This window comes from Canis aureus, chromosome 3 (assembly GCF_053574225.1).
Source record: "Canis aureus isolate CA01 chromosome 3, VMU_Caureus_v.1.0, whole genome shotgun sequence".
Taxonomy (NCBI): Eukaryota; Metazoa; Chordata; class Mammalia; order Carnivora; family Canidae; genus Canis; species Canis aureus.
The window spans coordinates 50,547,901-50,608,421 of record NC_135613.1 but is presented as its reverse complement, the minus strand read 5'-3'; the positions used below and the strand labels follow the sequence as shown (position 1 = coordinate 50,608,421).

Here is a 60,521-nt window from a genome sequence, read left to right as displayed (position 1 = left end):
GTATAATTCATGACTATAATATTAATATTGTTATTTGGAGGCTGTTGTCTTTGTAAAGTGTAATCAGATAAATGAGTCGAGTCATTTAGGAATATTCCAAGTCCACCATTCCCTGTGTCCTTAAGAATGATGATTCTCAGTGTTGAAGAAAGACGGTGACTGTAGAATACACAACAGTTTTTTTTTTAAAGACACAACAACCCTGTAGTCTCAAATTTGAATTGTAAATTTTAGTATGAATCCATGAGGTCTTCTATTTTATATACGGCATGTATGTTTCTCCTGGTTCTGTCTACTGAAGAGATGTTCAACGACCAATCTGGTAACAGAGAGCATCTCTAGTGCCTGGATATTTTCTTAAAATATCATCTCCTACTAAAATAAATGTGGGGGGATGCCTGGGTGGCTCAGTGTTGAGTGTCTGCCTTTGGCTCAGGTCGTGATTCTGGGGTCCTGGGATCAAGTCTGGCATCAGACTCCCTGCAGGGAGCCTGCTTCTCCCTCTGCCTATGTCTCTGCCTCTCTCGCTGCATAGCTCATGAATAAATAAATAAAATCTTTAAAAAATAATATAAAAAAATAAAACAGACATGTTTTTTTTTTTTCAATTTAAAAAAAAATTGCTAATTCTACTTTTGTGGCCAGAAATGTACAAAATGATCTTGGAGTACCTCCCATACCAAATTGTGTGGACACTATCCCAAACTACTAGGTCCGTGTTAAAGAACTCAAAGGCCTATCTGAAGATACTCCTGCTGACCAAAAATAGAACAACTTGAGTTTTGATAAGATAATAATTATATAATAATTGCAGTAAAATGAGACCCATCAAAAAAGTTTAAATCCTTGAACTCATAATAACATATATATAATATATAATATATAATATATAATAAAAATACATAATTTAAATATATATGTATATTTAAAGCTTTTATTTATTTATTTGACACAGAGAAGGAGAAAGCTCAAACAAGAAGAGCATGGGAGGGAAAACCAGACTTCTTCCCTTAAGGGGGAGACTGGGATCACAGCCCAAGCGGAAGGCACACACATAAATGAATAAGCCACTCAGGTGCCCCCAACAACATATATTATTTTTAAAACCTAATTAATCACCTGTCCAAGTTAGTGGGGAATTATGTAATTATTTGAAGACTCGTAAATTAAAAAAAATATGACATTTATTCGTCCCTCCTGTCTGAATTGTCAAGTAGCTGTTCAAGTAGTGGATGAAAGGTACTGCCTATTTATAAAAGTTGAAATTGATGTAAAATAAATGCTAAAATTAAAATATCACCATATTGTACCCCCTTTTAAATTAATGAATTGAAATATTAAGCACCAACAGTTGCCAACATCATTACAAAAAGACACAGATAGTCTGTCCCTCCTGGTGAAAGAAACTGATACCACTAACATTCTTGCCACAGGAACCAGTCACGAGGCTGATCTAATGTCTGAGTCCATCTGCGGATGTGCAGGAGCTGCAGGGGTTGGCGGGGGGTATATGCTGAACCACACCATGGGAATGCAGTCAGAGAAATCTCGACTGTGGGAGACTACACAGGTCCCATGGCCTGGGCACTTCAACAGAAAAAAATTGCAAGGCAAAGATGGGAATGAAGGGGGAGCTTGTAAAAGACATGTCTTTTATTGGATGCTACTATGTCCAGGGATGAGACAACTATGAAATAACTGATATAAAAACAAGAATAGGAATTATTTTGTGGGGAAGAAGGAGAAGCTCGTGATTAGGATGAGGCTCATGGAAAGACGTGGGGACTGGGGGTCAAAGTTCTATTTCTACACCTGGATGATGGTTATAAGGGTGTTCACTTTACAGGAATTCATTAGGCCATAATGTGTGTGGTTTGGGGTATTCATGTTTTTATTTTTTTATAATAAAGGAGGAAAATACCTCTTTTTCTGTTTCCTTTTGTGGATTCTGTTAGTTATGGCTCACTTTGAATGATATTTCCGAGTATAAGATTTTATAAATATTTACCCATGTACTTTTCTGCACGCTTTCTATGATTAGCTTTATATTTCAATTATTCATCTGTCTAGAATCGCTGTTTAGTGTGCAGTGTGATGTAGAGATTTCATTCCCCACAGTGTTTCATACTGGTTTGCACATGGGGAAGAGCCACAAGTGGGAAACAAAAGAAAAGTAACTCTTCCTTCCATCCACAATTCTGATCCCCATCAAATGCAGCCACTATTAATGGCTTTTAGTTATTGTTGGTGCTGTTCTGCTCTGTACCTGCAGTAGACAACTACATTTGCCAGGCAGCACCTATAAAAATTTGGCTTTGTAGAAACCGCCATGATACTAGCTTTACAAAGTCCCTACGATTTGTATATATTTTACCTCGACCTTGAGTTGAAATAGTTCCCTAGTCACATAAATTGAAACAGAGATGGAAAAAGGATACAAGTCAAGCCAACAAGAGCCATCAAAACCCAACTTCAGGGGTTTTTATTTCAGCTACTAAGCTATGAAACATCTTTACATTTGGGAAAATGTTGTCCAACATGGAGAGTCCAAGAATAAAGCCAGCAAAGAGAATGAAGAGCCATGATATGGAGAAAATCAATCTGATAATGTTGTTTTAGGCCCTTGTACTAGGCCCTTGTACAGTTATATCTGAAGTCAAATCCTTACTCTGCTCAGTTTGTATCAGATCATGAATCCTCTAGTTGTAAACTTAGATTGAGCTTTCTGTCACTTGCAACCAGACGAAACCTAGTTGATACTATACCCTTCTAAAAACTTTTTATAGCTACACACATACACACACACACACACACACACACTATCACATGTACACCTCATTGTTAAAACTCAGGATCCATGTAGATTCAATCAAATTGCCTGTTATAAATGCTCTTTGACTCACTTCTCACTCCCTAAACCTCAGGAATAAAGTGATTAGCATCACATTGAACTTATTCTCCATACCCTTGCTATTTGAACTAATGTATTTAGGTGTGTGTGTGTGTGTGTGTGTGTGTGTATGTGTATGTGTGAGAGAGAGAGAGAGAGAGAGAGCAAAAGAAACATTTTACATACATACTGTCTTGGAGATCTTTCATATCACCTCATAAAGATTATTTTTAATGGCTATAAATTTTTTCCCAGATAGAATGTGCTTAAAAAGTATATACACCATTAGAAGACAAAGTTTGTGCATAATAACTTGCTATTCCCAATATCTTGTTTCATCATAGATATATGATGATGTAGTTCTGAGGATAAATTCTTAAGAGTGTAAATGCTGAATCAAAAGATATATAGGCAGCTTAAATTTTAATAATACAAAATTTTAGGTAAGACTTCTATTTGGATTTGGGACACCTGGGTGGCTCAGTGGTTGAGCATCTTCCTTTGGCTCAGGTCATGATCCCAGGGTCCTGGGATCATTTCACATCAAGCTCCTCACAGAGAACCTACTTCTCCCTCTGCCTATGTCTCTGCCTCTCTCTCTGTCTCTCATGAATAAATAAATAAAATCTTAAGAAAAAATTTTGTTTGGGCTTGTTAAGGGCACTGGAAGAGGAGCAAGATTTGGAGAAGATACCTTTATAATATTATTTACTAATGATATACTTTACCAAATGCTTTTACAATTTTTGTGAAATTACTTTCGTTGTCTTCTTATCTATTGATGTGATGGATTATATCAATATTTTTTCAGATATTGAAACATCTTCACAATACTAGAAAAAGCCCGTCTTTGACGATATGTTACCTTGAAATACTGTAAGGTGACAGTATTTTTACCTTTTTAGTATTTTTACAATTTTATAAAATGCATGTACTTTTCTTTTTGGTTGCATCTTTCTCAAGTTTCTGGGACCATCCAAAGCCAAATAAGAAGCTTTTTATGTCAAGCAAAACAATTTAAATAGCACAAGACTTACTTATGATGTAAGGGTTAATCCCTAAATTATTGTTTGGAGCCAGAAATTTCACTTAGAAATAATTCTTTGGCAGAAATTGAATAAATTGTCATAGCCATTAATGTAGAATGTTTTTTCTCTTTTTGAGTCAAGTCTGGTCATTTATTTACAAAACATCTATTTCAAATAGAATTTTTTATTTTATGAGTATATGTATGTCCCTTCAGATTTCTAAAAGTTTTGACACTAGATATCTCTTTCCGTGTGTATATGATCTGATAGGACAAAATTCAATCTGACAAAAGTTTGATTCAATATGACCAAAGTTTGTCTCTTTATCAAGATTTTTCAAAGTATCTGTTCTTGAATTTATCAATTCTGTCATTCTCTTCTAATTCACTACTTTCTTTTTTTCTTTTTCTTCTTTACTTAGTTGATTTATTTCTAATGATATGTATATTTACTTTTGTTCTATTTGAATAAAATTGCAAGGCAATGGATTTTCTCCTAATCTTTGGTTGTATTACTATGTATTTGGAAAAATAATATTTGTTGTTACTATTTTCTGGCCAGCTCATCATTTTAAATTTGATTTACTTTTACCCAGGATTAATTTAAGAGATACTTGTGGGTTTTCTTTTTTCCAAGTGGTTTGGAATTTAAAAACAAATTCATAAATATTTTTAAATGAAACAAATGTTACTTTTGAATTATGTTAGACTACGTTAGAAAATATGGCCCAGATAAATTTTTTTTTTTTTTACAAAAGAAGGATTAATAGATACTCAAAGTGTGTAAGTGTTTCATTAAAAACTGAAAAAGAATTAAGAATATGGTGGCAAGTTCCCTCCAAAAAGATGCTTGGATACAAGATTTCTTTTTCTTTCTTGAATGGCATCCATTTGGGGAAATATTCTGTCCACAAGATTCAAGTGAGTCACACCTCAAAATATAGTCCCCTCCACTGTCCTTTGTCCCCACACCCCCCAGAGGAGTGATCATAGGACTTTTGTTGGAAGTACAGGGAAAGTGCATTTTCTTTCCACAAGGATTTGCCAAACTGGCAACACATAAGCTGCTTGTGGCCATCTTTGTGACCACACTGTGAAAGCTAGTCTGACAACGAAGCCAACACAGAGCAGGGTGGAGAGATGGTGTTCTTTCTAAAATGAAGTGGGAGCCTGGTTTCAGCCTAGATACACCTCTACGTGTCTATTTTACCGACTATATAAATTCCCATATTACTTAAACAAGCTTGATCTGGATTTTCTCCCTAGCCCACAAACTCCTGGTTAATATAGAAACTAACTAAAAATGAGCACTGATCAAATATACTCTCATCTCAGAAGCTTAGCTCTCGGATTTGTATGCTAAAGAGACATGTGGCATGCACAGAAGAATTCAGCTCACCACTGGAGCATTTTCTTTCTTAGCTTGTTGAGGTTTTGTTGCCTAAAGGGAGAAGAATCTTACTGTTTTTTTCTAAAATAGTACAAGGTATTGTTTGAGTTTACATTTTGACATGGCACATATTGTACCATTAACCCAATTCACAGCAAAATCAATGATGCCAAGGTTATCATTGTCCCAGGATCATCGGACCTCAGAAATTTCACAGAGGCCCCAGTGCTTTCAGAGTAAAAACATCAATCATCCAAGCAGTAATACAGGATTAATTCATGTGTTCAAAAGCATCTGGTCATGACAAAGTGTGTGCCTTCCAAGGATGACTTCCTGTTTGAAGCTCATCCTCCAGCAAGGCTTATTGAGATCAATAAATGTCCCAAAGCACTGAGGGCACACTTGTCTCTTTTATGTTTTCCTTTGCATAATGACAAAAACAAATCTAGGGGCATTTGGAGCACTTGTCTCTACATAGAAATAGTCTTTTGGGGGGGTCCTGTCGGTAAATGCCTTAATAGGTAAGCTTCAAATGTCCAGAAGAGGGAATAATTTTCATTTTAAAGATCAGATACTAAAAGTGGGGACCAGAGAAAGAAAAAACCCATTGACTTTGAAATCCTTAAAAGAAAACTTTGGAAGAAGGAAAAAAAATTCAGACTTCCAGCAATGTGATGTGTACATGTCTAATTTTTCTTCAAAGGATACATTTAAGGATTATCATTAGTCAATCAAAATACAGAATCAGTCAAGTTTTATTGTCCGAAATTACTTGTTCTTTAACTAAATTGACCATTTAATTCAACTAGTTATGTACTTTGTTTCTATCTCTGTGTATGTGTGAATGTGTGTATGTGTGTGTACACGTTTGCACACTCACATGTGTACTTGTGTGTATATGTGTGTGTGCTTGTGTGTAAGTACTCCTGTGTGTGTGTATTTATAGAGCAATATTCTGCAGGTTGTTTGCAAGGTTCAAAATCCCCTTGAAACATCAAAGAAATCTGCATTTCATTTGGGAGTGGTTTAGGGATGTATTTTACTGTTTCCACAGCAGGAGTTTTGCTTTAGCAGGTATAGATGGAGAATTTCTCTACCCAAAGAAAGAAAATAGAGGGTTTCTGTTTTGTTTTGTTTTGTTTTGTTTTGGAAAATGTGTTCTTTGGTTATGATAGTTCACAAGAACCAGGAATTGGAATATGTGCTCCTGGAACTAAAGTCTTGTATGAGGAATTAGAGAATCATTTCCTCTTAAACTTCAGCCCTGTGCTGTAAAGCTAAGTCTTTGTAATAGGGTTTAATGGTGTGAAATAATTTCTAGCGTAATATTGTGAAAATTTAATAGAAGTCCACAAAAATAACCTATAGTTACAAGAAAGACTGGGTATTTGCATGAGTTAAACTGATCACAGCTTGGAATAGATGTGAGGGGACACACATCCCTGCACCTACAGTTCAGTCCTGCTAGAACTCCCCGGTCCCTCTATCATGGTGTGCAGTAAAAGTCTTTCGACAGCCTACGTATTAAACCACATGGTGAGGAAGGGGAGAAAAGTAGTTGATTCAAACATTACGTGTTGGCAATGTACTAGGACTTGTGCTTAATCATTTGAGGATTTCATTTTTTCAAGCCACTTAGACTTTGAGTCCAGTCCTTAAATTTTCCAAGGGTTGTCTTTTTTATTCAAACTCTGCTATCACATACGTTCCATTATATGGAAGGAAGTATGTGGACTCTAATGCAAGATAATGTTCCATAGGAGAAGGAGTAGTGAATTATTGCAACTTTCCCTAAATTCAGACTGAATTGGGAGTAAGAGGGAGAGTATTTTTTTTTGTAAGGTATTGTGTGGTTGGTTAGGTGTCTGCGTTTCCAGGAATTCCAACCCTCCGCCTGACCCATGACTGGCAGTGTGCCTTAGAGATTTGCTCATTACCCACCGTGAATAGCAACGTCCCCTGGTTATTGCAATCAGTGTCCATCAGTTGAAGAACCAAGCAGATGTAATGGCTGATGAATTACATTTTATGATGCAAATGGCCCTGGGAGGAATTGTGTTTCGTGTATCCCAGATCCTTTCTCCTTTTAAAAATCTCATTTTCAATGTCTTGCATGTAACATTTTAAAAGTTATTTTTATTGTTTTTGTTTCTTTAAAGAAAAGCCTTATTGTAAGGGGAGAGAAGCTTGCATGACCAAATCACAAAAGAAATTTAGTTCTAAAAAGTAACAAAAGAAAATGAGGGAATCTTTTTTCCCCCCTTTGGCTAACTTTACCATTGGTTTGGAGGAGAAAAAAGGCACAAAAGATTTCATTGGACTACATGATCCAAAAGGTCTTCAAAGAGGAAAAAAAAATTCTTTGAATTTAGCTCTACTAAATAAATATTTTAAAAGCTTATAATGTGCATAACCTCCAGCTATTATGAGAAATGACTTACTGTGAACCTGTCAGATAGGAAGGAAAATTGATGACCTGACAATATAGGGGAGAATGATAGAGTAGACTGACTTTTCTTTCACCTAAAATAACACAAAGAAGGAAAAAAAAACCCTGTTTCTTTTCTAGTTTGTCCAATTATCTTGATGCTAGTGATTCTTTGATAAGAAATCTTCTCATGAGAAAAGTTCACAGCCCAAGATGCATAAGTGGCTGTGTTGTCTTGCACAGGATCACCTCTATACATTCCCCCAGAATCTGTATATCTCCATGCACAATGAGTGTGAGCATCCCCAGGCACCAAACATTCTGCATTGTCCCCAAATACTCAAGTACTCAATAGGCTTCCAGAGAAGTCTCTCTCTTCCTCTTTCTCTGCCTCTTTTAATCTAATCCTTCCTCCATCTCATTCCCTCTCCACTGGAAACAGCTTCTAGAAGGTTTTTTTCTCTCCCCCTTATACTTCTGTTTTTGTCATCTTACAGAACATATTGTGAACAGCTCACAGTTACTAAAGTTCTCCCTTCCTAGCCTCCTTTCCTCTTTTGATGACCCATTCTTCTTCCAGTGTTAAGTACCTTCTTTGTCATAAAATAGGCTACTCTGAAGATGAAAACCTTGCTCATTTTTGTTCTGATTGTAGAGCAGCACCTCTAGATTCACCATCTGCTCTCTCCACTTCCCTAGAAAGTTATGCTACAGATGTTTGTACCATGCTCTCTTATTTTTCTGTAAGTCAGCAAATTGGTGGCATCTGAGATGTTCTGTAGAAGTTACGTATGTGCTCTATGCCCCCCGCCCCCCCACACACACACAGACTCTCCTGCCTCTTTTTTGCCTGGTGTATGACTTCAATGTCCAGCACCTCCCACGATGAGTTGCATATTTTCATACCCTCTAATGCCAGAGTTAATAGAAAACGGAGATTTGAGAAAGCCAACCACTCATAAAACTAAACACTTCTTTTTCTGGTTTCACTGTCAATGCTATGAGCTCATCCAATCCTGGACTCTCTGTAATTTGGACTCTGTAGTCTGGCCAGGAATGAATCTCACCACACCCACCCAATTCATTAGAAATTAGAGGAGCAAATGTATGATACCTAAGAGTTGTAAAGCCATCTGATGCCAGACTTTCTTTGGTGTTAGCAGGTCAAGTCTTCACATGTGTGTTTGACCTAGCCTACCTGTGTTGACTCCAGCTGCCTCTACTCACTGCATCCCAGAGCAGGAGGATTGCCTTTCTTTCTCATTGGCTTTCAGTGTACATCACTTATCTTTTTTTTTCTTTTAAAAGCCTTAACTATCTACATGTTCCTTGAGCTGCTTCCATTATTTCAGAAAGCAGACTTCACATTTTTAGTTCCTACCAATTCCAAATACTAGATAATCATAATCATGGGATTGAATATCTAAAGTGTTTTCTTCCATAAATATCTCTTCAATAGAATAAAACATCTCCTAAAGGGAGATAGTAGGTCTCTTAACAGCATTTTCTATGCCTTCTGTCTCCAGTACAGTGCTTTGTACATAGCACACAGTGATATGTTTGACTAATTTTCAACTAGGGGCACTGTCTCTCTTTGTTATTGGTTTATTCTAGCTGCAGTCCAAAGATCAACGGCCTTTTTTGTCTGAGCAAAAATAGCCACTCTCATTTCCTGAATATTGAGTTAAGACTGACCAGTACACAAGAGACAAAGAAAGCTGCTTACAGAATAAAATGGGAAGGGTCTTGGAAGCATATTTCCTTCACTCTACTTTTGTTCCATCATCATCAGTGTTTTGGTTTCTTACAACACCTACTTCTGTGGAGTCCCTCCTAAACTGGAAAGGGAAGGAAAATTGAGTTACCAGCCTTCTGCCATTTGCATATCCACCATCACCAAGATCTGTGTAGTCTGGGTATTATTGTGGGTAACAAAAGAAAGTTGCATTGTTTTGAATATAAATTTATTTCGAACAGACATTACTCCAAAGAAGCAATTTGACATTTAGATGACTGGGGCATCTGAGTGGCAAAGTTAGGCATCTGACTCTTGGATTCAGCTCAGGTCGTGATCTCAGAGTTGTGAAGTCAAGCCCCACATTGGGCTCCACACTCAGTGTGGAGTCTGCTTGGGTTTCTCTCTCCTTCTGCCTGTACCTCCCTCTCAAATAAATTAATTAATTTTAAAAAATGACATCCAGATGGGCAACAGATACATGAAAAGATGCTCATCATCACTAACCATCAGGGAAATGCAAATCAAAACTACAATAAGCTATCACCTCACAGCTGTCAGAATGACTAAAACCAACAAGACAACAAAACAACAAGTATTGGCAAGGGTGTGGAGTTAAAGGAATCCTCGTGTGTTGTTGGTGAGAATTCAAACTGGTGCAGCCACTGTGTAAAATAGTATCACTATATTTACACTTGAAACTAATATAGCACTATATGTTAACTACACTAGAATTGAGAGATAGATGGATAGATAGATGATAGATGATAGATAGATAGATAGATAGATAGATAGATAGATAGATAAAATTTATACTTGGTCATCTTGCAAATGGCTAAGGAAGATTCCAAATAACAATGGACACTCTGTATTAGATCCAGGGTATAGAGGATATAAGGCTATTGGAGGAAAAGGGATAAGTAAGAGCAAACCATGGTAGGAAGAAGAGGACTGAATGAAGGGGAGAGGTTTGAAAATGTGAGCCTGGGGGGAAAGGGACAGAAAGAGAAAAACTTTAGGACAAGTACTGAACTTGTCTGTGTGGTAAGCTCAGTGGGGCCAAGGACCCCACAAAGAGTTAAGAGATCCAAGGTGAGAAAACCTAGAAGGGTGAGACAGACAATATAGAGTCCCAGATGGCTTCAGAGAACCATTTGAAAATTAAATCCCAGTCTAAGTCCAGTCATAGTTTTTCATTTTCCCTGCAAAGGCCCAGGAACTGACAGAAAAAGAACAATTTGAGGATGGTGGTATGAAGAAAACTCTGATCAAGAAACAATCTTAGGGATTAAGTTGAGCCAAGAAAGGCTGTCAGTAGGCATGGTATCTACACTCTTTCCATGGATGTCAGTTACAACTTGAGTTACAACCTATTATACGGTAGGTACAATAAAAGAGTCTGCACTCTAAATTGCAAGTACAGTGTGAAATGGATAAACAAACAGGCTTTCAAGAGTGTGAAAATCCAGGCCATGATTTTGCAGACTTCAAAATGCTTCTTTTGATGACTTGGGTTGGCAACAGAGGCTGTGGAGATATGCTGTCTAACAAGGATTAGTTGATTGGGTTAGCAATATTTTACTTGAGAGCTAGTAACAAGGCACAGGTGTATCTTGATGGACAGTGAGGATAGGGATGAAAAAGTTAGACACGTAAATGAGGTGAGGAAAACAGGCCCGTTGGGTGGTGGGTCCCCATTGGGCAGCAGGCCAAGGATGTGGGGGGAAGAGAAGGACACAGAGTTCAGGGGAGGATGACCCCATGAGAAAGCCCCCTGAAGTCATTGCCACAAGGACTATGTTAAATGTATTATTACAAATGCATGAGCTTTCATGCCTGACTTTATTTTGTAAGGACAAATGTTTTTCATCTGTGGCACATTTTTGAGAAGACCAACTCTGCTGCCAAACACAGAGCCAAAGGGAAGTAGAAGGAGATTCTCCGAAGGCATTTCCTTAGTAAACAGCATGTCTATTGTATGTGGGTCCTCTAACTGGCTGTGAACTGAATTTCACCTTTGGCATTAAATACAAGTGTTTATTTTCACTGTCCCCATTGCTGTAATGTTTACACGAGATATAAATGCTGACCTCTATTATGTAAGCACTAAAACAGCAGCATGGATTGATCCAGAGAGAAGCCAACCCCAGCATGGTGGGGGCTACATGATTCAGAAAGCTCATCAGAGTTATCTGAATCTATGGATCTGAAGATGGATGGATGAGAACATGTGAGCAGAGGTTTCTTGGGGAGGCTGTTATAATTCTGTTGCCCTCATATTTTCAATGTTGCCCTTCTAAGTTTGGGATTGCTGCTGTAGGTTGCTTCAGCTTCTGTTACTTAATAATGTGAAAGGACTACATGGATGGTTGTATTTATGTACATCCTGTCCAGACAGAATTTCCCATGATGGAGAAACTTTAGGGCTGTGAGGATTAATTGCTGAAAGCAAGAGTTTGGTGCTCCTCAGGAGAACAGAACTGTCACATATGATATAAACCATCCTCTTGGAAATTTGTAATCTATCAAATTTTATAGTTAAAACACATGGGAAGTTTGCTGTGAATCAATGAGTGATGGCACAGATTTCTGGAAAAGGGTGTGCTTGACCACACATTTCATTCCTCCCCATCCACGAATCTTGTTGAAATGATGAAAAGGAGTAATATGTTGCCATGAAAAGAATGGTGAAAGGTCTATATGTAAAGACATGAAAAGATATCTAAGATCTATTAAATGGATAAAGTAAGCTATAGATTAATATCTCTTTTTTGTAAATAAATAAAAAGATGTAAGTAAAATATGTAAGATAATAAACATGGAAATACATAGATGAATTAATAAGTCAGTTAATAAATATATAAGTACACGAATAGAAGATATTTCCCCACTCCCTAAAAGCTACTGGATCTCTGAGCCAGTTGAAGAACACTATAGTAAGCCTATCTGCTGCACTTTTCCCCTCATCCACACCTTAAAAATTCAAAAGAGGCCCACATGATCCATGACGGAATGCATCTTAACTTCCAATATTGGACAAGCATGGATTTCCCACTCCAAATCTGAGCAGAGAGAGAGAGAAATGTCATGAAATGTAAGAAGCAATAGAAATGGGGGTGACTTTGAGATAGTATGCAATTCCTCATGAGAGAACCTCTAATTTTTCAAAGAGATGTTACATCTCTGAAACTATAACTAGTCATCCTGGTGAGGTCAGAATGACCTCACACGGAGTTCATCAACTATTCCATGTGCTTCTCATGTCAAGGTGAATGATGAGTCCTGCCAGTGGACAAAAGTGACATGTTCAAGTCATGAAGAGCCAGGGAAACTTTTCTGAATCCTCACTTTGCCCTCTATAGCCACTCTGGTAGCTACACGTCAAAATGGCAGAATCACAAAATGGAAATGATCGGGGATATCTTGAATCTTTGCTGTGAAGAGAACGACCCTGGAGAATCTCCTGCACATGCAAAACTTTGCTTAAGAGATAAATAAAACGTAAGCCATTGAAATTGTGAAATTTGTAGAGCTGCAGCATAGCTTAGCAATAATGATAGGACAGATCCTAGATATTACTTCTATATTTTATAATATACACAATCACCAAAATATAAAATGTAACAGAAATCATCAAAGAACAAATTAAAGAACTTTGATTTGAGGTCAGAGAGTTCATCAGTTCTCAGGTTGAAGTAACAGACAAATACAGTCATATCTCCATTCAATTTTCCCCTAATTTTGAAAATAAGAAGAGGAAAAAAAAAACCCCAGCAATGATAAAAACTGAACTAAAACAAATTTCTTAGAGAAAAAACAAGTTTGGCATAAAAGCCCTTCTCTACCATACTAAATGGAATAACGTCCAAAGTTTTGAGAAGAAGAAAGCATGGCTGAGAACTTTACAAACAAGCTATAATTTTTATGAGTCAGAAACATAGTCTCAGACATATAACACAGAACATGCAACACATAGCTCTTATCTTTCCTAAGAATTTTATTTGACACATAAGAATGCTAAGGTTCAACATGTATATCACCAATACATCTATGGCAATAATTACCATGGGTGTGGAAATGAATTTTCTCCAACACTATATTGCCAGAGTTTATCCCAATATGTAATTCATATTAAATGCACAATAAATATTTACTGATTTAAATACTCAAAGTGCTCTGGGGCACCTCGGTGACTTAGATAAGTGTCTGGCTCTTAGTTTCAGCTCAGGTCATGATCTTAGGGTAGTGATTTTGAGCCCTGCATTAGGTCCATGTTCAGTGGAGAGTCTGCTTGAGATTCACTCCTTTTTCCTCTGACCCTCCCCCTGCTCACTCTCTCTAAGATAAATAAATCTTAAAAAACAATACTCAAAGTGCTCAAAATGACTGAGAAATATGTTGGAACTAAGAAATCAACAATAAAACATGGCACATATGAAATGATGGTGAGCAAAAATATCAGTGAAATAATTAAATCTTTAAAAGGGGACTTAATAGGGTTATAAAATTGCAAACATCTTGGAGTTATGTGATATTGCTTTTATTATTTGAAACATATTCTTAATCTGAAATCTCAGAATTATTCATTGAAATTAGGAAGTGGTAGGAATAATAAGTGAGGGCTGTTGAGCGAAATAGTTTATGTTTCATCTCTTACAAAGGTAAGTAAGTAGTTGCTGTTACTGTCCTTATATTGTGACATGGAGGAAGATAGATGTCGTTGCTAACACCAATAGAATAAAATCATTATGAGAAATTTTAAGATCACTAAAGAAGAAAGACCAAGAAAACTTCATCCATATAGCAAAGACAGGGAAAGCTTTTTCTGAGATAAACAGGGAAACAAACAAATCCAAATCCAAATGAAAAACAAGATGGAAGGAGAGCTTAAAATTCTGTTATAACGAAGTAGAATGAGTTCAGCTCTTCTAAACAAAATCATCTTATTGAAGTACAATTTGCATACTATTAAACATACAAGTCAAAGATTTTTAGAAAATTGACACAGTTGTGCAATTTTGGAACATTTCCATCACTTCCATTTACATTTACTCATTTCCATCCTAGCCCCAGGCAACCATGAAACAATTTTATGTCTCTGTATGGATATTTCAGCTAAACTCTTTAGTGAAAGAATTTCATATATATATATATATATATTTTTTTTTTTTAAAGCATGCTATGTTTAATTGAGCTAAAACAAAATTACTTTTGTTGAAAATAAAGGTACCATGATGCCAGGAAAATGTAAATTAAAAAGAAATCTGATGAGGCATGGAAGAACCTTAAATATTGATTACTAAGTGAAAGGACCCGTCTGTAAAGGATATATAGTGTATGATTCCAATGATATGACTTTTTGGGAAAGAAAAAACTGTTGAGATAGTAGAAAGATAAGTGGTTGTTAGGGGTTCGGGGAAGGGAGGGATGAGTAAGTGGAGCACAGAGGATTATTGAAGCAATGAAAATATTCTATATGATACATAATGGTAGATACACTTCATTATATGTTTGTCCAAACCGGTAGAATGTACACGAAGAATGAACCCTAATGTAAACTACTGACTTTGGGAGATAATGATGTGTCCATTTGGCTTCATCAGTTTTAACAGAGGTACCACTCTAGTGTGGGATATTAACAATGGGACAGGCTATGCATGTGGGGAAATTTCTATACACTCTGCTCACTTTTGCTGTGAATCTAAAACTGCTGTGAAAAAAAAAGTTTTAAAAAATGAGATATAGAAATATTAGCATTGCACAAAATAAAATTCAAGGCCATTGTATAGTTTTGAGGTGAAATGTGATCCAGTTATCACTTGAACCAAACACTTCTGGATAAAATTTCCTGCTGATAAAAGGACACAGGGAGGATGTGGACTTGACATCTCCCTTCTTTCTCTGACATATTGTGTCCAAATGTGACCCTTGAAACTGTGGACACCCATATTGAGAGCATGAGAGAAACCAACATGGTGCAGGAGGTATAATAGAAAAACGTAAAGAACTCGAATCTATGATTAATTGTTTAATCATCAAATTAGACAACCCTGGAATCAAGGTGCCTATTTAAAAGTAAATATTCCATGTTGCTTCATCTATTTGAGTCAAGATTTTTCATTACCTGCAAACAAAAGCATCCTAATGGAAGTATGAATTTAAGCAAAGTACTCTTTTCCTTTATTATGCTTGGATTCTGTATATTTCTTTTTTATGTGTGTTTCTATGGCTGACCAACTTCCCTTCTTATGGACATGTTCAGTCTATAAACATATTATGCAAATTTTCTCAACTGAAGTACTGTAGAATACATGTGTGCCAGAAGTGGGTTACAGCTATATTATGAGATGAATACATTCAGTTCTCAAAATGCCCAGGGAGGGCTGGGACAGCCAGAGTCCCTCTCTGTCACTCTGATTCTCAGAAATCTTGATCAAGCCTAGTGTGGCTTATCACAGTGTGGCTTATCACACAGCCTAGTGTGGAGACTCAGAGAGCGTCGACACATGTCTATGATTGGGACTTTACCAGCATTACAGAAACTGCCATCTTTTACTCACTGATCCTTACAAGTCACTACATTATAATCTTCAAAATGTGTAGTTTTCAACAACAACAAAAAATTACAAGGAACATAAAGAAGAAGGAAAATACAGCCTGATCACGAGAACCTAATATAGTGACAGAAACTGTTCCTGAGGAAGCTCAGACATTGGACAAGATAAATCAACTATGTTAAATATGCTCCCATAGCTAAAGGAAATCAGAAATAAAGATCTGGAGAAAACCAGAAGAATATATGAAAAAAAAATAGCATCAGTTAAGAGATAAAGCTAAAAGCAATAAAGAAATAAAGATAATAAAGAGACACAATTTACAGAAAACTTCCTACATTTGATAAAATACATGAAAAACAGCATATCCAAGACACAGACTCCATGAAGGATAAATTCAGGGAGATCTATACCAAGGCACATTATAATTAAACTGTCAGAAACCAAAGGCAAAGAACCTTCAAATCAGCAGGAGAGAAATGATTTGTCATGTATAAAAGATCCTAAATAAGATCAATAGCTAATTTTACATCAGAAATCACTACCAGGAGGCAGTGGAACAACATATTGAAAGTGCTGAAAGGAATTGCCAACCAAGAGTTCTATATCCAGGAAAAGTACCCTCTAAAAATAAAGGAAAAATTAAAATGCATTCAGAAAAACAAAATCAGAGGAATTTTCTCACTAGCAAACTTGTCTTACAAGAAAGGCTAAAGCCCAAAATATAAAGGACAGTAAGTTCAAGTCATATGATCACATGAAGAACTTCAGTAAAAGTAACAATATAGGTAATATAAAAATCAGCATTATCAAATTTTTAGTTTGTTACTAAAAGTCCCTAAACTAAATGTACCAAGACCAGGGGAATTTACAGCAGGAATACAAAGGTGGTTCAACAAAAGAAATCAATCAACAGAATACACCACATTAATAAAACAAAAGGAAAAATGATTGTTTTAATTGACATTGCAAAAGCATGTAACAAAATCCAAGGTCTTTCATGATAAAAAAAAAAAATCAGAAACTAGGAATAAAAGGTAACTTCTTCAACATGATTAAAAGTATTTAATTAAATAACAACCCCCCCCCAAAAAAAAAAAAAAACACCTTATAGCTAACATACTCAATAATAAAGCCTGAAAGCTTTGCCCTAAGATCAGGAACAAGACATAAAGTGGGAAAGTTCTCACTTTTTCCCACTTTTACCAGTGCTATTCAACAATGTACTAGAAATTCTAGCCAATTAGGCAACAAAACAAAATAACAGTCATCCAAATTAGAAAATAAGAAATAGGGATCCCTGGGTGGCGCAGCGGTTTGGCGCCTGCCTTTGGCCCAGGGCGCGATCCTGGAGACCCGGGATCGAATCCCACGTCAGGCTCCCGGTGCATGGAGCCTGCTTCTCCCTCTGCTTATGTCTCTGCCTCTCTCTCTCTCTCTCTCTCTCTGTGTGACTATCATAAATAAATAAAAAAAAAAAAGAAAGAAAATAAGAAATAAAACTATCTCTATTCTCAGATGTCATGATTGTATATACAGAAAACCCAAAAAGAATGCACACATGTTTGAGTGCACACATACACACACACACACACAACACAAAACAACATACAACACAAAACTACAGGAGCTAATGAATTCAGCAATTTCAGGATACAAGATCAACACATAAAAGTGAATTTTTTTTCAGTATATCAGAATGAACAACATGAAAAAGAAATATTGTTCAACAAAGAGAAATCAATTGTATTTACAACAGCATGCAAAAGAATAAAAGTTCTATGAATAAATTCAACTGAAGATTTATACACTGAAAACTACAAATGTTGCCGAAAGAAATTTAAGAAGACCTAAATAAATGGCAAGACATTGTGTTTACAAATTGGAAGAGTGAATATTCTTGAGATGGAAATGTTATTCAGAGCAATCTACAGATTTAATCCAATCTCTGTCAAAATTACAATGTTTTTTTTTTCTGTGTAAATGGAAAATCCAATCCTCAAATTCTTAAATAATTACAAAGGGCTCTGACTAGCCAAAGCAATCTTGAAAATAAAAGAACAAATTTGGAAAGTTTACACTTGCTGATTTCTGACTTAATACAAAGATGCAGCAATGAAACCAGGGTGGTACTGGCATAAGGATAGACATATAGAGCAAAGGAATAAAATGGAGATCCCAGAAATAAACCCAGACATCTACAGCCAATTGACTTTTAACAAGGATGCTGAGACAGAGCAACAGAAGTAAAAACAGATACACTGGACTTTATTGAAATTAAAAACTGTGCATCAGAGAATTTCATTATGAAAGTGAAAAGGCAACCTACAGAATAAGAGAAATAATTGCAAATTAACTATCTGAAAAGAGTATCCAGAATATATAAGGAATTCTTACAACTCAAAACAAAAAAGACAAACAATTAAAAACTGGGCAAATGACTTGAATAGGCATTTATCTGAAGATCACATATAAATGTCCACCAAGCATGTGAAAAGATGCTCAACACTAGTCACTAGGGAGATACAAATCCAAACCACCATGGATTGCCATTTACATCCACTATAATCTAACAAGAAAAAAAGATGAAAAAAATAATAAAAATAATAAGTGTTGGTGAAGATATAGAAAAATATGAATCCCCCTACAATTCTGGTGGGATTGTAAAATGGTTTCACCACTATGGAAACCAGTTTGGCAGTTCCTCAAAATGTAGAACATAGAATCACCATATGACCCAGCGATTCCACTGTTAGGTATATACTCAAACAAATACTTGTACAGAAATGTTCATAGCATCCCAACAATGGTGGAAAATAATGGCCAAAACATAGAAACAAACCTAATGCCCATTCAGAGATGAATAAATACAAAATTACAGAATACTGGGCCATAAAGAAGGAATGAAATACTGATACATTTTACACCATAGATGAATCTCAGAAACATCACGCTAAGTGAAAGAAGCAAGATACAAGAGGTCACATATTATGTGGATTCATTTATATGAAATGTCTAAAATAGATAATTCTACAGAAATATGAGTCACAGTGATGATTGCCAGGATCTTGGGGTGAGGGGAGGGAGGCAGATGGGAACAATGGGGATCAACTGCTAAATGTGTATGGGATTTTATTGGGAGGTGATAAAAGATTTTGGAACTAGATAGGGGTTGTGGTTGCACAATATGGTGAATGTACTGTATGCCAATGAATTATTCTCTTTAAAATGGCCAAATTTGTGTTACGTGAGTTTCCCCTTAACTAAACAAACAAACAAACAAATGCCCTCTGTTAATCAGGGTGTCTTTAATATATAAAATTCACATCTTCCACAAATTCTCCCAAAATATCACGGTTTCTTCACTATTGTTGCATATTTTCAGAGGTGGTTCCCAGCATCACAGTACTGCTGGGACCTTATGCATGATGGGAGATTCAAGAGAATCCACCAAGGCTCATGTATGAATGCTAATGAGGTAAAAGCATATATTGAGCTAATTTTTTTTTCCTCACTGGACCATGTGGAAAAACACAAATGTACCCTCCAAGTTCTTTATCTTCTTGTTGTACTCAGGGGAAAATTCTCATTACAGTGGATTAAGAGAGACAAAACCAGTAACAGAAAGAAAAATAAGAGACTAGCTCAGACTCTTTGGAAAATCAGTCAGTTCATCCCAAACTCTTAGGCAATGTCTATTCCTGTTGAGTGAGTGACAAAGAAGAATTTGATCATTTAAAAATGAGGAAAAGCAAAAAACAAAATATTTTTCCACAGCCTGTGAAGTCCTTCTTCCTTGAAACACTGCCTCCCCAGATTAAAGATAAACAAACAACATGGAGGAAGGAGAAGGAGAAGAGGCAGTGAAGAAAAGGCACTCTGGAAAGCCAGAAGTAGCCGTTTTCCCTCTCTCTGAAGGCCAGAGCCTTCCATTTGGAATAGAAATGTTTTTAAAACTTTTGATAATTGCTAATGTAAAGAAGAGCAAAGAGTTTTCTTCACAGCAGGGTTGCTTATCTGCACCGACCTCTCCTCGCCTTCAGATGGGGATGGCAGGGCCCCCAATTCTCAGGATTTCAGAAAAGAATGTGTTAAAACAAGGGGGTGGGTGTGGATGAGAGGAAGCTGAAATGTGCGCCACTGGTTTAACATGCAAATGCCCCCCACTTTCTTTTAGGTGGAGGATCAAGGTTTGGCTATTTCCAGCTTCTTTTCCATCCCAGTTTAGTTTCAAGAGGACTGGAGATGTGACAAGGGCTTTGTGTGGGGAATTCAGGGGAATGAAAGGGCCAAGGAGACCCAGTTGAGGGAACAAACTTTTGGGGGTCAGTGGGGTCAGCTTAGAATAAATGTGTGGCATTGTTGTTATTAAGGACATGGTCTCAGCGGGGTGTCCTGAGCCGGGCACACAACTCTGAAGGCCTGTTTATTCAACACTGAAATACCTAGGACGGGTCTTGGGGAGAAAAGGAAAAACTTCAGCAGCAAAGGCCTGCACCTTTTAGTATCAGAACATTCTCCAGAAACACAAAGACTCGCTTTTTCCTAAGTGCAGAGACGCAAGTGCTTGTGCATAACCCAAAATTAATTGATTAATTAACCAATGCATTAAAAGAAGAGCTCCTCTTAGCATTTTCTTTCTTTTCTTTCTTTCTTTTTTTTTTTTTCTTGTCTCTCTCTCTCTCTCTCTCTCTCACTTTTTTTCACCCTCTACACATGGACAATCCAGGTCATTGAAAGCCTAAGATAGAAACAGTTTCTTAACAGTGTTTGAAAACAGCCTTTGTTTCCATGGAAGTGGCACAGGCCCTCTATGGTTTCCTTCCAGAAAACATTTACCTACCTCAGAGGGTTTTTCCTTTATTTTTTCCTTTTCTTTTTCTTTCTTTCTTTCTTTCTTTCTTTCTTTCTTTCTTTCTTTCTTTCTTTCTTTTTTTTTTTGTGAGGATTAAATGAGAAAAAGTGCTTAACACAGTTTGAGCACATAGTTAGGGCTAAATAAATATTAGTTGTTGTTAGTGTATTTTGCTCTTATGTTGCTCAGTCATGAGGAGGTCAGGGAGAAAGATGGGAGGTTGCAAGCAGAGGCTGTCCCAGAGGAGCTGAAAAATCCCATTAGAGAGGAAGGGGGTGGGGTAGAATGTGATCACTGGTGACAAGATTTAAACCTCTAGGCAACTGAAAAGTAGAGAGGGGGCATTTCCAAAACCAAGGTTGAAGAGTGACCTCAAAGATTAAAATCAGGGACAAATCTACCTATAGGCTCTCCCATTGTGAATTTTTAAAACACCATGTTAAGTTGCCCTGATGTGTCTTGGGGCAACCAGACTAAGATACATGAAATATTGAAGAATGTTGAGTGCAGATTCATGTCTTACAGACTGTCAGAACACCAGGGCATCATCAGAAAGGGTGGGCAAAGCTAACATGTGAAAACGAGTAAGAGCCAAATAAAGACACAGTGTCGACAGGAATTTCATTAAATTAGCAGAGGAAATGAGCTTGGATGGTGTGGTCAGGAAGTAGGACCTGAAAGGAGCAGGCTCTTGGTAGGCAATCAGGTGGGCAGGGAGGAGTGGGTGATGCTGTGGTAGGTTTAGGGCGTTGACCACAAATACCAGAAAACAAGGTTTCAGGAAGTTGAGTTGAGGGTAAGGTCTATAGTGGTTTGGCATGTGAGGCATGGGCAAACATGAAGATTAGCTAAGCATTTATGGCCATAATCTATGTATAGTGTGGTTGTGATGGTGGTGGTGGTGGTGGTTCTGTGCATGTGTACATGTATTTATGGATTGGAGAGATTATAGTAGCATTGGAGAGAGAGGTTAAACCCCTTGAAATTTCAACAAAGCATAGATTGGACAAAGTAGATGACTGGGAGATAAAGAAAAAGGGAAAAACAAGATGACTTGTTATTCTGTCATAGGAAGCTGGAGAGTAGTGGCATCACTGGTGGAAAAGTGGAATTGGGGGAAGTTCCTGTATTGAAGGTAGAGACAATTTTAATTTAACTCATGTGGAATTAGATCCCTTTGTTGGATGGGTGGTATTGTGCAGAAGAGGAATCTGTTATATGGGAGGAGGGAAACAGGAGTAAAAAAATTATTGATAAATTTAGGAGGAACAGTATAGCTCGCTAATAAGACTTCTTGAAGAAATAAAATAAAAAGGGGGAAGCTGAAACACGTTTCTGTTCCTGTAACCATAAGAGTGAGAATGCCCAAGACCAGGATTGGAGGGCAAACGCTTGGGCTGCAAGGTTCTCCCAAGTGCCCACTATGCATGCACTCCAGGCTACCGTGTAACTACCTTTAACTCATGTAACTCCTTCTTGATGATGATGATAAAAGCCACATGCAAATGTGGTAAAAGGTCATGGAAGCAAAAACAGTCCAGTTTGTCCACTCTGGGGAGAGATTTTGAAGAGATTAAGGAGAAATTTGTATACTGGAAATGGGGTTATGAGAATTTGAGTTCTGTGTATTGAAGGGAATAAATTGGTTCTACTTATTCAGATATATGATGAACTTTTATTGATCTTTTACATTTTCTGTTGGCTTTGGTTATGGTCTCTCTAAGCAATAAACTTGTATACTTTTTTTGCATCTATCTTGCCTCATTTGATGTCATCACTAAATGGAAGAAAATCCCTAGAAGAAGGTGAGCAAGTTGACCCAAGGAGCCATGCTATGAGTAACTACAAATACTACAAGGTTGGGATGTCTGGGTGGCTCAGTGGTTGAGAGTCTGCCTCCTGGTGTGATCCCAGGGTCCTAGGATTGAGTCCCACAACAGGGTCCCCCCAGGGAGCCTGCTTCTCCCTTTTCCTATGTCTCTGCCTCTCTCACTCACTGTGTCTCTCATGAATAAATAAAATCTTTTAAAAAAATACAAAGTTGCCTGAGATGGAGGCTAGGTTTGATGCCCCCTGAGGGCAGAATCTGAATCTGATCCATCATTATACTTAGAGAGCCTAGCATAGGGCATGGCATTTAGAAGATGCTCAGCAAGTGAGAAAGTGAAAATTTAAAATTGAGACCTTGGCCCCAAAATGAGCCATACCAAAAGTGAAGCAGCTTCCCAAGCTGCCATATCTAGGGCAACCTGCACACTTGCTCTAAGGGATACTTTTAAGGTGTCCATGTGGCTGAGTCAGACAGCAGAGCCATAGGCAGATTGTTTTCAGACCACAGGTAGATTGTCAACAGTGGACATTTATCCTATTGGCAGGTGGGGATTGAGGTAGCATGGGAAAGTATAACGGTAGAAGGTGAGCTAGAATGTGATGTTGGCTATGTCTGTTAGACACTTCTGTCCAGTATACTGGGTAGAACAGATGGCTTATTAGTATCCATGAATCAATAAATCCCGTATCACCTATGTTGTTTACCTTCAACTGCTCCTGCCATTGCCTTGCCTTGGCATCAATTAGTTCAGCTTTAACAAACATTAACTGTACCCTTAGGTGCCCCAAATGTAGTGTCAGTGATAGAATATAACTGAGATGCAGAACTTCACCTCCTGAGGGATACAAATGAGCAGCAGGGCAGCATGGTAAGTGCTCTGACTTAAAGAATCATTGGAAGCTTCAGAGACCATAACACAGACAGCTATGCCAGTCACCCACTGTCACACCCTTCCTGTCACCATTGCTATCTCTGTCTCTTGTAAGCACGCTGCTGCAGAAATGGTGGTGACATCTGCTCTCCTGACAGCATGATAGGGGAGCTGGGGAGTGACAGATCTGGCATGTGTCCTCTTCAGAGGAAAGGTGAAGGCAAAGGATGGTGGACATAAAAAGCCCTTGCTCTGAATGACCTCCCTTTGCTAAAAATCCAGAAAGAAAAGCAGCATCACAGTTTGCAGAAAACCTTCTGCTAACAATACAAATGCTGGGGCTTAGCCAAGTCCCAGCATGGCTGCCCGGCCAAGGCCATGATTAATGATATCACTGGGAGCAAAATGAGACGTCAATTGAATAAGCCTGGACTTTTAACAAAAGCCTTGACTAAGCAGTAAACTGACCAGAAGGATGACCAACTGTGGAATGTCCCAAATACCCTGACATGAAGTGTGAACAGAGAAGCAAAAAAGGACACCAATCCAGGGTGGTGGGAAGAAGCAGAATCTGATGGGAGAAGAATGAAACTACCATATGGAGATGTTTAAGGTAATTTCTTTTACTGTACTTGGAAGGTTCATAAGGCCCAGAGGTTGAGAAACTTACTCTTGAGCACAGGTAAGTTGCTGGTAGAATTAGGATTCAGGGTGTGTACTGCTCTGCCCCTTGATTTTCATAAAACTTGGCAAGGTCTTGTATCTAGGCAACAGCAACCATTTCCCAGGTCTGGAAATTCACCAGAGATGTAGGTAACTTTCAGCTTCTCCATTCATCATTGGTCGCTGAATTTCATCAAGGATTAGTGTCATTTTCTTTCAAGGAGGAGTCATGAGTACAATACTTCCTAAATTTTTTCACACTGGAGAAAAGATAGCTTGCCACTTTTATTCTTGAACAACTTAGCTGGGTATAATATTGGATCATGCTTCCTTCTCCTAGATTTGTACACACTGCTCCTTTTTCTTACAGCATTGAATGTTATTTGTGGAGAAATCAGAGGTCAGCATAATAACATTCCTCTTTACAGACGGCATAAGATTTTTGGTAGACACATTTTTCCTAAACAGTTTTTCTTTCTTCCGTAATATATCTAGTGTTGATTGCATTGTCACTTTTTATCCCTTGAAGTGACTTCTTCAACTGCAGATTCAATTATTTATGCCAATGAAATGTCCATTTATGTTGGACTTGCATATAGTTTCCATTCCATTACTTGGGTTCTTTATTTTGGTAATAGTAGCTATCCCTTTTAACTCATGTAAGTGGGATAGGTCCTTTACAGTTTTCAAGTGCTTTCCCAGATATCAAGGAGCTCACTCAAGGCAATCAATAATTAGAACGATCTCCCTTAAGAACTCTCCAGAACCTTGCACAAAGTGCAGGGGATGATTAGCTCTGCCTGGGGGAATCCAGGAGGCAGACTTCTATTCAATATAAGGAGCAATAAGCATTATCTGGCAATGGAAGAGACTACTTTATGAAGTATTAAACTTCTCATCCTTGGAAATATTCAAGAATAGACTGGTTGACCATCTGTTCATGAACTTAAAATGGGAAGCTGAACTAAATGATTGTATTCATCCCTGCAACTCTGTGGACTTATGAAAAATAGAGCCAAGTGGAGTCTTGGCCATCAGAGTCTTCGGTAAAGGGTTGACTACAGGGCTGTGGGCAAGTAATTAAGAAATGTGGTCTTTCATATCACCATGAAGTCTGTTTTGCAAACAATTTAACTATATTATGCAGACTTTAATCTGGAGGACTTGTGTATTTTTGTTTGGTTGAGTAAGTGATAGAGTAGTAGTAACCCCTCAAGATTCTTTAGCTTCACAGAAGTTCCTAAAGAGGCAGTGCTTGTGGAGAGGGACAATCTGGTGGCTCATGGCAGTGTAGCATGATAGAAAAATCCATAATATCAGAGTATACAAGCTTGTCTAGAGGCTTGTCTCCTTACCTGAAAAATGGTAAAGTAACACTTCATAGGACTCTTGCTAGAATTAGGTAAGACCAGTTACTGGAGGGATCTAGAGTGGCACGTAGCACAGAACAGGTTATTGGTGATCTTGGCATAGCCATTTCTGTTTTCTCACTTTACCCAGAGCTTCCAATTCTATCCCACCCTTTGCTGTGGAATGCAATGGGGTGGGCAGGGATCTTGGTGACTGGGAGGGTATGTGCAGTAGAATTTCTTCCTATTTCTCCCTCCCAAACTGCTCCCTGGTACCTAAGTTAGCCACACCCATTCCACCACAAAGACCATATATGAAGTAGAGAAAGGGATTGCTCACTCTTCCAGATGATGATACAACATTAAGTTTTAAGAGCTATGAAGGGGATTTATTAAACTTGCCCTCTCCAAGGAGCTCATTTAGATCCTTATTGCAGTGGCTTTAATGAGTGGGAAGACCTCTCATGGATGTCCCAAGACCTTCCACAGTCCCATGAGATGAATCAATTACATTGCCTTTGTTCTTCCCCTTAAAGCCAATTTCCAGATTCCAACATCTCTGAAGTTCAATAGCCCAACACATCACCCACAAACTGTCTATGCCCTCAATGCAACTCTGCCCCACAAAGAACTTTGTACAAAATCAACCTTGGTAGGGAAATCATTGAGTCATGAGGGTCAGCCAAGGCAAGTGATTTGTGCTCATTTTCCCTGGTATAGAGGAGTCCCTAGCATAAAAGATGAGGCTAGTCCAGCTCATAGCCATCCAGACTGTAGGGTTGGCATCAACTTCAACCTAGAACTTGCTCAAAGAAAATAAACCTCCAAAAACCATGAAGATATTTAATCCTCTCTGAACAGAAAATGGCTCTGGGATGCTGTCTTACAGGCTTCAGGAGAGATTCCTGCACACAACTCTGACTGTCATCTCCCTGTAATGTCTCTGCAGTACCTGTCACAGGTCAGAGACTGTCCAAGGAGGGTTGGGGATAAAAAAGTGAATGTGTCGGACAAGGTCTCTGCTTTCATGGAACATAAATTTTAGTAATAAGAGTGGGCAAGGAGATAAAAATAAATATAAAGTTGAGAACATTGCAAGGGGGTTAAGGGTGACACAAATAATTAACACAAAGGTGGTGGATAAAGAGTGATGGGGTGACCACTTAGATCCACACGATCAAAGGTGGCTTCATGGAGGCAGAGTGGGATTTGGAGGAGAAAGACCTAGCCATGTGATGATGATCAGAGGGATGCAAATTGCAAGCAAAGGGAACAGCTAGTGCAAAGGCTTTCCGGCCAGTACCCAAGGGGTAAAAAGGTAAGGAAGAAGGTGTCAGCAGATGGCGTAGGATTGGTTAACCTTGGTAAGAGGTGTGAATTTCCATTTTCAGATCTCATCTCCTAGAGGTGGCCTGCGGTAGAGAAAGGTGAGAAATGATAACCCAGAAGGAGGTCAAAGTCATACATGAGAATCAAGAAGGGTCTATATAACCTAGAGCCAATCTAGACCTCAGTTCTAAATTTAATCCAGATATATGCGCTTCAGCCCTACCACACCTTCTGCAAATCTTCAAAATTAATTTTGCTGTTGCAGTGGCCCCTACTTTATGTTCTGGCTTCACTCAGGCCCTGGTTGCAGGTGATTTCCTGATCAGAGGCACTGCACTGGGGGAGGTTGGGGGAGTTTTGATACCTGTTCTTCTCTTAACTAATTGGAAGACCTTGGCCGTCTTTTGCCTCTTCAGGCATTGACCTTCTTAATCGGTATACTGACCAGTGTGTGCTAAAGGATTCCAAGGATCCCTGCTAACAGTGTGGGGTTATATGATCTATGACATTTGGCATAAGCTCATGTAGACATGTTAAAGAAAATTAAACACGTTTGATCTCTTCACATACACGGTCTTATAAATAACGGAGACAGGGATGCCCGGGTGACTCAGTGATTGAGTGTCTGCATTTGGCTCAGGTCTTGATCCTGGAGTCCTGGAATCGAGTCCCACATCATGCTCCCCGCAGGGAGCCTGCTTCTTCCTCTGCCTGTGTCTCTGCTCCTCTCTCTGTGTGTCTCTCATAAATAAATAAATAAAATCTTTAAAAAGTAATAATAACGGAGACAGCCACATGCCACTGGCTGAATTGTTAGAGATGAACCAGGTAGAAACCATTCCAGGTTTAACAACATCCTGCGTATGATTCATTCCAATCCTCAGCGCACAGGTTTTCCTCTCTCATAGGGCCCCCCAGATCCCCACCACCACCTCTAACTCTTGCAGAGACACATTCTCATTTCCACAGCACAAGACAATTGTGAAACGAGGAGAAAACGGGTTAGCACATTCTGCTACTAATTGGCAGCTCCAAGTAAAAGGTAATAAAATGCTTGAGCCCATTAGGGTAAGTTTCTGGGACTATTGCTGATGGTTAGGCGCCCTCTACTGGTGGACTTGACAGGGAACCACCAAAAGCTGAGAGATTTCTTGGACTCTGAGCCGCCTGCTTCTTAGGGTGACCTAGAATGCAGGTGTTTGTCTTCAGGGATTTCCAAATGGAAAACAAGCTTAAAACAGGCCATACTTCATTCAAAAGAAATCCTTTCAAGCCTTTACAAATCCTGGAGGTTGTCTTAGAAAATCTGCCATAGAAGTGAATACAGTTCACTTGGGTTGAGACTAAAAATAATGATTTTAGAAGCTTTTCAGAGGGAAAGAGAATGCCCATTAAAAACGAAGTTTATCGGCATTAAAGAACATTTATTTTTAAATTATAGGCCACAGGACTATAGAAGAGAAGAAAGTTGGTGTTTCCATGATAGAGCTGGAGAACACCTTAGTACCCCCAGGAATGCCTACGTGATTAAGGGGAAACTGACCACCTCTTTTGTGATGTTGAGCTAAGCCTGGAATGTGGTTTTGGGTCAGGGGTAAGGCTATAGGATTTTACCAGACCTGGCTTCGAATCCCAGCTCTGCCACTTCTCGGAGAACTGACTTAAGACCCCCTGCTTTCCCTTTATATGATACTCTTCTAAATCTTTCAACGCGGTATACAGATTAAGTCTCCTAAATTTAATCTCACTCCATCAGAGTCATTGTGCTTACTCAATAGGGACACAGAAGAAATGTAAAAATACTACAGAGTGGCGTAGATTTTATTCATTCATTCCCTTATTTGTATCTTTCAAGGGGCCTCTCATCAGGTGCAATGAAAACCGAGGACAAGAATTAGACACAGACCCTGCCCTTGAGGAGCAAAAAGTCCAGGATGAAAGATAAGATGCGTAGACACATAACTGTGGTAAGGCAGAAAGGTGTCAGTGATGTGAGGGATATGTAGACAATCAATGGGAGTTTTCAAAAGATAAATTAGTTCCAGTTCAGAGGAATCAGGAAAGGGTTTTCTTTCAGTATTACATCATTTCTGCGATTTCTGAGCTTGCTCACATACCACCGATCCTTGACCATGTGGAAAAACAGGATCCAGAGTGCTTTTAACAATTCCCACAGAACGCTTGGGAAATATTAGCTATAATTATAATAACATATATACATATGTATGTATGTATATGTATATATGCCTCTTACTGTGATCATTATTTCACAATATATGTAAATCAAACCAAAATATTGTGCATCTTAAATATATACAGTGATCTGTGTCAATGATTTCTTAATAAAACTGGGGGAAAAAACAAAGCAATGAAAAATAAGGCAAAATTTTCCCTGTGAATCACAGGGAAAAAATCACTGTATAAGAAAGGAAATATAGGGACACCTGGGTGGCTCAATGGTTGAGCGAATGCCTTCAGCTCAGCGCATGATCCCGGGGTCCCTGGATCGAGTCCCACAATCAGCTCCCTGTGGGGAGCCTGCTTCTCCCTCTGCCTGTGTCTCTACCTCTCTTTTTCTGTGTCTCTCATGAATAAATAAATAAAATCCTAAAAAAAAAGAAAGGAAATATATTCATAGTATGCTACTTGACTCAACAATAATAATATATTTTTGTTCAAACTAAGGAATTAACCAAACACTCTGATTCAACTGTATCCAGGCCATAAAAAGGGCAAAATATGTATATAAATGTATAAGAGAATTGAAGGTGCAATTTTAACCAAAAAAGTTAAAAGATCATGTCAACAATTATGTTATTAAGAAATATAATGTACAGATATAATATTTGGTGAAATAGATGTGTAGACTAGAGGAATCAGCTAAAAGTTGAAAGAGAAAGAAAGTGAGAGAAAGAGAGAGAGGAGAAGGAAGGAGAGAAAGAGAGAGAGAGGAGAAAGAGAGAAACAAAATGTCACATGAAGACAATGAAGAAAGAGTGCCAGCAATGTTGAAGTCCTTGGTTCCACTTATTTCTGATGGGCAACTTAACTTCATCCTTGCCTTTCCAGTGATTTGGTTATAGGTTTTATTTCAAGTGGAAAACCTCCTACAAGTTATTTATAGTTGTAGTTTATAGTTTTATAGTTTTATTGCAGCTACTGTGGCATTGTTTTCTCTCATATAAAGGACAATGACTGGTCTCCTTGTCTACAATGCCATTTTAACATCAGCCCTTATACAGTCTCAAACATTCTCAGGAGCCAACTCTGATGGCCCTGTGGGTGAAATGCAGTCTTTCCTGTGATTATAGCAAAAGATCTCATGCTTGAGTCTGGGAGGTGTCCTTGAATTATAAGGCAGGTGAAGATGAGCTGAGAAAAGGCTTTATAGTATGAGAAGGAGACAGGTCAAAGGTAGAGAGAGATGCCTTTGGCAGTCCAGGATCAGTAGAAACCACAACATTGAGTGACTGTGTGAACGGGGCATGGGAGGTTTCTTCAAGAATACAAGTTGTCCCCTTCTCTCCACTTCACTTCCTGTCTTCCTAAAATCTACTTGGAGATTCAATCCATGGGGCATAAAGTGGTAGGAATGGCAGGTCATATGCAACGTATTTCAAAAAGGAGAGGCTAATTCAGAAAAGGAGAGGAGGAGGACACAGATGGGATGAGCCCAGTGTGGAGTGCTGCAGATTCTATTTCTTCATGTTGCTCAACCATCAAGATAGAAGTGAAGGGAAGAAATGCCACATCTGCAGACTAGAGTGGTGCTGGATGAAAACCTGCTGGAAATTGTACTCCGGGGATTAAAAAAAAATTTTAAAAAGAGGGAGACATAATTGATGCTGCAAAAGAAATTAAATCCATGCAGAGGATGTTGAGGGAAAGGTCCAAAAGGAAGTGATGAGAGAAGAAATGACAGATATGGAAGAGCATGAGTGAAGATCACAGGGAGAAAGGCTAGACATATGACACATAAACAATTATCAAAGGAAAAGTACAAATCAATCTTCCTTGCCCTAAGTTAAAAATGAAATCTGTATACAGGTTGCCAAGTTCCCATGTGGACCTAAGCACCAGGATGAATATGTTCGTAATGTTTGTGTGTTTGTTTGTTTTTAAAGTAGGCTCTACACTCAGTGTGGAGCCCAATGTAGGACCTAGACTCACAGTCTGGAGATCAAGACCTGAGCTGAGATCAAGAGTTGCATGTTCAACCGACTGAGCCACCCAGGCGCCCCAATTATAGAGTAGTGGTTAAATTAAAAGGATCAATACACCTTGAAAGCACTTCAGCAAAAGAAAAGGTTATATATGAAAGAAAAAAAGACAAAATAGGCTGGCCTCTGAGTTAGCAGCAGCAGCATTAATGCCACAAGACAGTGGAGAAATCCCTATAGAGTTTTGAACAAAAACTAATGGAGATACAAGTCATCTTTTATAAATGGAGGCAATGAAAAATATATTTCTTCAATAAGAGCTTGAAGAAGATCCACGGAATACAATTTTTTGAAGATTATATCCAAGTAACTAGAAGATACTAAGATGTCACAATCTCAACAATGGAAAAGTCATCTCAACAAAGGTGATGGAGTTCAAACACTAAAACTGGGGAAACACGGTCCATATTTACCTAGTTCTCTCCAAGGATATATGTAAGTCTTGTTGTAAAAATGGATCTAAAATTGAAACATCTGTTCCTTTAAGCATAATGTAAAATTCATGATTTCATGAAAAAATCTGAGCTTAAAACATCAGCTAATATTCATAAAGACTGAAAAATGTAAGGAGAAGGGAGGGTGGAAGATTGTGTACTCAAAAGATTGTTTCCTTCTTGACTCCGGAGAGTTAGTTCATGTCAAGGAAAAGAGGGCTTTTGAAATATTAAAAGATAAACGTCAAAGAAAGTAAAAGCAAAGAAAACATGGTCATAGAGCAAACAGGAGTAGCAAATGAAAGAGCATAAAACAATATTGAAAAAGTATAAAACTGTATGTCAGTACATGAAATAGGCCTTTTGTGCTAATAAATGGGGATGTTAAGTACCTCTCTTAAAAGGCAGACTCCCAAGTTGTTTTCCCAAAATCTAGCCGGTTACTGTCTATAAGGGAACATACAAAATAGAGGTAGACATACAAAAATTTTAAAAGTAAGGTACTGGACAAAGATGTGCCAGCCAAGTTCAAACAAAGGAGAAGGTGTACAAGCCTCAACATCAGATACCAACAGTCAGACAGACAGAACAAAAGTTCACTTCTTTTGATGACTAGTACAAACATTTATGAGAGTAATTTACCAGCAAGCCAAATTTAATAACACCTCTTAAAAAATGGTCTAATAACACCTCTAAAAATATGTTAACATATTTCTCTGTTCACAACAGATCAAACAAGCAGAAATTAAATGTATTAACAGAAATAACAATATTCATTTAATAAGATACCCCTGAGCAGCCCGTGGCTGAGTCAGTTGGAAGACCATGCCACTCTTGATCTCTGGGTTATGAGTTTGAGCCCCACGTTGGGTATAGACATCACATAAGTAAATAAACAAACAAGAAAGATACCACCAATGCCTCTCACAACTAAATAATAAAACTTACTATCCAGCGTTCATAGAATATAGTTGACTTTTTTGAATCTAACATTTGAGGTCACAGAGACATCTAAATTCTAAAAAAAAAGAAGAAGAAGAAATACTGACTTCACACTCTTCTCCTTTTCTGACCAGAATAAAATAAAACTAAAAATGAGTGCTCAAAGTTTAAAATTTCTTTACAGAAATTTGTAAAGTATTCTTCCTAACAACTTATGGACAAAAATAATCTACCCCCAGATCATAAATAATATAGAGACTTCTATTACCACTCCGAGATTTTTTTAAAATCCCATGTTTAAAAATATATAAATTCAGACGTGTGTGTCTTAGGTAGAGAAATAATTGATAGGAAATATTTCAGCATGTTGAGAGTATCTTTAGGTATTATTTTGTTTGTGTATGTAAATTGGCCTGTATTCATTAATTGCTTTTCTATATAGAATGCATACTCGGTAGAGGCCCAGCTTTCCATTTTTTTAAAGATTTATTTATTTATTTATTTAGAAGAGAGAGATAGCAAGAGAGAGCATGAGCAGGGGGGAGAGGGATAAACAGGCTCCCTGCTGAGCAGGAAGCTCAACACAGGGCTTGATCCCAGGACCCTAGGACCATGACCTGAGCCAAAGGCGGGTGCTTAACAGACTGAGCCATCCAGACACCCCAAGCTTTACATTTTTGAAGATGAAAAACTATTGTTGGGGGAATTGCAAGCTCTCATAGTATGGTTAAGTTTTGGTACCTGTAGCTCTAAGCTTAGTGAGACTCTACTTTGTCCCTGGATGGCAGTACAAGCCTTGTGGGAACCAGGACATCAAGACTTGGAAACTCAAGAGGAGAAAGCAAAAATCCCTCAAGAGGGTCACTGGGAATGATAGTTACAGAAGATGCAGCCACTTCTATTGCTTGGTTCCTGGACTCATGTATTCTATCTACCGAAGACCTAGCACCAGAGGAAATGCCCCATCCTTAGAACATGTCATCTCAAAGCTGATGCCTCAGTCGTAACTTCAAGAAGCCATTTCACTGTTCCATCAGGCTGGCAGCTTCTGGGTGACACAGTATGTGATAAGATCAGTAGATCCTATGCTTACGTGCTCACTGCCAGGCCTCCTTTGTCACCCCCTTGACTGAGGAGATGCTATACAAGACTGCATGTATCAAGATCAAGCCCTTTGTGAATTTTTGGAGTAATGGCACTGGCTGCAGGAAGAAAAGACAGGCTGCTATCCAGAACACTGTCAGCCCATGTTAAGATGAATTGTTCTTTCCAGAGTAGCAGGGACCCAGTGTAACTGAACAGCTAACAGTTACCCATAGAATAGTGCCATATAGGTACTCAGCTTTGGTCTCTTCTTAGTGGTAGTTGGATATTCAGCAGTGAAAGCCCAACTTGGCAAGTCTCAATCTTGGCGAGAGAGATTCTCTGTTGTGAGGCCTATTCCTCATCTCTATTTCTACTGTCATGTCATCCCCATTCACAAGCTCACTGTCTAAATAATGGAGTGGGGATGCCTGGGTGGCTCAGTGGTTGAGAGTCTGCCCTCTGCTCAAGTTGTGATCCTGGGGTCCTGGGATCAAGTCCCACATCAGGTTCCCTGCAGCAAGCCTGCTTCTCCCTCTGCCTATGTCTCTGCCTATCTCTCTCTGTCTCTCATGAATAAATAATTAAAAAAAGGAGTGGCCAAAGACAGAGTTTGGTTGTCATGAACTGGCCAAGTCAACATACCCAGTTGGGAATTTAGTGCCTGTTCTTCAGTGGATGTTCTACGGTGGGAATGAAACATGATACAAAATCATCCCACTTGGTTCTCACTCATACATATCTATCCACATGGTTCTTTGCCGGACCTCTCTGTCTCTTTTCCACTCCTGCTTCTTTTAGGTCGTTGTCCAACCAGCTAAGCCATTTGCCATTGACTATGAGTCCACATTCTAACTTCAGATCAATGGTTTCTTAACAAAGAATGGATGGCCTTGAGTGCCACTTGAAGCTCCGCCCAATGGGAAGATTTCTTCTTGATTCTGCTTTTTTGGGGCCACCGCTAAGTGGCGCTATTATACACAATTGCATTCTCACTTCACACAGACCTACTGTGCTGACCTCACTTGTATATTAAGCATGGGAGTTTTTCTCCTCTGTCAGCTGGACATTGGGAGTGATCCATGAGGCCAAAGGTATGAACTGAGGGAGAGGTATTGGCATAATAATAGAAAGGGACATAGAGGTCTAGTGTCTGGGCCACTTGTGCTCTCTGGACCTGTTCCAGCTCAATCTAGAAAGTATTACTTCTATCTTGCAGTGGCATCCTCTTATGACTTGGTGGATCTGATGGTACCTAGTTCATTACACACAGTTCTGGCTCCATGGCCATTTGAAAACCATGGCTAGGTTTTCTATCTCTTTCAGGGAGCAATTAGCAGATCAACTTGTTAGTGGTTTAAATGGTGTATGGTTTTCTGTTGCAGGTGGCATAGCCTCCTTATTCAAGAGCCCAAGAATTTGTAGGAAATCCTATTAGTATAGTATTGTGACTTGCTAGAGACTTCACAAAGCATCCCACGTGGCAGGGCTGTTCATGTTGGAGCCTGAATCTGCTCCAGAGGTGTTTTTGCTCTGGGTCCCCTAAACCTATCAGCCTTTAGCATAATCAAATAATGGGTCACAGCAGTATTCTCTAGTGTATAATATGCTGCATCAAAAACCTGAAGAGGCCAACTAAACCTTGTGCTGCTTTCTGAATAGTAGGAAGTGCACAGCATAATAACATGCTCTTGGTTTCGGAAGGGATGATTCATTTGCCCCAGAACACAGAGCCCCTAAATATTTAACTGATATATCATACCTCTAAATCTTTGTAGGGTTTATCTCCCTCCTTCTAGAGTGCATATGTCTTGCCACCTCTTGCTCATCAGGTCCAGCTTACATGATGTCAGCAATATGGGCTAATACGGTGTTCTACAGAATGTCCAGATGGCCCGGATCCTTTCAACAGTATAGTGACAGAGAGAAAGAGAATTAACATATCTCTGGGGCAAGACCATGAATGTATACTGCTATTCATCCCATATGAATGCAAATTGCTTCTGTCCTATTTGATGGGTATTGAAAAGAATGCATTTGCCAGATCAATAGCTTCATGCCACTTACCAGAGTCTCTAATAAAGATACCACTTCCAGCACAGCAGCTGCAATTGGCTGTACTATGTGGTTAAGTTTGCAATAGTACACTGTTATTTTCCATGATCCAACTGGTTTTTGCAGGACCACTACCCCTGCATCCTTGAAATCTTTGAGGGCAACACACATCCACCATTCCCCCAAAGATATGGTAATTGTTTCCCATTTACTGTCTTGGCTAGGGTAGGGGTAGTTTCAGGAGTTTCTATTTGACTTTTTTCACTACAGTGGCTCTTTATAATTTATAATTTGAGTTTACTGGTCAAGGAACCCATGTAAGGGTTTTGCCAATATCTTAATATGTCAGTTTCCATTATATATTCAAGAACTGGGACAATGCCCACTGGATGTATCTGCATCCAGTGAGCACCGTGAGATGGACCTAGATCCATTTAAGGCAAAGTACAGCTTGGCCATTTAAGGCAAAGTACAGCTTCTAGACCAGAATTCTACATATTACATAACTCTCTTAGATCCTTATTCTATGGGGGCCAGTATGATGCTTTGGGTCCCTGGGTGGCAGTGTCAATTTGAATCTTGTTTCCCACAACACACAAATGGTATGAGTATTCCCTTTTCCCCAGTGTATTGTTGCCTGAATAAATAGCCAGTTACCCCTTTAGGAAAGAATTGGTGGAATCAATGCCATTTATGTCTTCCACAATGTTGGACAGTCTTTGCTTATGTGGATCTGGCTTCCTCTTCAGTTATGGTGTTGGGAACTGGGAACTGGCTCAGTTCTGGAAACAGGGAAAGAGAACTTTCCTTTGGGGTAGCAGACATTGGTCTTCTGTTTATCCATTCTTGATGTATTTTGAATATATTTATGATATACCTTAATCTTACCTTAATACCTTAATCTTGTGTCTCTTTTGCCCCTAGGAATACCATGATCTGTAAAATATCTTGTTATCTTTTTGATGATGGTGTCCATGGTGCTTCTGATGGTTGGTGATTGATTCCTGGTCTTCACTAGTCTGGGATCTTGTCATCTCTACTGTTACTAGGGACCCCAGGTCTGAAATAGCAGCAGAGCCAGAGTCAGCCATTGTATTTTCTGGTCTTCTATACAGTAGAGCCATTCTCATACTCCCACTTCTTTGAATCTTTGATCCCTTCCTCTACAGTCTACTGTTTATTTTAAGGCAGATTGTTTTATTTAACGCAGGTCATCCCTTTGCTCTTGCCTAATGTTTAAGCTAAGGAAAACTGACTGTATGGTCTCTGGAACAATCTATCCAGTAACTAAGTGAAAGGGAGGTTGCTGTTGAGTCTCATTCCACTATGTCAAGAGCTAGTTGTGGATGTAGTATAACAGGAAAATCACTAGGCAGGAATTCAGGGGGTCTGGGATCTAGGTTCCAACTTAGCCACATTGAGGCCACATTATACACTGAATATATTGGTAGGAGGGAAAAGAAACTTGAAGTCAGAAATGCCTGACATAGAATCAGAGCCCCATCACTTTTCAGCTGTATGACTTTGGAAAAGCATTTAAGTTGTCTGTGTTTCAACGTTCTCATCTTGAAAATGAAGATGAAATAATTCTCAATCTTGACTACATATTAGAATCTCCTAGGTTTGGGGTTTTTTTGTTTTGTGTTTGGAGATGGTTGTTCCTCTCTTGAATTGAATTTGAATCTCTGGGATGAGGCCTGAGAATCAGCATCTTTTTAATCCTCACCCCTGCCCCTGTTATTCTGTGCGGGAGACCCATATGCATAGGAAAGCTTGAGAGCCACTGGGTAGATAATCTGTAAGTGCGGACTCTGATGCACTCCAAAGTGGCAGACAATCAAAAATATCTATCTCAGGCTTTGAAAGGTGTACTGTGGGCTACATCTCAAAATAAGGACAAGAAAAGTCTACTCTCTGATTTTGTCTCATGTTTTCAATGACATGGTTGCAAAAAAGGAAGAAAGATGGTTGAAAGAAAGAAATCTTTACAGCTGGCTAGCTGAAGAACAGGACTACTTTGTCCTGGACTGAAGGCTGGTTGGACCAGTAGCCTTTCTTACCATCTTAGCCATGTGGTACTTTATAGCAGTTGCCCTGTTAACATCAAAGCTAAAAGTCTCACCTGAATTCACATTTCAGAATGAAGACCAATGACTGCCTATTCCCCATGGTACTAGAATTTCAGATTTTTTTTTTTTTTTTAGTCCTCTGATACTAATTTTTCTCAAAACTACTATCTGTCATTTGTCTGCAGCCATTAAAACAAACTAGAGACATATGCTGTTTTCTCAGCATTCTGGCTTCCCACAATTCTGTGTTTGACCATTTTCTGAGTGAGTAGGGAATTTAATTTCTGCCCAAGAAGATTGGGGTCAAGGGGCCCCTTCTACTCATTGTCTGTGGAATCAGCTCTGCCTGCATTCACAGAAGAGATCGGGGTTTTAAACTAACAATTCAACATGTCTTGGCCATTTAAGGCAAAGTACAACTTCTAACAGCAGAGTTAGAAGATTTGACCAATGCTTTTTCTGGGAATCTCTACTTTATGAGTCAACTCTGTAAGTACTAAGGCTATTTTCAATTTAAAAAAAAACACTCAAATTATCCTCTTTTCTTTTTAATAAGATAAAAGATATTAGGTTTAAAAACCATCATCAGGATTGTGGATTGTGTGAAATCTCCACAGGGGTTCTGTAGTACCACTATTTTTGTTTGGATCAATCGAATTGTGTAAACATCTTGGTCTTGCATATAGGTAGCTAATCTGTACTGACTTGGCTTTTCTCTGAGCAAAGTCACTAGTAAAGGGCCAGAAGGCAGACAAAGTGCTTTAGGAAGAGAAAGCATGAGCAGAACAGGAAGCTAAAAATAGCCCAATTTAGTTATTATTTAACACTTTGCATTTGCATGCAGCAGATTGGAAGTTTAAGATCCATCAGTGGTCAGGAAAACCAACAATATTTCTTTAATATTTTAGGAACTGAAACCACTTAGCAGTAAGGGAAAGACCTCTTGTTATGAAATGTGTTTGATTCATGGAGGAAAAGGCCAAATTTCCAGTATTAGGGAAACCGCCCACCTACTTGCTGTTAACAGAGACAAGAGTCGAAACCACCAGGCTAGAACACAGTTCTGAGGTTTACAGTAGTGAGGACTCCCCCTTCTCTTTCCTTTCCTGATGTTATTTTCAGTCAAGGAGCTGCCCAATTCCTCAAGATTTTTCCCTAATGATGCCTGGATCTCCCTTTCGGGGCCATGATCTCTGCTGATTTTGGGGTGTCAGAGGAGGAGGAATCCTCACCTCTTGCCAGAATGTCCCGGTCCTCACCCCCTGGATGCTCTGAGCTCTCTCATACCCAGTGTCTGCTTATTTTTACACCAGCCCTACTGCCTTCTGCTAAACAGAAACAACAAGACCCAAAATGGAGTCACTTATGTTAAGCACTGCCAGATTTATTACTTAACCTAACTGCAGTTGCAGCCTCTTTCAGGAGTGGAATTTAAACCAATCAGGCTGGAATTTTCTGGTCAGCACTAGTGAGCTGATCTGTATGATAGAACCCCTCGACTTCCCCCCAAGGGAAGCTGATCTTGCCTGAAACAATCCTTTCTTTTCTTTTGTTAATAACTCCCTTGTCCCACCTGTTATCACCTATAAAAGTCTCCCATTTTGCACAACTCCTCAGATCACCTTCTCTTCCTCAGATGGGATACTGTCCAATATGAATCATTGAATAAAGCCAATTAGCTATTTAAATTTACCCAGTCGAATTTTTGTTCGATAACACTCCCAAACTTCTACCTAACACCAAGTTTCAAGCCTACGTGTATTTATATCCTTGGATGGATCTGAATTCCTTAGCTCTTGACTCCTCCCAAATGGTAGACTCCAAGCCAGAAATACCAAGACTTAGAACCCATATCCACTCTACTTTCTGCCTTTCTGTCTTCCTCAACACATTATTCAATAATTTTTACCAGCTATAGTATAATAAAAAGTATATATTTGGTTTTAAACTCTTGGAATTTCCTGTGTAATAAGAGGAACAAGGCATCTTTGACCATACCTGAGTTTATGCTAATGAAGTGAAGGTGAGCGAGGTAGCTTAGGAATGGGGACTGGTAACCAGAGAAACAATCACACCATTAGAGGATTAGAGCTATCAGCCTAGGACCTACCTTGAGGGAGGGCTGGAAATTGAGTTCAATCACTAAGGGTCAATGATTTAATTAGTTATGCCTATGTTACAAAACCTCCAAAAAAAAAAAAAAACAAACAAACCCAGAACCACAAGTTTGGGAGAAACTTATAGGTTGATAAACACATCAGTGTGGTAAGAGAGTGGCAGGTTCAGAGAGGGCATGGAAGCTCTGCACCACCTCTCTCTACAACCTACTCTATAAACATCTCCCATCTAGCTGTCCCTGAGTTATATCCTTCTATATAGTAATCATAAGTAAGTATATATAAGTATATCCTTCTAAACAGTAATCATAAGTAAAACATTTTTCTGAGTCTCTGTGAGTCATTCTAATAAGTTGTCAAAACTTAGCAGGGGTCACTGAAACCGCAGATTTGTAGTCAGCTAGGTAGACATGAAGGTTGCCAAGGGACCCCTATGTGGCTGGCATCTAAAGGGGGGACAAGGTTGTAGGACTGAGCCCTTAACCTCTCGTGTCTGTGCTCAGTGTCAGAATTGAATTAAATTGTAGGACACTCAGTTGGTATCAGAGAAGTGGAGAATTGGTGGCAGAACAACAGATTTGAATTAGAAAAAAAAAAAAAAAACTACATACTGGCAGAGAAATCTTTGTCTTTGACTAAGAAGTGTGAGGGTTGAGAAGGTTCTCTCCAGCCCCTGCCTTTAGATGCTGTGCTACCGCTGAGTTAGGGGAGGAGGAATAGGGTTGTCAGCTGACAACACAAGCTATTTTGGCTGTCTCAGGGAAAGCACTCTTAAAATGTGTTACTTGACCAAATCATTGCCTTGGAATATCTATCTACTTTGTGGGAAACCAATGCAAGTACCAAGTCACTGCCACCATGCCCACATTCTTGGCTTTGTTACAAAGAAAAGTTATGCCTCGGAACAATGTCTGGCATGTTCAGGCTGAGGTTAACTGGGGCTTGGTTATGCCTTGAGGACCCTGTTGATGCTTTGATGCTGTGATTCATTCATTGATCTTAGTCAGTTCAACTATTTATATGCCGATGTCAAAGTCTCACCCAGCATAACCACAAGAGGCTGCTGGCCTTCATCCACAAAGCAGACATTGGAGAATCAAGTAAAACTTGCTGGTGTTTCTTATACAAGGGAGAAAGATACAGGGACCTATGGAGGATTTATTGGTATGACCCATACCTCAGATTGGCTCCCTTATCCCTCAGAAAGAGGGTGTGATCAACTTGGAATACCATGAACTCTGTGGTCTCTGAAAGCCTCTGTTGCTTCCCAGTTCCCAGGGACTTATATATTCATGGTTCTGTCAGCTTCTCTCCTGACATGTTCTCTGTTTCCCTCTGCATCTCCAGACCCAGAACTGAGCCTCAACTTCTCAATTGGAGAGAGAGAGAGAGAGAAAGACATAGAAAGAGAGAAAAAGGAGAGAAGAGGAGGAAAAAGTAGGAGGAGGAGGAGGAGGGAAAGAGAGGGTGGGAGAGAAAGCTGGGGAGGGGGAGAAGTAAGAAGAGCAAAAACTTTATTTCTTAAGTTTAACATTTCACTACAAGCATGGTGGTCATGAGAAGGTGTTACATTATTGACATTATTCCTCTTTCATCTAGTTGGCCTTTCCTCTCCCCTCCCCTGCCACTGCCGTCTCCCCTCCTCCCTACCCCATCCCTCCAGTTGGATCTCAGAGACCATCCATCCATCCTACTATGATGTAATCTCAAAGAAACATTAAGTGAAGAAACATTTAAAAATAGAGAAACATGTGTATATTAGAGTACAGTTTATCTTTTTTAAAAGGTAATTGCTTATTTTTAGAAAAGGCTAATTTTCTAAACAAAACAAAAAGGACAAATTGTAACTTCTTTTTTTAATGTTTACTTATAGGAGAGGGATAGAATAGGGTAAAGATAAGAGTTATTTGACTACATCTTGTTTTTTATTTTTATTTTTTTGAAGATTTTATTTATTTATTCCTAGAGACACACACACACACAGAGGCAGAGACACAGGCAGATGGAGAAGCAGGCTCCATGCAGAGAGCCTGACGTGGGACTCCATCCAGAGTCTCCAGGATCACGCCCTGGGCTGCAGGCGGCGCTAAACCACTGGACCACTGGGGCTGCCCTACATCTTGTTTTTTAGATGTGACTTTAGAACCTTATATATATAAAAAAAAGACAAAATTAAATAAAGAGCTTCTCCTAGATATCAAAAGTAAAATAAAATAAATGAACCTGACTATGAATATAATTGGTGGCATAACCACTCAGGGAGAAACCAGTCTATGCAAGTTTAAAGGGGAGTAACTTGACTGTGAAATTTTGGTGTCATGAGGCCAAAGGACTAAAAACACAGGGAAAAGAAACTTAGGAATCATACAATTGGTGGTAAAGTTTGTATCATCATTCAAAGACTGTTACGGTGTGGAATACATGAAATGTATAACTGTGTTGATGTCCATAAGAATTGGGAGGATCCATGTGGGTGAAAGGATATGCATGTGTAACATCAACAAGATTTAAGTAAAACCCTGTGGTTTTGATTTTAAATTGGAAGTATGGTTCTGAACTGATATATTGTAACTTAAGTAACACGTATTTTCTATTCTATCACTGAAAAGGGCTAGGAATAATACCAACCCATTAGCAAGTGGCCCCCAGACTGAGATCTCCAAACACCATTTCCAGTAGAGGTTCCTTAGAGAAATGGCTGATTTCAGGACTGAAGCAGGAAAAATACAAGATGAGTCTGGAACCGTCATTTCAGAAAGCAAGAAGGCTACTGGAGATCCTTGAAGTTGTGTTATACTCAGTCTATGGTCTGAGCTTTCATTGGCTAAAGAGGAAGCAGCTTGATCATCAAAGAGGATAAAAATAACTGGGAGGATTTGAAACACTTCAAGTATATTTAAGGTCATGAGTTTATAACAATTCTCAAACAAAACCAAATAAACAGCCTTCCTGAACACCTTTGAAGGATGCTAGGAAACAATCTCATAATTTTTTTAAAACAAGTTTAAAAAAAGGAAAGGATAAAATATTTATTCTTCTCTCCTATACAACCTGTCATAACCAACAGTTGACAAGGGGATTTTTTTATAGCAGCACTGTAGCTAATAAGTGAAAAATGAATGACAAATTTGAATGTCACCATTTTTCATCCCCTAATAATTTAATGGATCTAAACCAGGGGTCAGGCAAACATATTCTGTAAAGAACAAGCAAGTAATTATTTTAGGCTTTGTAGGACATATGGTCTCTGTCACAACTGTTCATCTCTGTTATTATAGTACAAAAGCAGCAAAAGACAATATATAAACCAATGGATGTGGCTATATTCCAATAAAACTTGCAAATGCAGGCAGCAGATTGGATTTGCCCCTTGCATTTCCCACACTTGTAGATAATGATCACCAATGGCTGATAACATCCCCAAAAGAGGGATGAGATGTTATGCACCACCCGATGGGAGTGTACACCACCACCTATGAGGTAGACTTGAAGTGGCGGCGGGGGGGAGGGGGGGGGAGGAGGAAATCAAGCCTGAATCTGACTGCATCTCCACCTCTAAATTTAGGAGATACCATCCAACATCACCAGGATGCAGGCAGAAAAATAGACTGTTGAAGGTTCTGCTGGACAAAGGACCCAGTGTCCTCAAAATATAACTGCAAGAAAAAGGAAAGATGTGGAGGGATAATTTACAGAGTAGAAGAGAGTTGAGAGAATTAACAGCCAATTAAAATATAAATAAAAAGAATGATCCTCAAAACTCTAAATTCTTGCTTAATGCTTATGTGGAGTGATTTAATCAACATAGCTCTACTCCTGGTCTTGAATTCCCAAGTCCATCAAGGGTCTCCCTTAGGGACAGCTCCATCTACCAGAGAAGACAAAAGGAAGCAATATTTTATTTAGCTTTTCTAGAAAATAATTCTCCATGAGACAGCAAAGAGGTAATCCCAGGTAAGGAAGGGTCAACCCCTAATCCTGTTTTTTCAGTAATTTCCCATTTTGTTTTACTTAATGCACAGTTTTCTATTAGGATGTGCCAAAAAAAAAAGGCTTTACTGTTACAGAAAATGTACATAATTTAACAATCTCTCACTATTTTGTGCACAGCATTTGAAAAATTGGCTACTTGACTATTACTTTCTCTTTGGCTTTCTTTTCTCATAAAAGAATCATTGCTGTGCAGAATGCACAATCATTTTTATGTAGGATGCACAATTCAGAGAGCTATTAACTTGTTGGGGAAAAAATGGTTGCTAATACACACATTTTTTCTTGTTTAGATTTATTTCCCACCAGAGAACCATAAAGTATCCCAATTAACTATGAATCTTCGTCTGTGGTAGATGGGAATATCCACAGCCCTCTTCAAGCTGGAAACATTTCAGTCCTCTGCAGGCTAGAACTAAATTACTGTGTCAGTAATGAAAATAAATTTGCTAATTAGTTCACTTAATCAAATCTGACTGAACTCTGTTCCTCGCAGCACACACCTGAGAGCCTTAAGACATCTGTTTCTGAGAGCTCATCACCTACAGGCGACTTTTTCCCTTTTTTTTTTTTTTTTCTGTCTGAGAACAATTATTCAGCTTCCTCCTTAAGCTTTCGAAAGGAGTCTCTATGCAGTTAGTAGTGATATGTTGTACTAGAAACATGGAATAACCACTCGAAGCCCCAACTGGGCTGGATGCTAGGCTGGGCGTAGCAAGTAGATGACATGAACGTAAATGCTTCCTCCTTGATCTGTGAAAAATAGAACCAGAAAGAATTGTTTAGCTCTGACCAAAACATGAGCTAAACTCTCTCGCCACACTCCTCACCTTGTGACAGATGGCAGCGATTCTATCAGTCTCCAACTTTAGTATGATAGGCCTCCCTTTTCTCTAATTGCACACTCACCAAATCAAGCTTTTGCTAATTAATTGGGCTTCCAATATGTCTCCTGCTAGCATTTCTCTGTGTATCTGCTCTTCATCTGGTGCCTAATCCTCACATGTGCAATGGCTTTCAGTTGTAGATCTACTCGTTCCTACATTCAGAGGCAAAACTATGATCTTGGGCAGAAGTATTAAGGGGAAACCATGTATTCAAAATCAGTTGCCTCAGTATGGAGTCTTTGGTGTTGGGGGTGCTCTCCTGGGTCTCTTGCTAAGATGCACCTCTTCTAGTCCGTAATTTAACCTGAGCTTGTTATCTTATGTTTCCCAAGGCTCCTGCTTTACTTCCTGCCTCTCTCTTCACCAGTCTCTTAGCTTGCTTTCCTGACCCATGATGACTGAACTCTGTGAAGTACCAAACTTCTACTTTTTTTTTTTTATTGAAGATTTCACTTATTTATTCTTGAGAGACATAGAGAGAGAGGCAGAGACATAGGCAGAGGGAGTCCGATGTGGGACTCGATCCCAGGACCTCGGGATCAGGACCAGGACCCCAAGATCACGACACAAGCCAAAGGCAGATGCTCAACCACTGGGCCACCCAGTTGCCCTGGAATTTTTACTTTCTAATGTACCTGTTTCTCCTTTCTTAAGTCTCTTTCACAGAGCGTAATACTTTTATCTGCCTGGTGCTTTGGCCCTTACCTGACCTTGCTTAACTTCATCAGTCTCTCTAGACATTACTTTTATCTGTTGTTATCAGCCTCTGGTCAAGTACCTGGACCAAGGTACTAAGAGGGGATGACTAGACTCAGTTTCTGTCCCAAAAATTCCTTCTTTTACATTGCATTTTGCTTACTCAGCCCATTTTTCTCCTTGAGGTGGGTTGTCTAGTTCCTGAAGTCATTTGAAATTTCGGCACCTGCTTCTTTCTAGCTCCCCATCTTTACCATGGCAAGAATGTAGACATGTTGCTCAGAAGGATGGTCTAAGTAGTCCTGTTAGGAGAAAGAGCACCAGACTGGGGCTGCGAAGACATCCACTTGAAGTATTAGTTCTTCTGTCTGGAATAAGTTGCTCTGAATCTCTGGGTCTCAGTTCATTCGAGTGTAGAGTGGAAGAATCAGATTCTTCAAAAAGCAACCTTCTCCCTCGATTCTTTTTTCCTTAATGTATTGTAATGTCACAGTTCTTAGGTCAGTGAGCTAATTGGCAAAATGAGAATATGTTGGACCAGGAGTCAGGCTCCCTGGGTTCCAGTTTCTGCTTTGCAACTAGTTCACACACTGTAGGCTTGGAGAAATGCTCTGCCTCTTCAAATCATAAAGAAAATGAGGGGGTCTCTCTGTTGGATGATCTTCAAAGACCCTTCCAGCTCTTTCCTTCAGTGATTCCATTTTTCTACATATGAAGGGGAACACATTTTGCTAGTGAGGACCATTATGTCTGAAGAGAATTACTGTTCCGTGACCCTGGTCTGGAATTTATTCTGCTTACAGATTTTGAAATGCTTCAGCTGGATTTATGCTCTTTTTTTTCTAGCCTAAGACTTTCTATGGAAAGCAATTGCCTGCAGGGTCTAACACAATCTATTCAGCATGTCTGAGAAAGCTTTGGAATTCAGGATTCTCTACAAAGTTCCTCCTTGAACTGGGAGCCATAATGATCCAACAGAAGGACTGCAGCAGCAAATGGGTGTCTTCTAGAATGACCATCACAGGAAGCTCATAGTGGGCAAAATAGAAGTTTTCTCAATGAGCTGTTTCCAGAAAGACCTAACTATTAGGTGCTAATAGCCAGCAGACACCTGACCATCACACCTGCTATAGACTGCCATCTTAGCCTGCTCACAAAGTATATTATCTCTCTCTCATCAAAAATGTCTGGTTCTAAGGAAGCTCAATATAGTTTATAAAGCCCTCTCATAACAACATGATGTATAAGAAGTAGGTCTTACCAGGGGCTGGGAACCCTGAGTCCATAGTGAAAGTAGTAAAACAGCACAGAAGAAAATAGATTTCCCTATATCATGGGAAGTGAGACTGGATTAGAGGTTTATTGTGAGGACAAGAGCAATTATTACCTAGGTTTTGGCCTCACACACACACACAGGCCTCCAGCTCTGTTGTCATAAAAGGATGCTGATCCCCATACTTCTCTGTATGTTAGGAGGAGAGAGAGCCAGAATGTCTGGGGTCTTCTCCCTGGGGCTTTTAAAGTGATGGGCCATCCCTCCCCGCTTACAAATGTTGCATGGAGAAACTCAAGCCATCCAGGAAATAAAGTAACATATGTAAATAAAGCTCAAGGAATACAATTGTGTGTGTGTGTGTGTGTGTATGTGTGTATGAGTATGTGCATATGTCTGAGGGTGTGTGTGTGAATACTAAGCCTTTTTGGGTAGATTTTTCCAAGGGAAAATGATGGGGGTGAAGAGCTTTAATTTCTTGCTAAGCCATCTGTCCATTGCTTACAAATGTGCCGTTGAGGAGGCTGCTTCAGGTGTCCTGGGTGAAGATGAAAGGCTGGATTTCATGGAGACTGTGGGCCATAAGTAGCTGTGTTGCCATAGCTTGACAATCATACTGGAGGTGAGGCTGAGAATAAGAGACGGGGAAAGAAAAGAGAAAAAGGGAGAACAGCAGAGATGGCTTCTGATTTTGCAGCTGTCACTGGTAAACTGTGGGAGTGCAAACACCTGTCCTCCCACAGGATTTAGCATAATGTAGCCTCAGTAATATAGAATTCTACTGGTGAATCTGAAACCTTCACAAGGAGAGAATAAGGCCTCATGGGCAGGAGTAATAAGCTAAAACTTCACACAAAGAAATGCTTAGGGATGAGATGAGGGACGTGCCAAAGAGTCAAGGTGGAAGAATAACCTTTGGGTGGGTGGGGCAGTTCTAGGATCTGGGGTTACTGCAGGCAGGACCTCCTGTTGCTGCCCAGGTGACATTTTACTGGCCAAACCTGAGAGCAAATCCAAGCTCTGTGCTTCATTCAGTGACTATTTACTGAGTGTGTGCAATGTGCCAGAGGCTGTTCTAGGCTCTGGGAAAAAGAAGTGAACCCCAAGAGCAATGCCCCCTGTTTCAAGGACATGGCATTCCACTGGAAACAGAGATAAATTAACAAAATATACAATGAATATACAAGATTATTTCAAACATCTGCATGTACTATAAAGATATCAACATACAGTAGTGCGGTAGAGAACAAAGAGGAGAGAAGGGGGCTGATGTCCTGAGCAATGACACCATTTACCAACCTCATAACCTAGATAAGGCCCTGTCCCCACCTGTAAAATCATCCTAATAAATATTACATATCTCAAAAGATGGATATAAAAGATTCACTGAGATAATACATGTGCACAGCACAATGACTGGCCAAGCTTCTGTAAACCCGTCATTGCAGCTCCAGGCATGCCCGAGGGTGATGACATCAGATGCAAAGCCAGAATTGCTCATCTCAATCCTGCTCAGATTCCTGACCTACAAAGAAATATGAGAGGTAAGAAAACAACCATTATTGTTTTAAGCCACCAAGTCTTAATTTGTTTTGTGGAAACAGATAACTAGTACTGATTCTTTAATGTAGAAAGAGAGACTCCTTTTCATTATCTTCCCCTGGGAGACAAAAACTCTTCTAGAAGGGTTTGTTGCCAGCAGAGCTGATTCTAAAACAAAGTGTATTCACAGAAAATTTGAGCTTCAGTAAGGCCAACAGATTAGGAGACAGCTCCCACTTAGAAGATAGTTTGTTACTTACAGTTTCCAAGACAAGGGGGCACATCATGCAGAGAGGGCCATGTTGAGAAGCACCAAGGTCAGTCAGGAGCCAGATGGAGAAGGGAGAGCTGTGGGCAAGAGCCTTTGTTATGGTTTCTGTGGGAAGGAACAGGTGAGGCAGGGTGACCAGAGTTAGGATAGGCTAACTTGAATGTTTTAATGGGCTCTGTGGTACAGGGAGTGTCCCTAGTTGTCTGGTGCCTGGCCCTGAGGTGATTAGGGTAGGGGAATAGCAGCCTGAATTTGAGGGCCCATCAAAGGGGTAATGTGCAGGCCCTGGATTGGTTGGTTTGCATTTGAAAAGTGTGTAAGTTGTTTGCTATCTCTAACAGTTGGCTAACCCTGGGAAGACCTACCCTCCCTATAGAGAGGAAGACAATGTCTGAGCCTCACATTCCTGAGCTTCTGCATGGCTAGGGTGTGGATTCATGATATCACTGTGGACTCTGGGACTTGAGAGGGAAATCTGCTAAGGGAAGAAGGGGACTTTGATTCCCCAAAAGATTTTCTGCCCCAATAAAAAAGACAGAGATTTGCACCAGGAGAAGCCTTCTCCCCTCTTCTCACTTTGAGCAGTGTTATATGAGGAGACCAAGTTTGGAGCTGCCATATTAGCTTGTGACCACAAGAGGATGACCAAGAGGGTCACAGAGAAAAACAACCTGCCATGCCATCAGAGAGCCCCCATCAACCCTGGAGCCCTATTGTTTAAGCAACATTACTTCTGCATGTACTATATTTGTATTTGGCTACTTTGCAGTCAGAGCATAGCTGATGTACTGGCGCGACGACTTGCTTTTAATTCCCAGACTCCTTCTCTAACCACCCTGCTTAGAAGATGGAGAAGTTTAGTTACTCTGCCACAATAGTAAAAAGTTACTTGAGACCTTATGGCTGAGAATTGCCAATGTGCAACGCATGATGTAGAGCTTGCTTAAGTGGGGGTTCACTTAGTGGGGAGAAGAGAGACAGATGGGGAACAAAAGTGAGTTCTGGAAGCCCTGAAGACAAGAGTCCACTTCAATATGCCGCCTGAGGCAGGGGCCACCTGGTGTTCACTGTGCTGGGACATATGGAAGCTGTGAGGAGGTGTTTCATGTGGTCCGTGGATGCATTTCACACAGCTTAGTGGAAACATATAGTATTCATGTGGGCATGTTTCAGATGGTCCCAGCAGCTTCCGCCAGAGAAATGGGGAGGAGTCAGAGTAACATGAAATAAGAAGAACACAGGGAAGGAAAATGATTAATGTGTCATTTTAATTGGTGAAATAAGGATGTGGGATGTATGATTTCAGTCTACTGGAAAGAGGTAGGATACATATTGTCTCAACCCTCTAGATTTTGCTGAATGTGTTTTTAAATGGAGCATCTCCAATCACACGGATTTATGGAAAACTGGTGTTTTATGGTAAATGAAATATTGGGATCTTGAGGCTGCAATTTGCTGGGTGGTGGAAAAAAATTTCATAAAAGGAAAAAGGGGAAATAAAAGCAGAATTGGTAAAAATCCAGGGTAATTAAGATACTGTTAGGAGATAAACAGGCATATTAAAATTTTCAAGTTTATGTGAGTGAAAATTGATTCGTGAATTGGGCAGCATCCTATCTAGCGGACAGAAAAGAGCTGTGAGGAATTGTACCAAGTGAAAATTTTAGTGGCAGAAGGGAGCAGAAACAAGGAAGTTATACTGGCAAAGAGAAGACTGCTTCTTGCAAGATCACTTCCCCTTAGGGCATGGCAGGGGCCTACCAGGCAGATGACCTCACTAGTGATTCCTGATAGATTGGTTTAAGGTTCCATTGCTGGGAGAACCAAGGCTATAATTAAGTCTTGGTTTGGTAATGTGGGACTTAGCATAAGTGACTCCATTTTGGGTCTGTTGTTTTATTTTTAACAATACTCATGTCTAGAATACTATCAGAATTCTTCCTGGACCAAATCTATTGCATATCTTAGGTGGAGGTGGTTGGGGTGATGGGATGTATCTTCTCTGTGCTGGAGGATGACCTTCCCATCTACACTTCCCATCCACACTATAGTTGTTTAGTTATTTCACTCATTTCTGAGTCTATCTTGCTTTCTCTTTCTCTCCATGTTTGTCTCTTTCATCCTTCATTCCACACACTTACTGTTAATATGTGCCAGACACAGGCACTGAGAATATAGCAGTAGAAAAAACAGGCATTATTCCAACATGAAACTATGTTTTTGGTCCCAAATGACCAGTGGTTTACTGCTGCTGTGTAGATAAACACAAACACAAAGACTATCATAATCTCTATTTCCAGTTCTAAATGCTTTGATAGTGGTCATGCAGCACCCTCCAAATCCCTACCCCTCTCTCTTTTTGGTAGATACCATATTTTCAGTTTCTACTTTGTCTAGAATGTCCTGGGACTAGGGGAGCTCAGATAAAGACAGGAACTCCAATGTATCTTGTACCCATAGGACAAATAGAATTGAGATAGGACTTCGAATGTAAGTCCCCTGGTCCCACTATATATTTTGTTTCCCCATGTCCATTTTGCCACATGGCTTAGGAACTGGGTTGGATCAATGACAGATCAAAAATGAGTCATAAACCTCCCACTGGAGAGGCAAAAAAAAAAAGTGTTTGGTAAGCTGCAGGGACCAAAGAAGTAAAATGCCAGTGCTTCTTCTCTCCTTCCCTCCTGGGATGGAACCTGAGGGGAAAGGCAGGAAATGTGGAAGAAATACCATGATAAGCAATATGAGTATTTGGCTTTAGAGGCAGACCCAGGGGACAGCTGTAGGTCCCCAAAAAGAATCAAGTTTACTACCCACTGCCACATCCAACAGAGTGCCGCGAAGACAGTCACAAAGAGGGGGCTGAGTGATGGGTACAGAAGAGAGGATTGAGGTAGTACTCACCAAATCTCTTCAGATCCATGCTCCTTTATGCAGCCAAAGGGGAGCAGAATACACCACCCTAAAATACCCCCTTTTTGGTACAGGGATAATTTTAAGCTGATTATTTTTGAGAGCCATCAGACTCAGGAAAAGCTCTGAAAACAGGGTAAAATTTAGTCTTTTATAAGGGAAATTTACATTTATAAGGGACATTTCCACTTGCCAGAATGTCTCCCTCTCTGTTCTGGGAAGAGAAAGAAGACTCTAAATCACAAGAAACTGTTGTCAGAGCACAAGGCACTGACTTAAATCTACATCACAACTTTTGCCTTGTTTACTCTGCTTTTCCTGGTCACTTCCCATAACTGGCCTCTCCACCCGCTAACATCTTTCTTTTGGCTTTAGCTGAAGATGGTATTTAATGGATGGATTGGGCCATTTTGGGGACTAACTCAGGTTTCCTGGGTATCTCCAATGTACATAGAGGTACACATTTTGTTAAACTTCCTTTTATTTTCTTTTTCTCTCTTGTTAATCTGTCTTTTATTATGAGGGGCTTCAGCCACAAAAGCCAGGAGGGCAGAAGGACAATTATTTTTCTTCCTCTATTTTTCAGCCACAGAACATGGTCATGGAAACCAGAAGATCCAGAAGATGGCACAAAGTGTGGAGGCCGAGAAAATCAAGGCCATTCCACCTCAAGTTTAGCGTTAGCACAAGTACAGCCATCACAGGCCCCAGTGAATAAGAGCTGAACTTTACATTACTTCAGTTACAGGAAGAAAACAGTTTACAGCTTAATGTCCTAGAAAGCCCCATATTAGAATAAGAACAGAGCCCAAGCCAAGGGCAGGAAGCCCCTATTAGAATGAGAACAGAGCTCAATGCCCTTGAAAGCCCCATATCAAAATGTAAACAGAATTTGAGAAATTCCTCCACCCCCTCTGGAAATCCCCTTGACCAGCCTATAAGAAACCCAGCTGTAACCCACTTCAGGGGTCCAAGTCCCTGCTCCACTGTGTCGGGTATACTTGGACCCAAGCTCGAGCTTGTAAATAAACCCTCGTTCGCTTGCATCGATGTTGGCTCCTCGGTGGTTTCTCGGATTTGCAATCTTGGGCACAACAAAAGGTGAAGAAAGCAATGAATACAGAGTTTAGCAAGCCTGCCATGAGGCTATCTTGGCTTGGGGCAAGGGGACCCAGCTGAAGAAGCTGAGGAATGGAGAGACAAGTTTCTGGGAACCAACAGATTTTTTGGCCACAGGGGAACCCAAGTGGGACCAAGTCAACCATGCCCAAAGGATATGAGCTCTGAGAAAATTTCAGAAGAAACTAAAATGCCATTAAATAATAAGTTTAATTATTTAAACTGTTTCCCCATACCTTTGGCCTTTAATCAGTAGAATGTAGCTGGTAGAGGTAAGATTTTTTTTCTTATTTGAGTAGATTTCAGCTCTGCTTCGTATATAACCAGCCTACTAAAGCAAGGTCACTCTAAGCTGGTCCCTTAACCAGCTCCCAGGTGATCTGGATACTGCTGGAGCCATACTTGGAGAGTCACTGTCATGGAGAGTTTTAGCCATGTCTGTCTCTAAGAGATGAGCAGGTCTGTCCACACAGACCTGAAAGCAAGGCAGACTTTCCCATCATCACCTGTGATTTATCTGTAGATTATCTCTCCTGTTAATGTGAGCTCAACCATGCAGCTGAAGCATTAATGACCCTTGAAAATTTCAGCCTAGTTGTATTGCAGCCCAGAATCTGTGGCTGAAAATGGTGAGAATGACAAATTACCCCCTGCCTAAATTCTCACATTTGTCTGTATTTCCTATGTCATACCGGTGTTGGAAAAATAAAGAAGTTCAGCCCTATGCCTGATCCATAAATATACAGAATGCAGAAGCCATATGATCTCCTGATGTTCATTTTCCCACTGATGTTAGGTCAGTATTGTTCCCTCTGTGGAGAGGCTCAGAAATGTAGTAGGTTGCACCAGGGTCTAGTAAAAGAGTGTGATTCATCTTATGTACCTTCTTTTCTGTTCTGAGGCTCAATTTCCAACATGCTGAGGACATGTCCCAAATGAACAAACAGTTCTCAGACACCAGCAGGGTGTCTAAGAATTCAACTCAATTCTGACAGGATTTACTGGGACAGAGCATTAGAATCCACAGGTTAAAGGCTCAGTCCAAGACTGCCCCTACCCCATCCTTCAGACACCAGTCTCAATCCCACATTGTTACCTGTGCTTCTGAACCACTGACTACAGATCAGAAGTTCCCATGGCCTCTTCCTCAATTTTTTTAAAGATTTTATTTATTTATTCATGTGAGAGAGAGCATGCATGAGGGAGGACCCTGGGATCATGACCTGAGCCAAAGGCAGACGTTTAACCCATTGAGCCACCCAGGTGCCCCATCCTTCCTCGGTTTTGATGAATTTGCTAGAGCAGCTCACAAAACTCAGGGAAACATTTTACTCACTAGATTATGAGTTCATTACAAAAAGGTGTGGGGAAAGAGCATGGAGCTTCCATGCTCTCTCTGAGCTTGCCACTCTTCCCAAATTGCCACCTGTTCACCAACCCAGACACTCTCTGATCCCTATCTTTCTTGGGTTTTTATGGAGACTTTATTACAGTCATGATTGATTAAATCATTGGTCATTGGTAGTTGATTTAACCTCCTGCTTCTCTCCCCTCCCAGGAGGCCAGGAGGGGTGACCTGAAACCTCCAACCCTCTAATTACCTGACTGGTTCTCCTGGCAACTACACTCCACCCTTGGGTGGGGTCCAAAAGTCGTCTCATTAACATAACAAGAGATACTTTTGTCTCTCTTTTCACTTAGGAAATTCCCAGGCTTTTAGGAGACCAGAACTTTGGACAAAGACCAAATATGTACCTAAAGTATATTTTAGTCATCTGAATGACCAAATATGTATTTCTTTTAAATCCCAACATCACAATACCACAAAGAAATTATACTCCCTAGGGTCACTGAATATCTGGGATGCCCGTTTTTTGTTAAGTATGAGTCACAGCTCATGTGCCCAGGTATAGAAGGGTAAAGAGAGCAAAGGCAGTGATCTGGAGCAGGGAGGGTCATATGGGGTGGGGCAGGGCTGCTTCTAGCAGTGAAAGGATTCTGAATGGAGCACAAAGTCTGCAGCTGTAGTGGTATCTGGCCAACCATTTTATTCTAAAAGGAAGCCCTCAGAAGCACAGAATGGAGATGTGGTGAGCAATCAGCTGCGAGCTGGATGAGAAGAGGCTCTAAGGCATCCCTGTTGATTACACTGTCTCAGGGACATCTGGAATAAAGCCCAGGCCTCAGAAGCTGGGTGTCAGGCACCAAAGCATTGTGCTGGGAGGCAGGGGGGCAGTATTGTTACATCTAGATCCCTCATTCAAAACGTGGCTGGAGAGAGTGGTGCAGTAGTATCAGCCACAGTATCAGGGATCCTGTTAGTAATGCAGAATCTCAAGTCTCACCCCAGGCTCTGCATCAACATCTGCATTTCAACAAAATCCCCAAACTCATAAGAGTTTGAGAAGCACTGCTCTAGCCCGTTAGCTCCCATCCTTGAGATGCAGTTTAAAAGAAACAACCAAAAAAGCACATGTCTGAGAGTGAAACCCAGGTATGATTATTATTATTATTGTAAATGCCCCATGATTATAACGCGCAGCCAGGAATGATCAGTGGTTCTCAAACATCAGAAAGCTTCAGATTCACTTATTAAGGCACAGACCATGGGGTGTTTCTGATTCAGAAGGTCTGGGGTTGGGCCTGGGAATTTGCATCTCTAGCAAGTTGCAGGGGATGCAGGGGATGCTGGAGTTGCTGCTGGGATCACACATTGGGTACCATTCATTTTTTTTAAATAATAAATTTATTTTTTATTGGTGTTCGATTTGCCAACATACAGAATAACCCCCAGTGCTCATCCCGTCAAGTGCCCCCCTCAGTGCCAGTCACCCATTCACCCCCATCCCCCACCCTCCTCCTCTTCCACCACCCCTAGTTCGTTTCCCAGAGTTAGGAGTCTTCATGTTCTGTCTCCCTTTCTGATATTTCCTACCCATTTCTTCTCCCTTCCCTTCTATTCCCTTTCACTATTATTTATATTCCCCAAATGAATGAGAACATATAGTGTTTGTCTTTCTCCGATTGACTTATTTCACTCAGCATAATACCCTCCAGTTCCATCCATGTTGAAGCAAATGGTGGGTATTTGTCATTTCTAATGGCTGAGGAATATTCCATTGTATACATAAACCACATCTTCTTTATCCATTCATCTTTCGATGGACACCGAGACTCCTTCCACAGTTTGGCTATTGTGGACATTGCTGCTATAAACATCGGGGTGCAGGTGTCCCGGCGTTTCATTGCATCTGTATCTTTGGGGTAAATCCCCAGCAGTGCAATTGCTGGGTCATAGGGCAGGTCTATTTTTAACTCTTTGAGGAACCTCCACAGTTTTCCAGAGTGGCTGCATCATTTCACATTCCCACCAACAATGCAGGAGGGGTACCATTCATCTTAAGGGAGAACAAATTTCACATGGGGTTCCCAAAATAACCCAAGCTAGCAGTATGGGCATCACCTGGACACCTATTACAAATGCAAATAACAGGCCCCACACCTGATCTACTGAATGAGAAATTCTGGGAGTGGGGCCAGCAATAGGTTTTAACAAGCCCAGCAGGTGTTTCTATTGCAGCTAATGTTTGACAACCCCTGGTCTGGGAGTCAAGCTCCAAAACTGCTGAACCATCAGCCATTGGAAATAGATGGAAAAATATGTTTTTCTACCTTTTCCCTATGTGTTTTGATCTATGGAAAAATGTCTCATTTTTGTACCTGATTTTGCTAAATGGCAGAGAACCTTGAGCTGAATGTATATATAAATAATAACCCATTTATACACACACATATATACATATACCACACATACAAATACAAAAATATATCGATTTCAAATTTCACAATGGGCCACATAATCCAATAAAACAGATACTGGCTTCTATTTTACAGATGTATCTCTGAAAATTTAAGTAGAGCAGATAATACCAGTTCCTTAATAATCTATTTTCCCATTCTTTGTGCCTATCAGAAACGTATAGTTCAGGAATCTACCTTATCCTTAATTTAGGAGAAACTGATGAACTAGTTCTAATCATTCTTAGCCAGTGGTTCTAGACATTGGCAATCTGAAAAAAAAATTTTTTTTAAAGATCTTATTTATTTATTCATGAGAGACTCAGAGAAGGAGGCAGAGAGCAAAGCAGTCTCCCTGTGAGGGAGCCCCATGTGGAACTCGATTCCAGGACCCTGGGATCATGCCCTGAGCCGAAGGCAGGTGCTAAACCACTGAGCCACCCAGGGATCCCCTGAAAAAAAAAAAAGTTTAAACATGGCTGATTCCACCTCCACAGGTTTGCTCTGTGCATGGTGCTAGAAGTTACCCAGGTGATTCTAATATGCAGCCAGGGATTCATTCCATTGGTTTAAGCCAATAGTCACAACCTCATCCTTTCTGCCAGTGATTGATTTAAGGGAGGCTTGTGATGGCCTTTTGGCCAATTAGTCATGCTGAGTTGCTGCTGGGAAAAAGTTTTCTTGTTCTTAAGGCAGAGGAGACAGTTGTTGTATTGCTTCTGGGTGTTATTAGATCTAAATGTGATGGCTGGAGTCACTACAGCTATTTTGCTGCCATCATGAGGATAAACCCAACACTTGGAGAAGAGCAAAGCCAAGGAAACTACAGAGAAACCTAGGCCCATACTCCTGAACCTGCTCATTTCATATAATTTGTAGTGAGATGATAAATCTATTGTTTAATTAGAGTTAGCTATTACTACCTGCCAAAGGCATCCTAGCAGAAATATATTAAGTGACAAAGCTAATGTCACACACTTAAGACAAATGTGGATTCAAGTCTTCTGATTCTGGCTCCTGGGCTCTTTCCACAAAATTATACTGTTTCTATTGTCCAAGGTTCAGAAATGACAGAGGTAAAACCAATGAATCACCAATTATTGTGCACACACCAAAAAGACAGTTTACAAACTGGGAGAACTCAAAACATGGAATGAGGCTCAGGGGCATATTGTGATAAAGCAGCTTGCATAGTAAGAAAGCAGTGATTACTCTTCACAGTGATTGGCTATACTATTCGAATTTTCTGAAAAGATAGGGACTTGGTCAATGTGGTTACCTTATATCAAACTTGGGAAACAGGTTAAGTTTAGCCTGTGATTTCCAGAAGCAAAAGCAAGAAATGACCCAGGTCAGGTTAATCTTGCAAAATAAGCTAAGGTAAGCTTTGTTCGTATGACTAAACTTATTTTGTTCACTCAGGGGATTTTCAGGGCTGGTCTCCACTTTTTTTTTTTTTTTAACACTACATAGAATACTGGGCAGGATCTCAACTGGAAAACTGCCTAGGAACCCACTTTAGGTTTTCAACTAGGAAAGAGAGTTACTTACTACTGTTTCATCTTAAGAATTGAATAGTCTGAGGTATCTTGGTGGCTCAGTCAATTAAGGATCTGTCTTTAACTCAGTTCATGACCTTGGGGTCCTGGGATCAAGCCCTGCACTGGGTTCCCTGCTCAGCAGGGAGCCTGCTTCTCTGTCTCTTTCTCCCTCTTCCCCTGCTCTTGCTCTTGCTCAGCCTCTCTTGCACATGCAATCTCTCTCTCTCTCTCTCTCAAATAAATAAATAAAATCTTTAAAAATTTGTCTTACCCTTACAAAAATGTGATGGTTAATTTTATGTGTCAATTTGACTGGGCTAAGGGATACCCAGATAGCTGGTAAAACATAATTTCTGGGTGTATTTGTGAGGAGGCTTCCAAAAAAGATTAACGTTTGAATTAGCAGGCTGAGTAAAGAAGATTCTGCTCACCAGTGCACTTGGCATTAGCCAATCTGTTGAGAATCTGAGTAGAAGAAAAAGGCAGAATCATGGCAAATTGCCATCTGCTTGGGTTGGGACATCTATGTTCTCCTGCCTCCCAACATTGATGTTCCTGGTCCTCAGACCTTCAGACTCAGACTGAATTATGCCACCAGCTCTCCTGGTTCTCTGGTTTCTAGACGGGAGATTGTGGAACTTCTCTGCTTCCAAGATCATGTGAGCCAATTCCTATATTAAAGCTCCTCTCTTCTGTGGATCTATAGATATCCTATTGCTTCTTTTTCTCTGGAGAACACTGGCTCATACAAAAATTAATGTTTTGAGTTTGTTCATTAGCAACTTTCCCGCCAAGCACATTAAACCAAGGGGTGTGTGTGAGGGGTGCTTAGGATAGAGAATCACACATTTCATTTGTCTAGACCTGTAATAGGGCATGTCTCCATTTAAATTGAAGAGTAACGGAGTCACTTAATAGAATTAATGAGGAGAGAAGACCCTTGGGAATTAGATGATAAAGATGTGCAAAGTTTTCTGGATACACAAAAAGGAATGGTTTAGTCTGGAAGGATCAAGTAATTAGAAAAGGCTGTGTTAATTTCAGGCTTCCTTAGAAACACCAGGGGGTGAAGTGCCTCAGTAAGTAGAGTCCGTAGAAAATGAACACATTGGTAGAGGGAATGAGTGATATGGAGAAATGTAATTGATATTTCCTAAGGGCAGACAAAAAAGGGGAAGTTTCACATATGAGGCAATTTGTCAGAAGGTGAAGCCAACTGTGATTTTTCTCTCATTTGAATAAACTATTGTGTCCCTGAAGGCAACAAATTGAGGTGGTATTCATTTTAAAGATGATATGCTGATTGTTTAAAAATATGCAAAGCATCCATTGCTGCACTGGATCTGTCAATTTCAGTCTACAACTGAAATAAAACAAAAATAGGTTGTGCATATTCAACAGGAAGAACGAACCATTTGGACAATGGCTTTGATTTGGTTATTTTAACTGAGAGTATAATTAAATATGATGAAAATGAAGCAAATTGTTGATCAGTTGACCTGGTCTAATTAATTGAAATAAGCAAATTATAAGGTGTACTTATCACCTTACTATCTAATTGGATCAATATTAATTCAATTCATACCTCAGGACTCTACAAATAAATAAATGGACACCCTGTCTCTACACTTCAATTTTTTTGTCTCCATAAGGGAACATGAGTCAAACAAAATCCATAGATTTGTAGAATATATATATAAGGGAGTATTTGGTAAAGATGTTTACCTCATTTGCCAGAATGCATTATCAAATATCTAACCATAATAGTTATCATTAGCCCATACAATTAATTTCAAGATGAGGACCATCCATTAGGCTAATAAATAATTTATCTAATGAGCCTTTACTTGTGAGAAAGAGAAAAGGAGTCCCTGGTATCTGGGAATAGGTAGTTAGGAACTGCCCTGCCAACAAGAAATAACCCAATGTATTCATCTACTGATATGTTTCTGGTGGTTTTTAGCTTAAGATTACTGACCCTGGTTAGATGGAAAATAAGTGAAAAATTCATCCAAATGCCAAATATTTGTGAGAGAATGCTCATTTCAGTGTCAGGTTAATAAGGAGTGATTGTCCTTACTCATTCTTTCAGATTTTTAGTCAATTTTATGGAAGTCTTTACTTCTGACTAGCTTTTCATGGCCTTTCTCCAATGGAGTTCTTGTATGGTTGTTCCAAATGTTCTACGGGTCAATCAAAATGGTGGATTTGCAGATTACCCCAATGTTGATGTACCAAACATCCACTGAACTAATTCCTTAACCATGGCGTCTTTAAGGGTCCTTAAAGATCATCTCATCCAACCATGTTATTCTATTCAAGAGGGACCAACCATGTTATTCTACTCAAAAGGGACTGGAAGGAAGGTCAGAGGTCAAATGTACTGGCTGAAGTTATCCAAGTAGTTACAACAGATCAGGGTCTGCAACCTAGTTCTCCTGGCTCTTTTTTTTTTTTTTTTTTTTTTTTTTTTTAAGATTTCATTTATTCATGAGACACACAGAGAGGCAGAGACATAGGCAGAGGAAGAAGCAGGCTCCTTGTGGGGAGCCCAATGCAAGACTTGATCCCAGGACCCGGGATCACAACAAGAGCCAAAGACAGACACTCAACCACTGAGCTACCCAGAGGCCCCAGTTGTCCTGGCTC

At 39.7% G+C, this 60,521-nt stretch overlaps 1 long non-coding RNA gene across 1 annotated transcript; it reads left to right on the top strand.

Annotated features, from left to right (window-relative positions):
- The first annotated feature begins 24,031 nt into the window (after positions 1-24,031).
- On the top strand, positions 24,032-52,445 carry LOC144305322 (uncharacterized). Its single transcript, XR_013372373.1, has 3 exons — positions 24,032-24,194; positions 48,137-48,232; positions 52,001-52,445. It is a non-coding gene; the product is annotated as an uncharacterized LOC144305322 (long non-coding RNA).
- Positions 52,446-60,521: the final 8,076 nt, after the last annotated feature.